Below are 50,963 nucleotides of genomic sequence, written 5' to 3'. Positions count from 1 at the left end.
CCTCTGCCTTCACTCTCTCTCGCCCTTCTCTTTGTCTTGCCTTATTATTTCCTCTAATTTTTCAGTTTAATCGTTTCATTAATTTCTCTCTCGCCTCCCTTTCCATCAATTCCTTTTCAATTTCCTTTAATTTGTCACGCTTTTCATGCTAAAAGTCAAAGAGTTGTTATTCCCTTTGCATGACAATCTGTCCCTCCCCCTTTAGACGAGGATGTCCTTGATTAGACCTTTACAGCACTTACAGTATGTTTATTTTTCATCATTCTTTGTATTTCTAAATTTGAAAGTTGTCTTTGTCAGCCTTCTGAATCACATGCTTTCTTAATCCACTTCCCTTTATAAACTTAGACACAAGACACAACAGCTGACAGTACAGTATGAATGATAAAGTACAACAGCATCACAGTTTAGCCTCAGAGAAACACGACATTTAGCCAGAAACAGAACTTAGAAAATGTCTTTCAACTTAGCAGCAAACCCAAACATCATATTTGACCATAAAAGTGAATATTAAGAGTGTAATTTTCTGTGGCTGTTGTTTTGTAGGTGATCAGTGCTGGATTCTATCCCATTCATCATTGATAAGAGCGAAGTGTAGAAACTGAATAAATGTAAAGACGTCTTTATCCCTTTTAATAATTGAGTTACTCTTTGGAAATGGCATTGCCTTCCTCCTAATATTATTTTTTGCTCTGGTAAAATTGCATTGTGGCTGTTAAAGCGCCCTCAGAGAGAGTACTTTGAGTTATTATAAAAGGTGCAGGAAAAGCTCATTTTCCCAACTGCGTGTGTCAGCGTGCTCAGCAGACCAGGGAATTATGGTCTGCAGAAAGCTCTTTTTGTCCTAAAGGCATTTTAAAAATTACTTTGTAATTTGCTTGAATATGTTATTTTCATATATTGTTCAAGATTAAGTTTGTACGGGCTGAAAAATTCCCTTTAGGCTTAATGTATTTTGTATACATTCTAATCAATGAGTAAATATTAGTACATATATGAATATTGGGTAAAGTACTGTGTAAGTGTAGCTGTCTGACTTTGTTGCTTTTGCTCTCTGTTCATTTTTTTTTCCTGCATCCTCTTCCTGTCTGCAGCACCTCTCTTGTCCTCTCAGGCACTGCCGTGATACTAAATGCTTAATTTCCCCCCTACAGTGTGACTTAATCTTCTCTGGGCTCTGCTAATGGCCAACTGTTGAGGCTGAAGGCTGACTTGTTCCGTGGATATAACTGATTATGAGGACACACTTGTCAGTTCTGTACAAAACAAAACAACTCTTGGAAAATAATGAGTGAAATGGATCATTAGTTCTCAGAAGTTCTAATGAGCTCTGAAGAAGGGATCCAGCAGGGGGCAGTGTTGGCAAATAAGAGCTTTGGTGAAACTTTGCTGTGGTTCTGAACATTTCTTCTCTCTACACTTGTGGGGCAGAGAAAGTGAGCAAACCACAGATGTGTATGAATTTATCTTAAAGTAATATAAAAAGCTGGTGAGTCTCAGCCTGCGTACTGCATCTACCTGTCTAACTCACAACACTGGAACAATGTCGTTTGAATGTCTCAGTGCAGCTTCACCTAAACCCTCTTGATCTTTGCAGTGCTTAGATGAATGATCAGTTTCAGGTTGACACTGGAAGAAGATTTTTTTTTTTTGTCAAGGGAATGAAAATGTTGTGATTTCCCCCTCCCCTCCTCTCACCACACAAACACGCACTTCTCTTTGCCTGGAAATGAAATGCCATGCTTTAGCATTTAAGTTTTGAAGGAGGAGAGAGAATTAATCATCTCACCCACTCAGACGCCCACTTCACCCAAGTGGTGAGCAGATCACAGAAGTGTGTCTCCGCACCTCCACCGCTGGGGTCATGCACCGCATCTTCCAGCTGCATCTTAGACTAACTTGCAGAAACTGTTGAAACCACATTTCCTGTGCCATGAGATATTTTTACTGCAGCAGAACTGATGCATTACAGAAAGCAGGAGAAAAGCCTGCGACATTCTTCAGCATAGAGAGCTGTGACTTTCACCTTTGCAGTGGCATCGGTGACAAAACTATAATCTAAAGTCCAATGTAAAATATCAACATTTTGTTTTGCCTTTTTCCATTAAAGCACTGCCCAGTCGAGCTGAAACACCATCAGCAGATGTTAGCGATCCTTTTCTACGTGAACTTGACTTTGTAGCATAGCTGCAGAGGTGACACATGCCGCAGGCAGGAACACACTGAATTCCATCTTCAGGCCCGAAGTTGATTTAGGCAGAGGAGAAATGTTTCGACATGCCTGCAGTCGGAGCGGAAAGGCCTCATAAAGGCAGGGAGCCGCTCTCTGTGAGAGTGCTGTAAAACGAGCAGAGGTGAATCATTCTGCTCAGGTAAAAGAAATGATAATGCTGTGTAGTATGTGCATCCCCAGACAGCCATGGAAGTGGTTTTTAGATAGATAGACTATATCTTTCCTCTCTTCAAGGAGTAAACAATCATAACCCCTTTGCACATAGCTCCATTTGTGTTAAGAATGGGAAGGTTTTAACCTCTCATCTACTTTTCGTTCCTGTTTTCCTTTAGTAGCTTTAATGTTGCAAAATCTCACCCTGACAGTATCTCATATATCCTGTATCAGCTTGTTCCCTAATTGGAACTGTGTGATATTTACACTGATGGAAATATTCAACTCCCTAAGATTCTGTGTTTTTGATGATTGCGTCTTTCCACCACATGGAAATATTTATGATGTTTTTGTGCATCAATTTATGAGCGAACACTTTCCCCAGAATTCAGTTTGGTTTCTCTGGAAACTTTGAGGTCTCAACTAGAATTTAGAATTAAGTTCTGTGGGTTTGAACAAGGCTGTAAAGGTCCAGACTGCTGCTCGTCCCTTCCTCCCATCTGTCTTTCATGTCAACGGGCTGCTAACTGCTGGCTCCATCAGAGGGCCCGATCTCCTCCCGAGGCACTGGAGGTGCTGCGGAGCGGTGGAGGAGGAGGGGGGGGGGCAGGGCCAAATGGCCTTATAGGATTAGTAGCATTGTCCACCATTGTCAAGGCTACACCCCAACTCCAATCACCTCAGTAATCTCTCCTTGTTCTCAATACACAACCAAACTGCCAGGAAGGGACCTGTTTGTCTGCTCCTCCACCCCCCCACCCCCCAGGCACTTTGAAATTCTGCTCATTGTCCTTCAACCTGAGCTGAAGGAAAATGATTCTTTCATGCATTTCAGGCCCAGTACACATACATACTGGAGGACTGGCATATAGGTGAGCACCACTAGAGGAGGTAGATGAGTCTTTGGGTCGGACCAACAACATCATAGAGGTTTGGGATTGTGTTTGAGTTCTTTATAATCTGTTCAAAGGTCGATAACAATCAGGCAAGAATAGACACACCAAGATAAAATACTTTAAATACTTTACGCTCCCAATTAGTGGATTCATTTTTCAGATCTCTTTAAAGATAGAACCCAAACGTCTGTTGTTTCTCTGTGATTAAAAATATACCAAAATGGTTTGAATGAAACACTTTGCAGGTCTAAAAAGTGTGACATTCACCCCTGAATACCAGTTCAGCAAAAAGGCTCACACGGTACAGCAGCTGAGTTTCACAAGTAGACCTCAGCACCAGGTAATATTCTCACCTGCCCCCTCAGTCTGCTCTGACTACACACCCCCCCCGGGCTGTTTAGACCCCACCCTTTCTGTGACGGCCAATCAAGTTCAAGGCTCCGGCTTTTCAAAGGCTAGAGACCCCTGATGTATTTGACTTCAGCGGTAGAGCACCTGAAAGCAGCACTTTGTCTCAAAGCGTCTCGGTGGTGATGGCATTCAGGGGACACAGCAACATGCAGCACATCTCTGGTGAGTTCTAACGTATTCGCTCTGACACTGATAATGTTACAGGAGGGACACATGACCAGCAGTCAGTGGTTCATTTTAGGCTGTTGGTAAATAATCACAAATACAAGATGCACTTTGGCACGAGGCAGCACCGAAATGTTTAATCTGCCTTAATTCTGATGACTTTCTACCACAAGAAACAGGCTTCCTCCACTAAATGAGAAACTGTGCTATTATCATCTGATATTTACTGATTTGAAGATGATGTTGAGAACAAAATTAGGATGTGCAAAACTATACTGACGTTTAATTTCATCATAAAGCATTTAAAAGTAGAACTGTTCACAGGGAGATGTGGTGTCTCAGGTTCTTTATGCTTTGTGGGAAAACATCTTCCCATTTTTATAACCACGATGCTGCATTAAACCTGCCACATGTTGTATAACATATTTCTGATTCGGCAGAACTGATTTCATTTGTGTTTCTCCGCAGACTCCAAATCAAATCGAAGCATGCCCTGCTCCCCTCCAGCAGCTGAGTCATACCAGCAGGGCTGCATCAGGATGACCCTGGAGAACTCTGATCTCTGGAAGTCCTTTCACAGCATCGGAACAGAGATGATTATAACAAAGCATGGAAGGTAACAATGCTCGCACAGTTAGTTGGATACTGAATCAAGACTCTTTGCTTTCTGAAAACACAAACGGTGCTTTGTACCATTTATCATACAGACCAAAACCTACAAGAAATCATACATGCAAAGGTTGCAGTGAAAAGATTTAAGTATTTAAACCATCCACTGATATCTGACTTTGTGTTTTTCTTTCAGGAGAATGTTTCCACACTGCAGCATCAGTCTATCTGGGCTCCAACCTTTTGCTAATTATGTCATCATGGTGGATATGGTTCCTGTAGACAGCTTCAAATACAAGGTAAGTGTCTGCACAGCACACACTGCTGCTTTTTAGGTTCAGACACAACATGTTCACGGCATACAGCGCTTTTCATGTTCTTAATTTTCATTGTTTTCTGCTGTTTGTTTTGCTTTCTGGGGACTAAAGCCAACAGACTGCAGTATCCAAACCCTGCAGTCTCCAGACAGACTTTAGCCGGCCCACTGTGGGCTCTTCACCACTGCATTTCAAAGCCTTTCATTGCTTCCTGTTTGTGAACTCTCGGCTGGAGGCCCAATCAATTAGCATCCCTCCTTATTCACAATCGGTGAATGTCAGGCACCCAAACATTCAACGGCTCTTGCATCAACTGCAGTGGCCCATTTGGTCACAGATACTGCTTTTAGCACACACTTGAAAACAATGAAGTAGACAATAAAGGGAAAGTACTGTAGGAGAGCACTGAGAGAGAGTTTGGTGGTGGTGAATTTGCAGAAACACGATTTTCTCATTACCCTTACAAAAACATGTATCAGCAAAAAGATAGACACCCTCCATACATTGTCACACCATGTGAACTAAAGCCCTGCTCTCAATCCTGCCAACAAAGAAGAGTTCATGCACCACAGCTCTCTTGCATAACATCAGTCAGTGTGGGGTGAAAAAGGCATTTCATGCTTCACAAATACTTCTAATTAATAAGACTTCCTCAGGTCTCACACTTGCTAACCTTGCATCCCTCCCCATTTCTCTGCAGTGGAAAAAGGAGCAGTGGGAGGTTGCAGGGAAGGCAGAGCCCCAGCCCCCGTGTCGGACATACATGCACCCGGACTCCCCTGCCCCAGGAAGTCACTGGATGAAGCAGTCGTTGTCTTTTCTCAAGATGAAGCTCACCAACAACACTTTGGACCAGCACGGCCACGTAAGACATCACCGTACATTCAGAGTTCAGACGATCATACCGTTACCACACCATGTGAGTGTGCTTTGCTCACTCTGCTCTTTTCACCCATCAGATCATCCTGCACTCGATGCATCGCTACTATCCCAGGTTTCACGTCACACAGACAGACAGTCCTTACACCGTCCGCTGGGGCCCATTTCAGACCTTCTCCTTCCCAGAGACGACCTTCACTGCAGTAACTGCTTACCAAAACCCAAAGGTATCAACATGCACAGCTTTAAAACATGAACCCAACACAGAATGATCATATTCCTTGTTGACTGATACAAAACACTGACAACTATCTTTTCTTCTTCCTTCTTTTTAAGATCACCAAGTTGAAGATCGACCACAACCCATTCGCTAAGGGATTCAGGGAGGGGGGCACCCACTCTCACAGCAAAAGGTAGGAATTCAAGTTTTAACTCATTTGTAATGTGTTGTGCTTTTGACTTCTGTTTTGGGCCGATATAAACACAAACTTTACATTTTTCTATTTTTCCATAGGTGTCGCTCAAATGGAAGCCCTCCTGCAAAAAGAGCCACACTGGACAGGAAAGCTCTTTACAACAGTCCTCCAGGTAAGTTGTCCTCCAGGTAGTTGTTTTCTGAGCTGCACTGATGCAGGTATACAGATAAAAACCTTGGTAGTGTGAAAAGTATTCCTTCAAATCAATGTGCCATTGACATTACACTCATATGAGTTCCTTTGAAACACTGTATTTCCCTCTCAGGCCTGCAGAGGATGCCCTCCACCTCTCAGTCGGTGCAGGCAGAGAAGAACCAGGCGTCCACACAGTCATTGAAGGGGGGTGACCTCTCAGCGTGGGCATTGAAGCAGGATCCATCTGAGAGTCCACACACTGAGCCCCTGGAGCTGCACGAGTACGACTACAGCTGCGAGGAGCAGATGGTGCCTGCGTCGGCAGCATACCAGCCCTACAGGTATGATTTAAGATGTCCATGATGAGACCAAACCCAACGAGACTTGGATAGGACAGAAAAACAAAACGCAAAATGCACTAAAATTAACACAATGTCACCACATTTTCTCCAGATCAGTGGAGTACACCAGATTCCCACTGCCTTCCAGCGACGGAGAAGCTTCACACACCCCCATCCACCCACCACCTCATCCGCTGGCCACAGCTGAGCACAGCGCCCCACAGCACGGCTACTACCACCACCCTCACCACTACAGCCATGCAGCCGACTGGAGCCAGTACCCGCTCTTCTCCTACTCCTGCTGGTGAACTTTGATCCTGTGCAACCGTGACATCGTTGATGGAGGATAAAACCACTAAAGCCTTGAAGGAATGTTGTTGCTATGAGCAGCAGCAGACTGACAGGCCTCTACAGCAGATTGTGTTCAAAGTGTATAATTGTGTATAAAGTTTCCAAGAGCTTGTATTGCATGTGGGGGTCACTTAAATGCCAAAATCACATTGATCCGAAGCTGAGATTCAATGTTTTCCAGGCTTTTTATATCCCTGATCACACACTGACTAGTTCAGTGTGTCTGTGTTAAAGCAGATACAGTATGTGTTTTGAGATGTCCAGTCAGCTGGGAAATAAGTGTGAAATTTAATCTGCAGGTGTGGTGAAACGATACCCATTTGTTCTGCCACAGACCTTTAATAAGGATGTCATATTGAGCTATCAGAAGTTTTGTTGAGAAGCGTTTTCCCCTTATGTTTTGTGCTTTTCTGTGGCTGACAGCTGGAATTGCTTTAAATGCATCCTAGTAAAACAAATGACAGAACGACAGAACTTTAATGCGTGGTAAAATGTAAGTTTATTCATCATCGAACTGTGTGGACAAATGTATAGTTGGAGAGTCATATCTGATCATATTGTCATGCTGTGTCAGTATCTGTATATCAGTGTTTAGATGCTGAGAAGTGTTATCACAAATAAAACAGAATGAATGTGAAGCCCAAAGTGGTAAACAAGCGGCCTGTGTTTGGGCACAGTGTGTTAGCATCAGCATCATTATAATGTTTACTATGTTCACCATCTTAGTCAGCTGGTAGCATGAAATCTTCTGCTAACAAGCGTTAAACACAAAGTACCACTGAGGCATCGGGGAGCGTCGTTAGTTTTTTCTAAAGCCAAAGTATTGAATACATAAAAACATGATCTGATGATTAAAAAGGCAACAGAAGGACTAAAATGTGTCCTGAAAAGAAAATGAGTCTGTGAAGAAACTGAACTACAATCCATCCATCCACCGTGACCTGGGTTCATGCTCTGGAGATCATGAACATATGTACAACATTTCATAGAAAACGGTTAATAGTTGTTGATCCAGTTCCGTCTGGACCAAAGTGATGAACCAGCCATTCAACCTACATTCCTCAGAGCCCTGCTGCCACTGTGGCTGAACACAGATGAGCTCTCTGATGCTCAGCACACTTTAAAATGAATCCAAACAAGGTTATATGACACACTCTGTGTGGGATCATGGCCCAGCTGCTCCGGCAAATCCACGGCTACACTAAAACTGAGAGTTCAGCGATTAAATGTCACAAGAACACCAAGTCTGTTTTCATCAGCTATATTTGAATCCTTCGAGGACGGGCATTACACAACAACAGCCCTCTGAGGGCCGATAATGATGGAGCAACGAGAGGCTGTCCTGGAGCAGCGAGTCTGACCTGATAAAGTGATGACAGACAGCTAGTGTGGAATTACCATCATAGTCTGGCATAGTTTCCCCGGCAGAAGGCTGGAGCGTCTGTGCTGTAAATGTTTTACGAGAGACAGAGAGGGAAGCCATATCTGGGACATTTATAAAGCTTCAGGGAGCACACACTGCAAAGGAATTTTCTAGAGCACATCAACTGACGTGTTTTTGTGAAATGCACTTTTTTTTTTTAATGTTACTGTAAAAAGAAACACACACAGAGAGGCAAAAGCTTGAACAGCGCCAACCGAGCAGACATGTTCCCAGTGACTGTCTCTGAAGAACACCTCGTTAACGTCAGATATTTAGACTGTGGGGAAGCTTCAAAGTGTCACAGTCTGATTGCAGGAGGGTCGTTTTTTAACCTCCACGTCTGTGTGAGGTATCCTGGGCCATCTGGGTCACCCTGTTCGCTCATCCCGGATTCCTCTCACCTCACTATATAATGAATTATAGACCACAGATGGGGTCAATTAGTGTGCTCGAGTTATACTTCCAGCACCCAGGGGCATGAGCGTGTTTAGTGAAGGCTTTTCCAGCAGCCAACTAATGATCCTGAGTTCTGTTCTATGCCTTCATGATATAAAGGAGGAGGTCAAAACTCACTCCTCATCATTGTTTTGTTTAATATCTATATGCACACAAGGGCTTGTTAAAGTAGGGGGCTCGGTGTGCCTGACTGGCAGCTCCTTGTGTAAGGTGAGAGGATGACATGCAAGCTATTCCAAGCCTGACTGTGCCAGTTAGAGTGCTGAGTAACTCCTGGCCTTACATCTTGTGCATCACGGCTGCTTACTAAGAACCGATGGATAAGACACTGGGGGCACTGGAGTGTGTGGACACACCAGTGGTGATGCACACCTAGAGAAGGAATCATGCAGACTATCGGAGGCTGACAGCTAAATATTAGACTTCATATTTGGAAAACACTGTGATCAACCTGATGGTTATTCTGTGTGTGAGAGCTGGTGCAGCTCTAAAAACACAGGGGGCTTAAACAGACAGATGGTGCATTCAGAGTCCAACCAAAAAACAAGAAACCTGTGGGTTTAGTCGCCTCTTAGAAGATTAATTATGTAGATTGATTCATATTTTCATTCATGTGAATCATTTACATTAGTCACCAGTGACACAGTGTTTTTGGTTTTTTGTCTTAATAAATAAATCAGTCGTCTTTTTCATGTTAATCATTTACCTTCATATTTTTAGACAACAAAGCTTCACCTCTGTGGACCAAATGCTCTTCAGTATGGCGGCTGAGGGCGGTGGTGGTAATGGACTGTAGGAGGGCCGTGATCGATCGTGCCACACACACACACACACACACACACACACACACACACACACACACACACACACACACACACACACACACACACACACACACACACACACACACACACACACACACACAGTGCCCTGAGGAGAGGTCAGACTCAGCTAAGTTTGATTCATGATGGTCATTCTTACTGAGCCTATCCTATCACCGTCCAGACATCGACTGGCTTTAATGGCAGTTTAACCGGGCACACACTGTACACACACAGCTAAAAGCCAGAGAGCGACCTAAATACAGTTTCTCTAATCGTACCATAGTTTTAAAAAAGCAATCATTTAAAACCTTAGCCTGAAATTAACATCTAACTGACACACTTGTGCCTCACTACAGGTAGACACACGAGAAAGGTGCAGGAAGAAAACTTAGTTTCTAATTTTCTCCATTTCTAAAACGTACAACTGACATCTTACTCTGATAACACGGTGGTGAGGTTATTCAATATTTGAATATATCTGCTACGTCACGGTGCTATCTGTGTAGAATCCTAGCATTTCCTCAGGCATCATACATTCTGTACATACACGTACGCCCTCGGCTACTGCACACGGGAACAGTTGCATAATGTGGCATATTCACGTATGCTTCAGTAAAGTCCCAGGAGGGGGCTCAGTGTGAATGGCTGCAGTACTCCATCTCCTACTGGGACCACAATCCTTTACCACATTTGTGTTATTTGTACCTGACGATAAAAGTGCCGAACAAACAGTCACACAACATGCCCATCTGAAGCACTGCCCTTGAAAAGTTTTCCATTCCCCCATCTCTAGGTCAGCTGACAGTCTTTTATTAGCACTTCATTAAAATTCATTAATTGCTTCCTTTCTCCTGGGCGCAGCCAGAATCAAAACTGGAGCTGTCAAAAATGAGAGCGACTGTCCTGTGCTCCAGATACACAACCTGAGACGCCGGCCTACTGCAAACGCGTCCACGCCGGACCATCTGTGTTGGCCGGGCGGCGCGCAGACAGACAGAGGACAGGGACGAGACTTAAAGAAGTAGACGTAAATTTTATTTACTTGTTCTGTACATAAAGGGTCAATACCAGCACAGGTGTTAACCATGGGAAATATTAACACATGTAAATGGTATAAGAAAATAAAAGGCACAATTTTCAATTCTTAAGTAAAAGACAGGCTTTCCTAGAAGATGAGAAGAGAGCACAGTAATACTGTTAATGCCATTACAAAACAAATCAGAAGCATGACAAAAGCAAGTTCACCTCAAGAAAAGAAATAATCAGGGTGTATTGCTTAATTAGTAGATTCCATTAAGGTTGATGAGGAAAATCCACGCTGGCTTGTTTGCACAGACCAGGAGGGATTAAAAATAAAAGAAACCTTTACTCAATAAGGAAATAAATGACATTAAGCAGCATTTGGCCAGGTAAAACCATCTCCCCGGCCAAGAGGTCATGCACAGAGGCAACCAGCAGGCATTTTTCCCTTTTGTAAATGTCACTCTAGGTACTTTTGTTTCATAACATCACTCATTTTAACAAAAATGCTTGATTTAATAGCTGAATATATAAAAAAAAAAAAAAAAAAGGGGGGATAAAACTAAAAAGCTGCACAATATTACTGAGTGAACAGCTGAGCAATGATTTGAATGGGAATCAGTGGAAGAGACGGGGGTGAAACATTTCATTTTTACAGCAGAGATGTAGGGGTGGCCGTCTGCACAACCGTTTTATCTTCGACTCCTACTGATCAAATAGAAGCGGCTGCAGCGCATAATGAACAAAGATGCTTGCCCACTTCTCTGATAGATTCTGTTTGCATAAAGAGAGACAGAAATTGTGCACAGACCAAATATTGAAGGAGTAAAGCTGGTTGAAATCCTAAATCCTGACCGGTGTAACATCACATTAAAAACATATGGGTAGAGAGGGGATCGCATGCACTAAAAGTTGCATTTCTCTTGCTCTCTGAATAAAAAAGGCATTGATGGGATCTCATTGGCTTGCTGAAACATTTCCTCCCTCCGACACACACAGTCCTCGCCTCAGTGGAAAGCCTTCAGTCCTCGTGCCCACACTGCGTTCTTAGCTAGCCTCGTAGTAGGTTGCCTGTGGGAAGTGCTGGCCAGGGCTACTGCCGTTGCTATTTGACTGAAAACCTGCTCAAAGCTTTGCGCTCCTATGCAGAGAGTTGAAATATTTTCTAGTGCTCGGTGCTGTTGGCACTAAAATCCTGCGAATCTCTAAGCGGTGTCCTTTTAGTTCAGAATAATGTGAAGGACAGTGAAGAGAAGGTACCCAGTGGACATGCAAACGTATCCCTTTACCATTCACCTCCTCCACGTCACAAATAAAAATAAAACAAAAAAGAACTACTGTTGATCGTGTGGCACAGGAAAGATTAAATCACACATGGTCGCGTCATGTCTTATTAACAAACGATAAATAAGTCTCGTCAGCCAGACTTGTGCCAGGTTGAAGAGAGGATGGGATCGAGCACAAGCCCACCTCTCCTCTCTCCTCCTCCCGCCTCCAGTCACATCACACACACATCAAAAGCCTGTCGACCTGAATAACTCACGGCCAAGAAGTGTGTGCACGTGTGTGCTTGTGTGATGGTTAAGGTACAACAGTGACTTGATTGTTTGGAGAAATAACATTTGACTGGCTGGTTAGCTCCTCATTGCCTCAGTGCTCTCCCAAGTCCATAGGGATGTTGCTTTTCCCTACTTAGTACAAAGATCCTCACATCAACAGAACAAACACACACCAACACGTCCTAAAGTCCCCAAGACCTCAAACAAAACAGAAAATACTCAGATATCAAATAAAAAAACAGACATGTTGTGATGTAATGTGGTAAATATCTATTGTGAACACACACACACACACACACACGCACACATTCACTCACTCACACTGATGCCCAGTGATCTGGAAATGAAAAGGACACTGATGCAAAAACACTGCCCAGCCTGGAACCAAGACACGGGGAAGGGGACCGGGAGAAGCGGGGTCAGGTTTTTAGTTTGGATCCAAAGTCCAAAGCTGTAAACAGTCAGAAAGCCTTGCAACGGTTGGCAACAACAGAGGGGTCGCTATCATTGTACAGCCCCAAGCAGGCAAGCACGTAACCGTGGTGACACTGGCGGGAAAGGTGGAGACAGCCAGCACATTCAGGGACACGTCGGCACTGGCAAGAGGGTCCAGTCGAACTCTTGGGTCAGTCACTCTCATCCGGATTCTGGGGGTCTATGATTTTGACGTGGGTGAATGGGAAGAGACCCCTCCGCCCGTTCACCTCTCCCTCCCACTGACCGCTGATGTTCATCCGTGTAACCTTGACGATGTCACCGACCTGGAGGAGGAAGGACAGGAGGCCTCGTTACAGGAGTGAGTGATAAACTATACACATCAGGATTTAGTACGATTGATGCACAGTGCGGCCTGGAGTTCTTCTGTGAGCATCTTAGAGAAAATAAATTATAATAAATATACTTTAACTCCAGTCATTATTGTTATATTCTGCTTTATCTTAAAACGCAAGTGTGATCAAACCAAAACTGAAACCGTTGTTACAGATGAGTTGTTCACACCACAATAGCACCATGACATTTAAGTTTAACAGAAGTGCCTCACACTGTAGAGTACAGACTAGTGATCTTGATAATCAACTGTTTTCCATACACTACATTTATGTTCATAGTGTAAATATTTATCTATCATCATTACAAAATATATATATTTACTATTGCTTATTTTATTTTATTTTATTTTCTATTATCTTGCCCCTGCCTCTGTGGCTGCTGTAATATGTGAATTTCCCCCTATGGGGATCAATAAAGTAAGTCTTTAGTCTTTAGATGACAATGTGAATCACATGTGAAAGATGTGAATGCAAGTTAAACCAGTCCAGGTAACACAGTTTAAGTTCTGTAACACAACGACTAAACTAAGACCATCCTGACAACCCAGTGACGGCGGATCAGAGTTTCTCTCTTCCTATTTTACCTGCAGGTGCATTATGCAAAAGATAGAGTTCATTTGAATTTTAAGCTGGTGATTATCTGCAGCACCAGACTCCAAAGTAAACGACACACAAAATGAGACGAGAAGCATTAAGAGTCAACAGGAAAAAAAACTAAATGCATTTGCCACACGGCCCCTGTGAGCTACACAACATCCAGGACAAAAGCTTTAAGATACATTTTTAAAATAACAGCCGTTTGTCAGGTTTCCACGTGCAGATCACACTGTGGTTCAAAGAGACGCCGGAGGAGCACAGAGCTGTCGCTCTGATGGGTCTGTGACACCGCATGTGACCCCAATCTGTTAAAGCCATATGTTCTTTATCAGGATTAGAAGAGAAAAGTCTCCATCATTGAAAAGGGAACGTGCGGGCACACCATTTGTAGCTTTAACTTCAGAATGAGGCTTCAAGGACATCTAGTCCTCGACATTATCTGTGAGAATAATCCTTCACGCTGCCCTGGAATGACAAGAATGCTACATAGTCATAAAGAGCTTCCGCTGAACATGTCTGTCAAAGAACGATAAAAAAAAAAAAAAACTTGAATCAACCAGTTTGAATGAGTCATGTTGTAGTGAAATCAGATTGCTGTCGCATACTTTCAATAGAATGACTTAAGTGGAAAAAAATAACAGGTTTCAGCCTGTTTCTAAGAGATGAATTATATCCCCTAATGTATTTCAAAGACTAAATCTTCAATCAGAAGAGGTGGTTGTTATGAATGCAACTGATTAATTAAGTATCTTTTAAATAATCAAATTTCCTGCCAACACAGGAGCTCCGGCTGAAGAATTCTAGCATTATCACAACAGAGAAAATTATTTATTAAGACAGTAGTAATGAAAAACGGCTAAAACTGAAAACCTAATTTCATTTGTTGTGGGCTGCGTGTCTCTGAAGTGAATAAATGACTCATAGCTTCTGCTTCTTAAAACCCAGAGGCCCCAAAATAGCCACAGCACAGAGCTGAAGGGTTTTTGCTGTAAGCCATAATGTATGCTGAGCCAGAGACAGACAGAAGAGACATGATGTGACATGGTTAAGTATGCGTTTTTGGTGCAAAGCAAATTTCAGCCTAGTACATCAGAAATACCACAGGAAGCACGAGGGTGTCGTCTCGTTTCTTTCTAGTGATTCGTTTCTAGGGTTTCTGGTGGCTTCCTTCTCTCAAGTTTGTCAATTACGACACTGACTGGCTGGATTTTGTGATTCACCTTCAAACTGTCCACTCAGGCCTCGTGTATTTAGGCCTGCTTTCTTTTAGCTCTCCTCTCAGCACAGAGGAACAGAGAACGTTATCACGCACACCTCTGAAAAACCTGTGGCCACAAAGTTTTTCTAACACACAACATTTAAAAGACAAAACCACTGACACTGAAAGAGAAGAAATTGTGAAGAAATGAGTGTATTAACGAGTAGAACCGCTGCAGACAGACGATGGATTTAGAATAATCCAGGACAGATGCCACTGAGGCACGAAGGCTGTCCTCTGTACTGCTTTAGGCGGGGTCAGCGTGAAGAGAAATGAGGAACCAAAGCTTCTCAGAACAGCAGCATCTGTACGTACATGTTTCTAAGAGCACAGAAACATGGTGCCAAAACTCAGACCTGCAGCCTCAACCTGGACACCGTGTCCAGAGAAACAGCGTCTGTACCATTAGAACTTGTTATTGGCAACAGGAGATTAGATTGTTATATTTAGTAAGATTATTACAGGACTGAACGTAAAACAAATTGAGAATCAAATCTGACATTTAAAAAACAAACTCATCTAAACCCGATGAGTAACGTTGAAGGAAAGAGGTCATGGTGCAAACTATGAAGTGTGCATCAGTTTTCCTTCAGATGATTCATATCATCTTTTGCTCTGTGCCTGTGGGAGGAGTGATATCAGTGTGACACTGTTGCATCAGCACACATGAGAACAGCCTCTCTGCATCCCCAGGATTAACAAACTGTGGAAGTTCAGACTCCGTTTCCACAACAGCGGCACACTTGAGGTGTGGTAACGAAAAACACCATGGCACTTAAGGCACCGTGAATACGTCACCTGACAGCAGCTCTGGACACGACACCTCCATCACAGGCTCATCTGTAGCCCCCCCAGCCTGCAGCTGTAGCTGAGTACACTCCATCGCTGCACCGTATGATTGCAAAGAATTGCATAAGGTGTCAACTAGTCATGTTTTAGTTTCACTTCCCAGACGCTTGCTTTGCCCATTGGTGTGTGCTCCTGCTCTCTCTCTCTCTCTCTGTGTCTCTCTGATGGACAGTGACGGGCAGCAGAGGGTGCAGCACTCAACTCCAACACGGTGTCAGTCTGAAAGAGCTGTGAGGCGTTTCCTGAGGTGATTGCTGTTATGTGTTGTCACTTGTGTGTTAGAGACACAGCGGAGCGAGCAGAGACTAATGTTGTTAGAGGGAGCTGTCTGACCTTTAACATGGAAACCATTCGCTCTTTGGAGCCTCAGAATACACGAGAGGTGCACATTATGCACTGCATCACATGCTTCAACACGTAACCACGGTCAAAGCAGTTTTGGATTGTGCAACGCAGAGAAATGCAACAGGGATGTGACCTGCGCCGGTGCTGCCGGCAGAGCTGCTGCGTGGTGAGCAGCTAGCTAGCTAGCAAGAAGATTGAGCCTGAGCCAGTGGGAGCTGCAGTCGCCCATTAGTGGAAACTGAGTCACAATATTATGGTCAGTTTAGCCAAAGAGTCCCAGCCTGCCCTCAACTTATAGCTGCCAGGGTGAATTTCGCATTTAATTTATCATTCCAAGAAAGAAAAGCACTGCAGTGTTTAAAGGAGAAACCAAACCGTGTATGTATAACTCCTGCATCATCACCCCACCACGACCTCTCGTCCACTCAGAAGCCAGAGAATCAGCGTCTAACTATCTAACACCAAACAATTAATGTGACTGGCATTCATTCATTTTCACTGAATGCAGCCAACAAATACCATCCCACCATCCCACCGTGCAGCACGATGCCAGTGCCCGGAGCGACGAGTTGAAGACGTCACACCCCACCCCCGCTAACAACTGGCAGCCAGTGACAAGAGCGTCTGCTGTCTGCTTATGACTGCCGTGGTGTGACAGCACAGCAGGAGCAAAGTCTTAAATGATAGACAACTGGAGAGGAGAAGCAACTTATCTTATGGCACTTTCACACACAGACCCACCAAGAATGCTGTGAAGGCTCCATAGGCAGCTCTGGTGTTTTTCTCCTGGCTCATTACCGTCTATTGACGACTGCATCTTCAATGCAGAGTGCAGCTGAACCTTCCAAGAAACGGTGCAGTGCTAGAAATGTTCCACTTTAGGTGTGAAACGAACTATTTCCATCTGCTTTGACTGTACAATTAAAAAGGTGCTCTTCAGTTCCTGTCCTCTAAAGACATTTTCAAAAAAAATGTTCCAGGGCAAAAATAACTGACGTTCGACGGCCCACAGTCTCTCATGATCGATGCAAAAGCATATCGCCTAAGACTGTTGATGCCTGACCTGGGAATCCTCCAGCTCCTCCTCCCAGAGGTCCCAGTCAGGATGTGATGATTTCTAGGTGCTTAAAACTTCAATTTCAGCCTCTGAACTCCTGTCCTCTGCAGCATATTACAGATTTCTACACTGACACTCTACAATGACAGACTGGCTAATCTAGCAGCTCTGTCCTCATTTATCTATACTGAAACTCTTTAATGTGCTCATTTAAAAATGACAGTGTCAACATATCCATACTCAGCTGCGTAGGCGTGACTGAGCAGGACCCAAGTGTCCTTGTTAAACGATGCAGCCGGACACAGTTTGAGCATTGAGGTAGAAATATCGATTCCACTGCTTGAACGGGGCAGTGCCGCTTTACGGCACTGCTTCATTGGTTGGACTCTTTGCCGTGCTGCAGCGATGCACAGGCGGACATCCCTGTTGGGTACAGGTTTAACAGATCACACCTGTGACTATGTTAAACCGGGTCAGAGGTGAGGCTCACAGACAGGGAGGCCAAACTCTGCTTCTGGGCCTCGTGTTAAGAGGCTTCTACACAGAGAGATCAGAGGTACAGCTGAACAAAAATCTGATTATATGACAAACAATAAGCTGTTTTCTGGAAATGTTTAGGATCTTTTACCTCGGTAATGTTGCCCAATTTGAACCCAATGGAAGTTAGTTCAAAGCTCTGAATCAACTTCCCGCAGAATTTACAAATACTTGACCCACTTTATAGAAAGACCAAATGGTCCAATGTGGACTACAATACTTAAACACAAAGCAGCAATCCACCAAAGCAGATTTTCACACAGCAGATGATGTTAACGTGACTCCCGAGAGAGGAAGAGAGGAGAGGGAAAGAAAAAGCATATCATATAAAAAAAAAAAAAAAAAGGGTGAATAAAGTGAAATCCCATTTCACAATACCTCTAGAGCAAGAGCCGTTTTGTCGTAAGCGCATGGCACTCGTTTCTGGATGGCTTTTGCCATGACGGGGCCGTTCTGCATGGACGGTAGAGGGGTGATAATGGCTCCGGGTGTGCCAGGGGGCAGTGGCGAAGGTGTCTGGGGCTGGGCGTAGGCGTGGACGAGGGTGTGGGAGGGCTCGGGGATCCCATAGCTGTTGGAGTTGCGAGATCCATGCGAAGGCTGGCCAGGGTGAGGCGAGGGTCGTACCAGTTTCTCCACATAGGGCACAGGAATCATCCCGACACGCCCCTCTTTGCTCTTGGCGCTCCACCACTGCTCCTCTGGCTTCTCCAGGATGATAAGGATCTCCCCCTTCTTGAAGGGAAGGTCCTCTGCATCGCTGCCAGTAAAGTCGTACAGAGTCCGCACATACTCCTGGTTCTCCTCCGGGCCACCCACGGGCTGGATGGGACAACTCACTGTGCTTGGGTACCTTGAGTGATTAGAATAACAAAGCAGAGGAAGGCGACACAATATGGTTAAGTTGTCAAGCTGATAATGACAATAACACACAGATTTCTGTTACTTAGAAGCTGACGTGAGGTCAGAGGGCCTGTGTTACGTGGGTGAAAATCGGGAAATGCTCGCACGTGAATGTAAATTAAATTTTGAATGATTTAAAAGCAGCACCGTCAGCAGCAGAGTGGTTGCTGTATGTGAGCAAACACTAACAAGAGAGCACACAAACCATCAACCAGCACTGTGGCTGGTGATGGTTTGTTTCTCCAGCTGGTGTGTTGAGGCACCACAGTCAGTCAACTGTACACGTGGGGATAAGAGCTGGTGGGTGCATCGGTTTGGACCATGCATCTGGAGAAGTGGATGCTTGAGGCTGTCTCTGCAGAGCACCGCAGCCCGGCTGAAAGTGGGTTAGTTTTGGTAAAAATAGACAGTTAAACTAGATTAGCCAGCCTGTGACATCCATGACGCCCAGGTGTCACAGTATCTAATCACAGGGTGCGTTTTTCTCCTCCTTACCTGGGGGCTGGCTCGATCAGCGTGGTCGTGTCCAGGTAGTGGATTTTGTAGAACTCCAGGAGGGCGGGGAGGTGCTCGAACTCTTGGTCGCCGATCTTAAACCTCTTGCTGGGCAAAGAGTTGATGATATAGTGGGACACTTTGGAGTTTTCAGACACAGACAGCACGTAGTCGCCCGGGCAGGTGGACGAGTCTCGAACAAGAAACATGCCGTGTCTCTGTCCCTGTAGCCGGTTCTGAGCATCCTGCCGGGACACCGGGCCAAAGTACCAGGCGGACCGATCGGCTGAGTCAAACCGAGCTGTCGACATCTCTGTTCCAAAATAAGTTAATATCTCTCTACAGGCAAGAAGAAAAAGGGGCCAAACGGGCTCGACAATAAGTTAAAAGTGTGTGTGTGTGGCTGGAGGAGGCCGATCACAGCACACTGTTCGGCTGCTCTCTGCACAGAAGCTGCAGCTCCGGAGGGACAAACAGCAGCAGCAGCCCGACGGGTTCACACTCAGCCTGCGACGGGCTTCTCCCAACTTTGGAGCATAATGTGGTTCCTGTGTTCAGCAGGGGTCGGCGGGGCCGGGCTGGGGGTGTCTGAGCGGCCCGAGAGGGAGAAATTAAAGAAAAAATAATAAAAAAAAAAACTTACGACGGAGACCGAAGCAACAAATGATCAATGGAGCTTCCCTTTTTCGTTGCGCCTTCCGAGAAACCAGCAGGCTTCTCTTCTGGTAGTCTGTCTCCTCCAGTGGCTGTCAGAGAACGGAAAAGGTGGCCTGTTAGATCCTCATGGCCGCCAAACGTCGCCTGCAGCCGCGGGTCGGACACCGAACGGTTACCGTGACTCTCGTGGGTCTCTCGGTAAGGCACGCGTCACGGAAATGCGCTTTTGAATCCCCCTGCTCGAGTCGGAGCGGACTTCAGAGGCAGCACGGCAGAAAAATGGCGGCCCGCAACACGTCTTCACACACAGAAAGGTTTCACAGCAGCCGCTCGCCTCCTGCGCGTGCATCTCAGGAGCTGGCGCGTAATGCCGTCGCGCTCGCGTGCGTCCCAGACCGCTCACGAGGGATCCGGGCCCACCGAGTCCGTATTTTAGACTTTCCCTTGTTTCTGCGCGTCCCCCCCCGCACCCGAGCCACCAGAAGTGCGAGTCCGAGACCGAAAAATGGCGACGGGAGGGCAGGTCCCGCTTTCTATCTGCGCGTCACTGACGGCCGGAGGGGGAGGTGGGAGGAGGAAGGGAAGGGAAGGGGGCGGGTGACGAGGCCACGGACACCCCCCACCTACCCTCCCCTCCCCTCCGTCTTCCTCCCCCCCCCCGCCATCAGCTCAGCTCCGTGCAGAGCTCATAAGGTGTGAGGCAGGTTTCCGTGACTCTGCAGGAGGTCAAACACAAGATAAACACCAGTCATCCAACAGTCATCACAGGCCTGGTTAGAGCTGCTGTCTGTCTGTCTGTCTGTCTGTCTGTGTCCTCTGGTGGCCTATTGATCCCCTCTGAGGCAACACACACAAGCTTCCCTCTTTTATTATTCACTTGTATTTTTTTTTTATCATTATGATGAAACATGAAAGATGATCTGTGGATCTCAATTCAATCCAACTGTCACATGCACAGATAAGAACAAGTTGCTTTGCCCCTCGGCCTCCAGCGCCGCTTCAAGATTAAAATAAGAATAGATAAATAGAAAAAGGAAGGAGATAAATAAAGCTATACAAATGATCTTGCATGCGTGATTTAGATTCCTTCAGTAAAAGTAGCAACGCCACAAAGTCCTGTGTTTAAGTAAAAATACTAAAGTATCATCAGAGGAATGAGCAATAATAATACTGCAGTGTTGACAGTAAAAGTAGTAGTATACTCTGCAGACAAGCCGCTCCTGTGAGTGTTCATATGTTCTATTATTGGATTGTTCAGGAATTATGTGCAAGCTGTAGGGTGGATCTCATTTTAACCGCTTTATATTTAGTTTTTATAAATGTAATGATATCAGTATATTTTATAAGCCATGTATATGTCAGTGTGTACAAGTAAGTCTACTGTGGTTTTCACCCTATTAATAGACCTACAGACTTCTTAGAATAAAGGCCTTTGGAGGTGTTCTGGTCATAAAGCCATGACGACTGGCCCTCACAAGTGTTCACTGAGCCGAATGAAAGGTTTCATTTCACTGTTACTGCCGTATAATGATACATGAGTGACTGCGGGTTTAATTCTTCTAACTGATGACAGTCATATGTGACTCATCTCAGGTGGGTTCCCCGAGGACACAGGCAGCCCTGTTAAATGTCTGTAGCATGTTTGAACTGCAAAGTGCAGCATATTTGTTCCGTCAACAGTTATTTCACGCCACGGGTAAAAAAGTTCTACATATTTCCTTATTTTCATTCCTCGTTCTCCAACTTCCCCTTCATTCATGCTCATAATATGTATTATCTGGCACAGAAGTGTGACACATCGATTTGGAGCTCCCCAGCCTACCCAGCCCACAACAATATGCTGAAAGGGAGAGAGTGAATTTAAATGCAAGGGGCAGTGCCACAAAAGAAGCCTAAATAAAGAGCATTACAATCAAAAGAATGCGTTAGAGAACACGGTCTGAGCATGAAAGGCCATCCAGTGTGTGAACAACTTCTGCTCATTGACGAAAGTAAAACATATAAAGATGTAGCTCTGTTCCTCTGCTTATCGAGGTTTCGGTGGCCGTGCCTCACGAGGCTGCAGCTGGCACCGAGCAGCTCTCATCACTGCAGCACTGTCTGAATGTTAATAGATTTGCACCCACTGGGTCTTAATGGCTAACGCCTGCCAATTCCCACATTTCCACAAAGACGCAGTGATGCAACAAATTGGAAATAAAAACCAAAACAGGCCGTCCTCCTCCTCAGAAGTGAAAGTCAGTAAAACATATTGCTAATATTTAGGGACATATATTGTTGTAGAATACTTTTGGTTGAGTCATACTATTATCTTAACCATTGTTTTAGCCAAGCAGTCTGGTTTGTTACCACAAGGTAATGACAGGTATTCATTAAGATGGATTATTTTCAAGTTGGATGTATGAATAATAGCATTTTGTCGCTATTATAAATACAAAAATTACACGTTGTACATGAATTATATTGAATGGTAAATGTGTATTTTCCATTACACTGAGGTAATTTTTGACATATGTGGGCGACCTGCTGTGAAACATCCTTAGGCTGTGATTGAATGGATGTTTCTTCAGAAAACACCACCATCTAGTGGGTGCAAGAGACAACATGTGTCTTTTATTTAAACACAACGTTAGGCTGTTGCAGGCAGATGTGATGTTATATGAAGTGGCGGACAACAACTGCAGCCTTGAGTTCATCTGCCTGAACACAAATGCACACCAGAGAAACTTAATAACTCCTGCTGAGGGACATGTGATGAGATGTTGCTGACAAAGTGTAGATGTCATATCAGAGTAGAGCGGGCATTACTGTGGAGCCTTCACCATAAAACAGTTCACTAACCTTTACCTCACTCATTCTATTTACCTCTGGCTAAAGGACATAAGTATTAAGTCTTATGCTGAGATTAACACCCTGGATTACTGTACCATCATTTCATTCTAGAGGTGGAGTATGACAGACCAGGACTTTGTCTGCCCCACCTGGCTGCATGCAGCTCTTAACCTGCCCTTTGTTGTTACACAACCAGGTGCTAAGTTTTGATTCACGTTATGAAACTCTGTCGGGGTGTTGACTGTCACATGGCCGTCTCACTGATAAATGTCCACACCATCACCAAAGCTGACGAGCACAGCTCCACTGCAGAGGGACTTAAATTCACCAGAGAAATAATAAATACATTGTTTATGTACTGTGACGGTATAATTGTGTGTCAACATCATTGATGAATGCTAATGAGAGAACAGTCTGGATCTTAATCCTGTAGAAGATGAAGTTGTGTGAGATTTGAATAGCCGGCTGCTCCTTGGCGACCCCAACCTATAATAGTAGTGGTATTTATAGCTCTTATCAGAGCAGCTGATGAAAAGTAACCGAGAGACACAAACAAAAACTGACTTCATGTTTTGCTCATATTTCAGTTTGGTTTGTCTTCTGTTTACAATTTGTAAAGTAAAGTCTTCCTCACAGTTTTAGCCAAAGCTCTACACATTCTTAAACTTTGCTAATTCCCTGCAGCATGTGGGACCAGTTTATAATAACTTTAACACAGTTAGAATATTCTAGATTGTATTTTTGTCCCTAATTATTTCCACTCACGTGGCTGCTATAGTGGGACTGACAAGTCAGTGTTACAAAAGCTGGACTTCCTTTTTTTTCCCCCCATTAAAACATTAACATGAAGATTTGTGCAGGTTTAAAAAGGGCAAATGAGCATTAAAATGACACTTGGACTTCTGTGGCACACATGTTAGCCACTGTTCAGTTTTCTGTTTGTGTGTTATGCACATCATGTTGGTGACATAACAAACCAACACAGAATCTAGCGAAGCCTCTTCAACAGACACAATGTAGGAGAGAAAAATGTCTTCAACCAAGTAGGCACAATCCACACTGGTGTCAAAATCATTCAAATAACACCTCAACACCTCTCTGTGCTAATGCACTAAAAACCACATACACTACATGATCTGGCAAGTGTGTAATGTTGACAGTTCATTATTCCAATAAAGCATATAAATGATCTTGCATCATAATGTAGTATAATACACAGCACCACATGCACTAAATCTTAGCTTACACATTCAGTTCTTTCTAAAAGAAACAATGAGGAGGCAACAGATACACGAACAGCATTATTCTATGTTGAGATAATTTAATAGAGTTTTGTATTATTGTGCTAAGCTGCACTGTAGGAACACACTGGTAACACTTGGTGACTGAATGCATGACCCTGTTCCATACAGTGTGAATAATAATAATCCTGGTAGTGTCTTGTGGACCATTAATTGCGTGTGCTTTTAAAGTCTTAACTCAGGTTGCTTGCACAGATAAAAGTTGTGGATAATCAGCTGCTTTAAAAGTGAAGGTAATCAGTTCCATGTAGTTGTAGGATATAAAACAAGTCCGACAGAATTATTACAGCACAGGTGCAGTGAACACGGACTAAAAGAAGCAGCCAGAGTAAAGTTCACTTGTCCTGAAAAGCATCGTTTGATAAAAAATAAATACATTTACCATTCTCAGTGCAAAGCTAGATTTGAGACACTCCTTCCTCTTCTTTTTGTGTGCAAAATGAAAAGCTAATTCTGTACCTTCATTTTTTTTTGCATGTTTCTGTTTATGTGGTAGTTTTTGTCACTGCACCATCCTTTTGAAACGGTCTCTCTGCACAGCACGAGTCCTCCTCTGTCTCTCTGCAACGGTGGAGCTGAGGCTCTGTTTGAGGGCTGGGAGGACCACCCCAGACTGACAGGGGCCAAACCTGACAAAGGAAACATATGCAGACTTAACTGAGGGGGCCAAGGTGGCTTCGCTGACATGAGGAGCATCCTGAAAAGCCTACGAGGGGCAGTAAATGTAGCAGTATGGAGGCTTGAGAATGTTTTCGGCACAGAGACAGATTTACGTACGTTTTTTCCGGAAATGTTTGAAGACCAAGTTTGGGAAATGTTTTTTCCTCTGTGGATTTGCTGAGAAGTAGAAAAGGACAAGCCCTTATAACAACGGTGCTAGTTTTCTAAAGGAATACTGTGTGTGGATGAAGATAAATGATGAAATTCTCTGTCTCTTTACCGGGTACCATCAACAAGGTAGGCCTTGGTCAGAATGTAGTTTTCTGGGGTGATTTTCTTGCTCAACACAATATCTCTCAGCAACGCCTTCACACGGATGATCTAAATGATAAAATAAAACTGTTTATGTCCACAACACCGGAGAACAAATAGATTCTGACTAATGATGTCTGATGACGGGCACTTACTTCCTGAGACTGCAAACTGTTAGCGTTGTAGAGCTGCCGAATGATGACCTCACACTCCTGTAGTGTGGGGGCGCGCGGAGGTTGGGAGGGACTGCTGTGAATTCGTAGAGGCTGCAGTGAGGTGATGAGGCCCCCCCTCACCTCTGGGACATGGTCCTGCCTGGCAGATCTCAGAACTTCGCTGGCCTCCCCAATGCTTCTCTCCAGTAGTGAGAGAGATGATATCAATTGACAGTAACATACAAATGGTTAGAGGCAGTTTTGGTTGTAAATGGCCAGTTGCTGCGGTTAAAGCTACGGACTGAGACTCCAAACAATTCATTGGCCTTGTTTGTACCATACGACCAGATGTACAATATGAGCACATGTAGATAAGTTTGTAATGTTTAATGCTTTTACAGTAAAATCTGTCAGCATTAAAACCAAACGCCCTCTGCTGCCGATACTGACGTCACTTTGTGAACCCGTCTTTTGCTTCCTAAGTCGCTGTCAGTGTGGTACACCACCACATGTGGTGAGCAACAAGTTCTTTATTTCACATCTTCTTCGAGCAAAAAATGTCATTGTTAATGTTTTACACATGCGTCTCACTCACCTTTTGTGCTGCAGTATATTATTCAGTATTCTACAGTCATTTTCACCTAAAATGTGCTTAATTTAGTCTCATGTCAGTATGCCCATCAACATTTCTTGACATGCCTTTTCTCATCAGTGTTTTGTGATTTCTAAATGTAGAGCTGGACAGAAATATGGTGAGATAAGATACTGTCAGATTGTAAAGTCATGATACAGCTTAAATGACTGTAATGAAATTACAGCTGAGTGACCCAAAGTGTCATCACATCCATGATACTAATGATTTTGTCCCTCAACGTTTTTTGTGTGCGAACATGATACAAGACAAAAACCATTCCTAAATATGGATCACACTGCACCAGTGTTGCTGAACAGATGAAGTACAGAATAAGAGCCACATGCAGCTGCTTGGGAATCCACCTCAGTGTTTGGTCCTGTGAGGGCCGCGTGTCCAGCAGTGGTTCCTCCAGGTAGAGTCCCGCACAGGCTTCACTTCCCTGCGTGGGTGGTCTGACGCCTCGTTGGCCGTGTGTCATTCCTTGAAGAAAAAGACGAAGATAGAAGAAACTGTTAACTGCTGTGCCCTAAATGTTATTGGGAAGATTTGAGTTTTACCCAATTGTACACCTAAATGGCCAAAAAAAGGACAGTAGCTATAGCTTGTTTTTTTTAATATATATCTATTTCTTTGCATATATCAATATCACATTATAGAATTACATATATTCTATCTTATCCATATCACCCAGCAGGACTGGGTCCAGCAAAAACAGGAGGTGTGCATAGCAGGGCGAAACAAAAACACCAGTTAATGAGGATTACATCTTACCTTTTCTGCTTGACTTGGGAGTCTCCATTATCAGCTTATACTGCAACTCTGCAACGTCCATATTAAGAGAATTTTAGAGTGTGATATGCTGTGGGGCAGCACATTAGAGGCACGGTCTCGTAACACAGTCCCAGTAAGCAGCCCATGTTTCCACGGGGGCCTGACTGCTGTGATGGCATGAAGACAGATGCCTGGGGAGTCTCGTGACGGGTGGTGAGATGCGGTTATATGGGGGAGCATCGGGCCTGTTCAGTGAAGGGACACCGGATCTCCGTTCACCTCCCACTAAGAGACCATCAAAACCCTGGAGTTGCTATGCGACCACCGTACCTGGATTGGATGTCTCTCTTTTCGCCGCCTCGTCAGGAGACAGGTCTTTGTCGTGAACTTAAATGAATTACATAAGGGGGTGGATGTCACAACAGGCAGCTGAGTTCACCCCCTTGTAAATGGAAAATAATGACATTGATTCTTAGGGCCAATTGTGTGCCCCTCTGGGCCATGTGTCACTTGTCCATAAAGAACATAACACTGCAGCTGGGAACAATAAAGCACTTTACCTCTCTACCTATTATATAGTGTTGGAGATCATTAACCTTTCTTTGCTGTTTTGCTCCTCAGCTTTGAAAACCCCCTACAAAGTCTCATTTAAGAGCACATTAAAACTAAGTTTATTTGATCTTATAACTTGTGTTATCAGTGTGTTTCCTCCCCCCTCCCTTCTGTAAAGCACTATAGTCCTATACAATCAGTTTAGTTACTGTCTCATTGTTTAGTGTCTAACCACAAAGTTATTAGGCTTCATATTCTACTGAACTCATCACCACTACTAGACTACTTTGCACTACTTTGTTCACCTTTATTTTCCCGTTTGAGATACTCTGTCTCTGCATGGAGCTTCTCGAGAGTTTCCTTGTGTTGCTGCTGGAGGAACTGGATATTCTTCTGTAGTGATGCGATGCGGGGGTCCATGTCTCTGTGACAGGACACCCCCTCCGCGGCTGCCCCCGGTCCTCTGTCCACCGGCGGGACCACCGGCGGGACCACCGGCAGCGGATGCAGCTGGTTCGCCGGTAAACGCCGCGGAGAGCCAGGCTTCCCGAGGCGGCCGACTCGGCTCCATTGTGGCAAATGCCGCACTGGCGGAAGGTTTTTACTTGACATGGCTTTAGCTCACTCGGCTAGCAAAACCATGGTAGCCTTATTTGCTAGCACGAAGTCTCCGCACGAAGTTGACAAGAGTTAACGAACAAACTAGCATCATTAGCTAACTCTGTTTTCTTTTACCAATATATTCCGCTGTTATCAAGTCAACCAGTGCTAGATTACTATCTGAAAACAGCAGACTAAGTAATGCTAGTTAGCTACAGTCTTTAGCACTCATTTGACATGCGCTCCGCTCACACACAACGTTGCCATGACAACAAACAGTGTCGTTTTGCCCCCAAGTTAAAGCTCTGAGGTAAGAGGCGTTAAGCCCCGCCCTCTTTGGTTGGGATTGGCGGCCGTATGTGTCAATCATATGTACGCAGCCGTTTGATTGGTGGAGCTTGTTAGGGGCGTCACTCGGTTTGAGGAAGTATGGTTTTGTAGTAATTGGCGAGCATGCAAATCATTTGCTCCATCGCTGTAAAAGATTGTACATGTAGCTACTGGGTATCAAGTAAAATAAAAAGTGTCTAACCCATGCCACAACACTGGTGTCTTCCTATAAGTAGACTTAGTGTAAAGTTGCAGATATTCAGTTTAATTGATCTTAGCTGTGGGTTTTACAGGTATGCAGCCTGACAGTAGCTCTACCTGACTTGGAAACCTCCTTGTAAAATATTCCATAGCTATAGAGACTAATGAGGAAAACAATTACTAGTTGTTCAGGTGTATAGGATTATAACATTTATCACAGTTCTAAAGGAGCTAAGGATTTCTAAAAGAAGTAGGAAAGAAAGAGAGAAAGCTTATTTTCAAGTAAATCTCGAATCTCCTCGACAGAGACAACGTGACCGCAGAGGAAACTCAAATCTTCTGAAGACAAATTATTTTTCCTTCCACTTTATTCATGTTGCAACTCTCAAACAGCAAAGGTTACATCACACAGAGGGACACTGAGAAAGTGTCTGTCATAGATATGACAACATTAAAATGCTTTTGCAACAGTAGGAGACAATATGGAAGATCAGCAGAAGGCCTGTTCTTTGGAAATGTATAGGTGGTATGGTGCTGTTCTCTCCATGCCTGCAGCATCATATACACAGAAACAATAACTTAATTTACAATATTTACAGGCAACACAGAATTAGTAAAGTGAAAACAAAATGAAGACATTCAGGTATGTTCTTCGCAAACATACAAAAAAAGAATCATCCAATCAATGACAGATCCATTATGGGAGTGCACATGGCCGAATCTTCATGAAGGGTTTATATTATTGTGATACTTTGATCAGTAGCCCTGGAGCTGGTCGGGATCAATATCTCACTCAAGAGCACTTCAGCAGAGTACATACGCTCTACCACTATTTCATTATTTCAACTTCTACCCAAGATAATCATCATTAGGATGGCCGATCGCAATGATTGTAAGGAACAATAAAAAGTGACACATGCATCAGTTTTATAAAGATGTCAACACTTTCTGCTACCGCTATCTTTTGAGACATCACCACTGCTTACTACCTAGACAGAACAGCATGTATAGGAGACAGAGAGCCAGTGGATGAGTTGGTATTAGGAATGTACGCCCAAACAAACATAAACACACTACGGAAATTTCTGAAAAAGTTCTCTGACAAGATACAAAAGGCCACAAAGCAAATACATGTGTATATTTAGGGAAATCCTCACTGAGATAACCCTCTCTCCACTCATTTCTGCTGACAGTGCTACTAAATTGGCTTCAAAATCTCAGCGTAAACTATCTTCAGCTCTGACCACACATCAGCACCTTATTCCAAAATATTAGTTACCATCTTCATTAAATTAGTAAGGCAGAGGAGAATAAATTAGCACGGGGTCTGACAGTGTTACAAGTCTTGGATTCAGTGGGAGTTTTAGTTTCACATGTTAAAGTGGGAGTCAACAACATCCACACAAGTGAACTGAAGTCAAAATCAAATCATTCACATCTGGTTACAGCGCAAAGCCATTATGTCTGTACCAAGCGAATCCCACTGTCCATCAACACACCCAGCATCACTTCACGCATGCATGCATGCACACAAACAACCAAAGTGAAAGCTCTCCCTTCCCGCTGTCCCACCAGTTGGGGGTTAGATGTCCTGTTGGGGTTTATGGCCAAAGTCAATATTAACAACACACAAGTATTTCAGGTAAAATACACATTTCCAACTAGCACTCCAAATCAACAGGTAACTTCTCACAACCAAACACAGTCACACACCGACTACTCTGAAAGAGAACACAACACAACTGATGCAAATTACTTTTCAGTGTAAAGCAAATTTCCTTTTCCTTTTTCCTCTAAAAGAAATCTTTCTAAGGTGTCATAGCTTATACCATCTTTGTTAATATTCTCACATCTAGCATTACCTTTCGACAGTAACTATAACACAACTAAAACTGCAGTAAAAGTATAGAAGTAGAAATCTCCAAATAAGCACAATCTGTGTAGGTAGCTACAAAAACCAGACATTGTTAGCATGTTCCACTCAAGATCGTTCTGTACAGTACTTTAACAGTGCAAATCATTCAGACGTTAGCCCCCGGATGAGCCCAAATTTGAGTTAATCTAACATGAGGCTAATATCAACGCTGTTTCTCTCCTGTCAGCCCGACATTCACATTTCATTATACTTGCTAAACTCTGGCACGATTGATTGAAAACACATAAACAGACATGATGTGGAATTAAATGAAGAAATAACCAGCAACGGCAGCATTTAAGCTTCTGAGGAATACATCCCAGGTCACTGCTAAATGTTCAACATGATTGTGATCAGAGATGCTGACAGTTTCAGTTTCCTCTTGAATTAAAAAAAACCCATTTTGAGGCTGCTGCTTTCACTTGTGCCACCATTTGGAAAAACAGAATCAGACGTGGTCTTTTAAATTAAGCAAGTACAGAATCAGTAAAGTGTCAAACACAGGGATGTGTTTTCTTCCAAACCAGCATAGTTACAGTGAATCTGAAATAAAACCTAAACCAAACAATATATTTTTTTTAAGTAGTTTTGGCAACAGTTTTGTAATAGTGCTTCTATGCGCTCTAGCCACCATCTGCAGCGTTGCCATTTATACTTCCCTTCAGCAAGCAAGAAACAACTAGATAAAAACCAGCAAACATAGACCTAGAAAAGCAAACAAGAGGTGTAAGACAAACATACACTTAATGAGAATGATACTTGGCCATTCCCGCTATTCCTCAGCACACGTGTGTGGGTGTACAGCTGGTACTGCACTGGCCCACCACTGACTGTTCTTGATTAAAAGATAACATTTTGTCTGTGGAGTTGTCTGTTGCGGATTCATCAGTCCATCTTAAAACTATGCTTATATAAGTACTGTATGTGGGTATGTGACTACTTGGCAATAATAGCTCCTGCATGTGTTACGCCTGGTGACGGGAGGCTTCTTCTTGGCAAAAAATACCATTTTCAGCGCCGGGAGCAGAGTCCTCTCACGTAGACGAGAGCAAAGACATTCTTTCATAGTACGAGTGCTTCATGTCCAACACTGGTACAAATATTAGTGTTGGGGGGGGAAGTCACTGCCACTGTCCAAAAGTTGAGATGAATGGCAAGCCATTTAGAGAGCACAATCTCTTCTTGGAAACTGCAGCCTTGTGGTTTTCTTGTGAAAACTAAAGCATGTCTAAGTGAAAACCATGAGATGTGGGTGCAGATTTGGTTCCTTGAAAATGTGCAGGGTGCATATGGCTGACATCATATCCAAACAGCGTAGGACTCTCAGACACAGAGTCCCGACTGCAGAGCTGTGAGGCGCCGTTCAATGCACTCCTTACCTGCAGACACAAAGGGGAAGTTAAAAGAAAAGCAGGCAGGTTGGCTTAACACTCAACACGTGTGTGTGCTGTGTTAGCATGCGTTTCCTCCAGGTGTACTCACATTTGCTAACACTGAGGATGTCGTCCTGTTCAGTGAGCAGCAGAGACAGGCCCTCCATCAGCAGGAGAGCCTTGTGGTAGCGCAGGGCTGAGGCTTCCCCTTGGTGGAACATCTCGTCCAACGCAGCAGCCTGAACCTGGGAGGACACCAGGATGCTCGTGTTAGAAGGCAGGGTGTGCAGCTTACTTTGGAAGCTTTTTGTCAGCTATCAAGAAATGAAACAGTTTGATAAAAATAATCTGTCACAGAAGTATAATAAATCAAATAAACTAAGTTCAACTTATCTTTGCACTGTTGTTCTTGTTCTTTGCTGCTGCAAATTTGCAAACAAAGGTTTATCTTATCTTATCTTAAATAATTTTATTCAGGCCGAATGAAATTGGATTGATTGACTGCGTACCTGTAGGCTAGTTTATCCAATGTTACACGACCTGCCTTTAATATACGTTTGATTTTAGCCTTGATTTAAATATCAATATAATGGCGCTGGGACGTGAAGAGCCTCAGTTCTGTGAAAAACAACACGTCTTTGTTTCGCGTGTTACTCTTTCCTGAGCGAATACACAAATACAAACACATACATATGTCGCTCTAATCAGCATTCTGTGACCATAAGACACAATCTTAGAAGAGGGCTTGTTTATGCCCACAGACACAGTATCTGTGTCCTGCTGCTCAATTACACCATAGTCTGCCGGTCGATAACCCTCGGCTCCTTACCATCTGCACGGTGTGACTGAACAGCAGCCGCTCGGCTGTGATGGAGGTGATCTGGTCCATTAGACGGTGCTTCCTGGAAAAAAAGCGCTCCAGACGGGTGCTGAGTGAGCGACAGGATGCCACGCTGGACTTGTACAGCTCATTCAGCCTCCTCACCACTGCGTACGGACAGGACATTTGGAAAAAGGAAATTTAATATGCTACCAAGACAATCTACGCACATCCTGTTACAATCAGCTGCTTTGCATTTCATTTTAATACACACATTAAACAATAGTTCATACCTTGTTTGACCGTCGCGGATGGGTAGAGTTTGCCCTGTTTAACTCGCTCCATGGCTGTGTGTAAGGCAGTGGACAAGAGTTCTGCAGTCTTAAGGTAGAGAACCAGCTGTTCTGCATGACTGAGGAGAGAGGTACACACACACACACACACACACACACACACACACACACAAACACACAAACACACAAACAGTCCGTCACTTACCTAAACCTAACCCTCCCCAAGTGTTCATACACTTATGTCTATAGTTATGAGGACATTGACATAATGCACTACCCAGCCCCTTACCATCACAACTAAATACCTAAAACCATTACAGACAACCACAAGTGAGAAAACTGGAATGCAACCAGCTAGTGGCAACTAGATTGTTGAAGTGAGGGTGACGACTATCTCTGACCAGCCGTCGTGGCTCCTGAGGGCCAGAGTTCAGACCAAAGTCTTTGCACATGAGTTTGATAATATTGTTTTATGGGGTTTGTTTTTCCCAAATTCTGCAGTTATAAAATCTTTCTCTACACTTCACATTGTACACACTTTTTTCATTGTATTCATGTCAGCATGTCTTTGATTGCTCAGGTGCAAAAATGCATTCAAGCTTGTGTTATACCAGGCAGCATCAAATTTGACATATTTCAGTCAACACTTCTGAGTTGGCTCAGGAGTAAAGGTTTTGTATCTGTAAAGATATTTGTCACTAAGCACGGTGCACAGACGATTATATCATTTTAAAGTCACGCAGCCCTACCTCCACTCTCGGCTCAGGGAGCTTATCTGATCTGCTACCAGGCTCTGCTGCTGGTGGAGTGAGGGATGTGAAACGTCCCCCATCACTTCAGCCCCACGGGCTCCAGCCACCTCCATCAGACAGCGGGCGAAATCCAATGTGAAACGTAGGCTCTGCACAGTGTCTGTATGCTCCTGCTGCACTCAGGGGGGGACAGGGGCAGGAAGAAAGAGATGATCCACAGACAGAATTTTAAACAGAGGACACTACAATGTGACTTTGCATCCAGTCTGCATTCATGAAAAGAACACAAACATTAACAAGAGTCAGGTCATTCAGTGCATTTCATTATTCCCCCTTAGGCTGTTTTTGCCACTATGACTTGAGCTAAAGACACTTCCACTAAACTATACGGTCTTTTCCTCACAGTCCACACTGTCGAGAGGGATTCTTCTTTTCAATAACAAAAGAAGTCATTGCTGCATAAGTAGAGAGAAAATAGAGGCTCTAAGGGGTGACTCAGTTTTCACTAGTTTCCAGAGCTATGTGTAGAACCTGCTTCCCACCTCCATCAGTGTCTCCTCAGGCAGCTCAGGAGGCTCAAAGGTTACAGGACCGCCCATGTTGGCTGTGATAGGATCAGTGAAACTGTAGCGAGGACTAGAAGGAGCCTCAAAGCCGTCCAGGTAGGTGCCTGTCTGGGGGTGGCGGTTCGAGAAGGAGCCTGCGGGGCTGATTGAAGTGAACGAGCCTGGAGGAATGAGGAAAAAGAGATGTCAAAGATGGCTGAACAGCTAAGTCTGCGCACACAACACCTGATGAACACATTGAAGTGATAGTGGGTGGACTGCATTTCTCCCACCTATGCTGCTTGTTGTTTTTGGCATTCATGCTTGTAGCCAACCACCGTGGTAAGTGGAGATGCGTTTCAGTTAATGATCAACATCTGCCTGCAGCACCATGCATTTTTCTTTTCATAAACACTCAGAGTGCCAATTACCAATTGGAAATTGTGTGTTTGTCATTTGGCTTATTACTTCCTAAATGTAACTACATCTCTCCACAGTTGGGCTTCATATAAATCTTGGCCAGGAGAAAAATAAAACTGCTGTTTACCTTTATGACAATTAATTACATTTCCCCATCATGGACAATGACAGTAACAGCTTCTGTGTGCTGTATGTGTGCTACCTGAGTATTTCCTCTGTCTGGAGGTATGAGGTGGGGTGCTGCCACTGGGGGGGGAGCCCACAGTGAAGACCACCTGTGCTGGACTGCCGGAGCCGGGTGCAAGGCCTCCCCCACCACCAGGGGTCACTAGAGGGCAGAGAAGATCAATGACAGACAGACAGTCAGGGAGGATGACGGACAGGCCCGACAATACGGCTGTATATGTCATTGATCATTTTCATTTGTATCACATTCTGTTCTCCTGTGATACATTATCAACACACTGATGCCGTTACGTGAAAATGAATCCACTGTTATGGCAGCTTGGAAGGAGGTTTTTAATATGCATATGACTGAAATAAATCTGGCACATGATGGACACAGACACATGAATACAAACGACACGCATGTGTTTGCTGATGTCAGCGGACAAACACTCCTACCTGTTATATCTATGGCTTTTTCACAAGTCAGGTTCTCTGCGCTCCCTCGGTCACCCACAAGTCCTCCCGGTCCAAACGCAGCCATCAGCAGCATGTCAGACAGACGGCCGGCACTCTGAGACCTGCAGCGAAGAGACGGGAAGCAGACACATCACAACATGGTCACGGTGTGAGTAAGGCAAACATCCACGTTTACTAGCCGTCTATTTCCTCCATCCATTTTATTATTCTGTCCACTCCATTAGGTTCATAACCCCCATCTAGACCTTCTTTCTTCAAAGCTGAGAGTAATCAGGTTATCCAAATACTACACATCTCCAGCTTCTGCTTTATGCAAAGTAATTTACTCACTGTAAAAAAAAAAAAGCTTCATAAATAACCAAACAATCAGCTACACTGCATGTGATGAGGGAATCAGTGCAACTAAAAGGCAGATCACATCAGCCCTGCGCTGCCCCCCCCCCCTTTCATTGGCTTGCCATTAAACTTCACACTCACTTTAAAATCTTATTGCTCACTTTTAAGGCTTTAATCGACACTGCAGCTTCATTCATGTCTGATTTATTGCCCTGGTAAGTCCCCTCTCTCAGCCATTTAGAGCTGTGGATGAAGCCCTGCTAGTCACTCCCAGGTCATGGATGGTCACTTAGGGTGATCAGGCATTTGTTATTAGAGCCCCCACATTTTGGAACACACTCATCCACTAGTTTCTTTTAAAAACTCTTTAATTTGTAAAAGCTTTTGGAAGTATTTTATATGGTCTCTCATTTCTTTTTCCTCTGCCTTGTCTGGTGTTCTTTTCTTTTTGTGAAGTACTTTGTGACATTGTTCAGAAAAATGCTATATAAATGAAAAGCATTATATTATTATAAAACCAAAATTGAAGCCCAGCAACGCACGAGAGCCCCCCAGCCCCCAATTCAGCAGCTATTACACAAGCACTGCTGTTTATCATGTACCTGTGGGCAAACAATTCCCTCTGGATAAAGAGCACCATCACGGTCAACATAACAAACAGGAAACAACAGCAAGAACAGTAATCTAACCTTCCAAAACCCTTGGCATCATCATTCAGTCTGGGGATGCAGTGAGCGGGTTGGGTGACCTGTGAAGGTGCTTGTTGTCCCGGGTCTCTGGGCTCTGTTGAGGCAGTCCTGCTGCAAGGGGAGCCGATAACCAAACCCTGCTGCGTCAGGAAGGTCACAAGGTTTGGAGAGCTGGGAGGCTTGGGGAATTCGAACGGAGGGATGGTCTGAGCCCACAGACAAGAGGGAGAGGGGGAGAAGTACCGGAGGTTTGTTTAAGCTGCTTGGTAGTCTTTTCCTGCTCTGTGTATGTCAAGGGAATTAAACACACAGATTTTTTCTTTCTGTCTCAAACACACACACACACACAGATGACTCACCCTGGAGGGGGAGCCCAGGATAGTGGGAAGGGGGCTACGCTGCATCAGCTCACTGAGCCTGGGGGAAGAGTGTAGAGGGCGGACAGTCATCAGGCCCGTCGAGGGGGCCACGACCGGGTCAGAGTGCTGCTTCCTGATCTTTTGCCTGCCGCCACCACTGGCGCACTCCAGCAAACAGGGGGCACTGTGGAGCCGCGTGCCCAGGCCTGTCGTCTGTGGGTGTTGCTGAGGGCTCAGCCGGGGTTCGGCGTGCTGAGGAGCTGTGTGACAGGAGACGGTCAGTACATTTCTGCTTTTACACAGCAGGTGGCATCGCCAAATGAAATGTCATGACAAGATGGCAAGACAACAAGTCTACTAAGAGACAGCAGAGATGGACAAGTCCTGCCTCACTCCCCCGCTGCCCTGCTGGCTCCACGTTCAGACAGCTGAGGGACGGTGCCAGCATGAGGCGACCGGTGGTGAGGAGAGTGTTTGTGCTGTTGGTTGGTTCATTTTCACAACCGATAACTTCCAAAACTTCTGAGCACTTTGACCCAGAAACCTTGTCAAATGCTATCCACAGCCTTATTTTGCTCTTTGTCTGTAGTTGATTTCTTCGTCACGGTGAGATGAGAAAATAAGGATCATATAAAATGTACTTTTTATATGATCTTATATGATCTAAAATGTTTTTTTTTTCTTGTCAAACACAGATTTAGTCTCTGATCATTCTACACGGTCCACATTTTCATTCAAGGTGTAGATACAGTATAGAAAAGCTGTGATCTGCATCTGTGATAGTGGTTTATAACGTGAGGGCTAGCCTGTGAGCTACCTTGAGGGGAGAACTGGAAAGGTCTGGCGCCTCCCAGGGAAAGCCTTCGATTGGTGGCGACTGCGCCCTGCCCGTAGGGTGGCGACGGCCCGGTCCGAGCAAAGCCCAGAAAGCTTCCACTGCTGCAACGGCGCACCGGTGTCGACAGCCTGACGATATAGAGTTAATGAGTCACTGCGGGCAATTTTAAACGTTAATGCAAATGTGCTGCGTGTCTGTGCTTGTGGGTACAGACCGTGGTGAGCCATCCTGTTTGGTAGTATGGAGATTCTGCTCCATGCGCTGGTAGTTCTGGAGCTGAGTGGGGACCGGGATAGGCAATGACTGACCGTGGTTTCCATAGTTACCTCCAGAGAACTCACTGGGTCTGCCAACAACAGTGAGAAGAACACAGAGTGCAGAGGGAAACAGTTAGACCACTGAGGAGAGAGAAATTTAACACTTTCAATAAGAACTACATATATGTTTGGAGGAGAGATATCCTGTGAGCGACAATCCTGCCAAACCTGTACAATGTTTGTAATGTGAAAACAAACATTACAATGTGTGTATGGATAACAGGACATGATCTGAGGTTAAATAAGTCGATATCTATTTCCTCAACTTGCTTGATTTTCACCATTTCTAATACATAATATAATGTTTATGCAGATGAAACGCTGAGATCTACCCTTACTTGAATAATGGGGCTAATCTAATCTACACAACCATTGCTGCTCCCTTTTCTACCATTAATAAATTCCATATCTTACAGAGTCTTGCTACACAGCACCACAACCAAACATTCAGGTTTGAGTGGCTACCTGATGGGACTTGGAGATCCGCTGTAGGAAGGTGAGTGTGGTGGTGATTTGGCTTGACTACACAGACCAGCAGAAGCCAGAAGAGAACTGCTTAAAGAGGAGAGAACTGCGTAACTACATATCCAAATATCCTCCTTAATCAGCTGTATTCTGTGACAGTATCACACAGCCACCCAGTCAAATTGGTGTAAAACAGGTGATGGCAATCTATGATAGCCAGTGCTCGCTCCTTACCCGCTGTTCATCAGGCTGTCTGGCAGCACTTTACTCTCACATGTCAGCTCACCTGCTGGAAAACCAGGAGAATCAAATATATTGTGCATTATATTACAAGGAAAATGTACATTAAGAACAGAGACCTGAAAATAATGACAGAGAATCTATGTCTAGATAGAGCAGAGCTCACATGAAAGCTGGTCTATGACTTCAAGTACTTTAGCAGTAACTCCACAGAGCTGAACTCATGGCTGAGACTGTGCACAGCTGCATTTGACATTTAGGTAACTTCCAGCTTACTGGTGAAGTGAGCAGGCACCATGACAAAGTCATCTGTGTCACAGGAGGAGGAGTTCTTGCTGCTGCCGCCCCCTCCCGACGAGTCCTTGAGGAGAAAACCAGCGGCTTCTTGGGTAGGGGAGGCCAGAGCTTTAGCACGCAAATGCTGACCCTCAGCAAGAGACTGCTGCAGAAACAGCGAGACAGAAAGCAGCAGATGAACGAAGAAAGAAAGCAAAAAAAGAAATAATAAAAGCACAAAGATGGTGAGAAAAAGCCAAATAGGTGTCGACTTGGTTGGCTTTTGTGGCTGCACTTCAAAACACAGCCTCTTCACTCCGGCACAGACGGAGAAACAAAGAGGAAAACGGGGGAGAGAATACAGGAATAATAAACACAAACCGGTGGTGAGGCGAGGTGAGAGGTGGACGAGCTGCTGCACGAGCTGGCTGACGCAGAGCTTGGGAAGCAGGTCATGGACACAGTGGGAGTTGCTGTAACGAAATGCAAGACATTCCTTAGACGCCTCGACAACACACAATGTGGTTTTGGTGAGAAACACTGAACGTAAACAGGAAATCTTTGTTTACAAGAACGGTTCACGGGGCACCTGTCGTGTCACGTCTGTGCTGTTTTGCTGGCTACACATTTAGGCTTTTTTTTTTTTTATTATGTATGCATCACCATGTGGCTGTCTTTGCGTTTATTGACTTACCCTTTTTGATGGATGAGCTAGCCTCCAGGAAAGGATGACTAAAAAACTCATCTAGCAACAACACAAGAAGAAACAATTAGTTAGAAGTAGTGAACCAACATTCAACCTTCACATTCACAGGGATATTTATTACATTTGCTGTCTGGGTAATGTGACTACGTAAGTATTTATGAAATGCTATATGAGTAAGTTATCAGCGTGTGTCTGCATCGACACCATTCACTGTTTCATTCACTGTCCCATGCTTGATGTGTGCTGACCAAAGTCCATGCGGTCCTTGTGGTTGCGCTGCAGCAGACCCAGCAGCAGGTGCCTCAAATGGCTTGAAGTCTCTCTGGGGATGCTAAGAACAGATAACACCACGATAAGTGTGTGCTGCTGTGCAGAAAAAATAACTTGATTACAGTTGAAATTATACAACAAACACACTCTATTGTGAAGATGTAGCACAGCACAGTTTCTCATTTCTGATAATCAAAACCCATAAAAGAAATGCAGAAAAAAAGATGAACTTCAATGAGTTTTTCAGTCTTTTCCTTGAACATCTGTTGATCACATATGATTAAACCCATCGTCATCCCACTGTTACTCCTTACTTGGGGCTGAGAGTCTTGTTTTTTTCATAGAACAGCCGCAGGTCTTGGGGACTGCTAGCCTAAAGGTGACAAAACATCAGAGAAATGGTTGAAAACACAGAAATGTCACAAATGTAAGCATCTGCATGTGCACTCGCAGTCACACCACCTTTTCCTAGTGTACATTTTTATGACACAGTATGCTGCAACTGCACAGATCGAAGTTTTACTCTTTGCTTCATAGACAGGCACCAATAACAACAAGCTGCTGTCAGTGCAGACACAAAACCACACGCTCTAACATGTCATTTCAGAAATGCTGCTGGACCAGTTCAGATATGGTAGTTTGTCTTTATCTTTCACAGCATCGTTCACATCAGCTGAGGCAAAGATGACAACATGTTAAAGGAACATTCTGCAATGTTAATTTACTGCACAGTGTCATCAGTTTAATCACATTCAAATATTTGTTACAATTTGATTATCTTGTGCCAAATGACAAACACGCTTATGTGCACATTGTTCACGAGCTCATTCCTCAGCAAAAGCACACTCATTAAAGAAGAAACAGCGAAAGATACATGAAGCCCATCTGAAACATGAGGACTGTTGTTTTAGAGTGTTGATTCGGCCCGTCCCACATTACAGTGTAGGCAAATATGTGAGAAGCAGGAAATATTGCTCTAAAATGTAGGCGTGAATGAATCAGCATACAACCTGTGAAAGTGGAGTGTTTACCTGAAAAGGAGCTTTCCCAGTCAGGCACTGAAAGACTATGGTTCCTATACTCCACAAGTCAGCCTTGGCATCATAGTTTTGGGACATAATGACCTCAGGAGCCTGGTAACAAACAAATAAAGACACTTTAGAACTCTTTGATGAACTATAAATGAGATGGTGTTACCCATGCTGCTTTGTTTTAGAGACTCTGTTCAGCTAACACGAGATTAAGAAATAACTCTCAGAAATGACAAAGCATCTTATTTTTCAATTAAAGATGAAGAAACCTTTCGGTGACTTTGAGCATTTGATTGGATTTGACAACCAGCTAAATCACTGGTGTATTCTGGCATTTTTCCTCTCACGTCTATAAAACAACAAACCGTGCTCACCATGTACATCGGGGACCCACAGAGTGTTGCCGCCATCATGTTGTTCTGAAGGTACCTGGCGAAGCCAAAGTCCGCTACGGAGAGAGAAAGTGAAGGAGGAAAGGACAAGAGAAACCAAGAAAAGATGAGTTGTCATTTGGCTGGAAGTGAATGCAGCTGTATCACTTAGAGAAAATACACAGAGAACGACAAAAACTGACGAAATAAGAGAAAAATGAAACATAAATCCCATTCTTAAAAGATATAAACCCACAGCAGTCTGATTTATATTCCCTGGAATGCACAAAAGATAACATGATTTTGGAAAGTAAATAAAGATGGAGACTTTTTTTGTTGGGGATTAAACTGGGGACACCGAATGTCCTCCAGGACAAGCCCCTGAACGTTTTTGAGATATCTACTGAAATTCTACACTGCTGATTTTAATGTCTTTTTCAGGGGATGGAATGACATCAGCATTGCTCCTCTCTGACATTTTCTCTGCTGGATGCAGTGACAGTTGACGTGTAGTCAAGGAGGAAGGATGATCCACTTTGCGCATGCCCAGGTGAGACTGTCAGTCTGGTATTGTCATCTCCAGTTTCAAACCATAGTATACAGCGTACATAGTAATCAACCCCATGTCCCAGAGTCACGAGGATGATGATATTCTGCAGTGACTGGGACTGACAAAGGGCTCAGACTCCCACAGGGCAATCAATTCTCTCCAGAGGAACAGGAATTAATAGGCTTAAGGATTAGCAGAGTTTCCAAACAGCTGAACGACACACACACACTCTGTGTGCTTGGTCATGACACATTTCATTGTTGTGATTATTAGTTGTAACATTTGTTGGGCCAGACTTGAAGCCGATGACACACATACATCATGTATCTGTGAACAGATTTTCTCTTGCTTGGTTTTTTATTTTTTCAGCAGATTTTACGACGACCAAACCTGCTGAGAAAAATCCAAAATTCTGTATATGATTTAATTAATGTCCTCTAATGAGTTTAGAATTACAATAAATTACTGTGGGGAAGTCATTATTAGGTCCTGTTGACGTAAAACTGCCTGTATTTTGTGCTGCTTCATGAGATTCAATCAGTTTCCTGTCGAGGGTCCAGAGCCTTTCCTGTTCAAATGTCCCATATTCTGCTCATTTTAAAGGTCTCACTTGTATTTGGAGGTCCTGCTAGAACAGGCTTACATGGTTTTGTACCCAACATGGCTGCTGCAGCTGCTTTCATCCTGTGTGAACGCTCCATTTCAGAAGAAACGAACAGTCTGCTGCTTTGCTTTTGCATTCAACATCTTTGTGTTACCAGGAGCTGGTGTTGGTGAGGAAAAAAACACAATGGCGGACAGCGAGGTGGATTCAGGAGGTTTTCAGTGGGCGGGTTTACTAACAGACGGAGCCGCAGAAAAAGAGAGCGGACGGTCTTTTCTCAGAGTTTGGTGATCTGTTGACACACCAGGGACACATATTTATGTTGAAAAGACATTAAAACTTTGCATAATAGATGGTTCTATGAAATAATATTATTACTGATCACCATCGTGAGTGTCAGACAGCTGCCGATAAAAACGTTCACATGCCAACACGTCATGCTCACATCACACTCACAGAACCTACCAATCTTGATGCAGGTGTTGTTGGAGTGCGACTTGCGTCCTGGTGGGTAGGAGAGCAGGATGTTCTGAGGTTTGAGGTCCCTGTGGATTATGCCTTTGGCCTGTAGGACCCTCATGGCCCCTGCAATCTGCTGCAGGAAAACCCGAATAGTGTCCTCACTCAGCGTGCCCTTGGCTGCAGATGAACAAGAGGCAAATGATTAATGGTTGATTAACTTTAGTGTACTAGGTGTACATAGTGATTCTCATATGCTACAGTACATGTAACATTAACTACTGATGTAGGGTGTGTGTGTGTGTGGGGGGGGGTGTAGTAGACAGATTGGGTGTGAATGACGAGTCACACTGGATTTCCAGTCCTTCCTGGAGTCAGACTATGACTCCACCTCACTTCCAACAGATATTTAAAGCCAAACTCAGACTCGACTTGGGCCAGGAAAACGTTTGATTCACTGACCACAGCCGACAGTGGATCCAAAAACCACTTATGAATCTTTTTTTTAACCACACAGGCAGAGACTATTACTGGAATAGGTCCTCTATTTAGACTCTGGGTACCGGACAGACACAGTTAGCAGCTACAGCTAGAATTTGTCTACAAACGGCCAGTGGCTGATGTCTCATTTCCCACCCTGCCCCCGCTGACAAAGTCCCACCTCAGGCAAGTTGGGTGTAGCATCTATTCAGAGCCCTGCTATTTATGAGATATGGCAAACCTGGACAGAATAATTTTAACGACATGATTTTACTAGTTTGCTTGCCGTGTGTGTTGAGTCAAAAGCATGTTTGCTAAAGGCAGTGTACCGTCTGTATGAGATGAACGACATGTCCCACATACAGTATGTGTGAAGGACGGAGGAGCCCAGCACAGGCGTTTCTCTGTGGTTTTATCACACTGCGTGTCAAAGTCTATTTTCAGTTCCAGGTCCTCCAAAGTTCTTCAGGCGGTTACTGAAGTGCCAAATTTGCCCCAGATAATAGGCTGCTCCAGCCTTGGGCGTACATTTTACTGTTAAGTTGGGCCCTTTTATTTGCACTCACTGAGACTTTAGAGCTCCACTCTGATCAGTTCACATCAGGAACAACAGAACAACAACTAACACTGCCGCCCTGTGAAATCTGGGTGTAGCTTTGTTGGATTGCTTGTATAGAATAATATTTCAAATGTCTGGTTTTCACCTCCTTTGCTTGGACACATTTATGACCGAGGCTTTCACTGACTGTTTTTCATGCACTTTTAGCAGATGAATTGTTGCACTTACAGTGTAGATAGTCAGCAAGGTCACCCCCATTGCAGTACTGGGATTAGAAAGAGAGACAGGAAGAGAGAGAGAGAGAGATGAGAAGAGAAGAGAAAAGAAGGAATAACATTAGCAAACACACATAATATGGGGGGCTGGCATGTAGCGATAGTGAATAAGTGTCTCACACCACCCGGTCTCTGAAGGGACCAGAAAACAAAAGAGATCAGAGCAGTAATTCACAGAGGAGTGATGCGTCTACAGATTTATACCCTCGCTCTCACTCCCAGCATAAATAAGAATGAAGCCTGCAAAGGACGAGGAGTGTTATGACAGGTGAGGCTGTGAAAAGCTGCCCCACAAGTCATTTCCTTTTCTCTGAAATGGATATAAACATAAAACAATGAAGGTAATAATAAACTATTGCTGGAGAAATCTGCTGCCCCTTTCAAGCTCTTTAACACCTGTGCTTCTGTTTTTAACTAGAAATGACCATTTTAATGTTCTACTGAAGCAGCATATTATATGAATTTCTTGACTCTCTGGAAAAATATTAAACAGCTTGAAAATTATGTCGTCATTATAGTGGAAATTAAATAAACTGTGAATGTTTGGACTGTCTGGATCCCGGGAAGACTCCCGGCGACTTGAAGCCTAAGGGGCTTCATGCAAATAAGGAATAGTTAATAAATGTTGTCTAGCTAGAAACATCAGCTGGACATGAGAACTTCTATGTTGAAGTTGTGTCTGAGCTGTTCACACTTTATTCCACTGCAGAAAAAAACCAGACTATCAATAAAAGTGTCATTGTGCATGCATTCAAATATGGAAATGAGCAACTATGTTGTCGGAGCAAGAAGAGCTGGCATGACGGCGAATTCTCACCATGCCTTGCAGGTATGATCAATATGTATGAAACACACAACAGGTTGGAGGAAGGAACCTATTGTTAAAACCACAACCGCTCATGTTGGACATTACTTAGCTCTGTGTTGTTTCCTAGAACCTGAGCGGAGTGAAGTATACCATTATTTTACCTGTGGCTATTTATCCAGTAAATAGTATAAAGCCACAGCAAAAACCTAGCAGCGTTTGGATGTTGACTGGCAACCCTTCCCCCCCTCCGCCCCCATTGTGCCTGAGGACATGGCTAATTATAACCCAGACCCTGTCAGAGCAGCCTGCTAAAGCTGAGACAATACAGCGCCGAGCAAACAAAAGGCAAACATCACAGCGGGCTTACCTCCATTACCAGGTACACTGAGCTGGCAGTTTCCTAAAGAGAGAAGAGATAAGAGCGGGGTAAACAAACACATGTCAGCTACAGACTCAGGAAGGAACAGGTGGCACTTGTGGTTGCTGATCGTGTTCAAGGAAACTAAGCTGGTTATTCGGATTGAAGAAATAAACAACAGCCTAAATGGTTGGAGACAAATTAAGAATTACCTGCTACAACAAAAAACAGATTCAGTGAGAGAACGAGAGCTGGGAAATTCAACGGCAGATGCCAAAAAATATCAAAGCTTATAAATAAAACTATTAGTTTGGTAACACTGGATCTGCTCCACACTGTGAACCACTGGCCTTGTAAAAGACCTGGGGCCTATGTGGTCTGCACCTCTCTATGGATCTTGTGTACGTTTGAGTAAAAGCACATTAAAAAGTAAAAGCATGTTTGGTGTCAGTAACAATCTCTAAACTAAATCTCCTGTGCTACGTTTACACCGAACCGGAAACAATCAGGAAATGAGATGCTTCACTCAAAATAATGTAAATCACGAACAAGCCAGTGAGAGACAGTCGGAAGTCAACTGTTCCCACAAACACCATCAATAAGAAATAAGTAGCTGCCTTATTAGGAATGTGACTGCATGAGTTTTCAAATTGCTCATTTGGGGAATTCAGCACTGCAGCGACTCTCCTAACATCTGTTATCCACTTTCCTCCACTATCCTCCCTCAGACAGCACGTCTGGGCCACGCGACCTGCAAAAGAAAACAGTGCGGCCTGCTTGAAAAAGCTCTCTTATCACATGGCAACAGATGACTGTAGTCTCTCACTCTGACCTCATCTCAGTATCTTGTTGAATCCGCCAGTCAGAGACCAGACTGTTTTCTATAGTTCAGCTGAGTCAGGCCTTTTGAAATTGGTTGTCTTTGGGTTTATTGAAGATGGACAGCAACCAGCCAGCCAGCCAGCCAGCCAGCCAGCTTCGGTCAGAGCCAACCATCTGGTTCCCACAGGCTGTCTCTCTGTTGCAACAGTATTGCAGCACCACACTTGTATTAGTTAAAAAGCACTGAATCTATCTAGTTATCATAATCAGACGAGCCATGACAAGCTAGAAAACACTAAGAATGTCAGGTCACTTTTGTGGTAGCAGCTATTTCCTGGTTCACAAGGTGGAGTTTCCTCCATGAAGGCAGCAAAAGAGCCGTCTGACATTTTACAGACCAAACAACTAGAGGAAGGAACAGATGTGTTCAATTTACACTAATATAAAGCAGAGAATGTGGCAAACTCTTTCTTTTAGAGTCTGGAACAAGAGAATGTTTGGTATTTTTGCTTGAAAATGACTTCAAATGGTAAATTGATTATCATCTCTGATCACTCCGTCTATCTGCTATCTGCTCAAAGCTACTTATAAAGGTACTTATTGCATTGCCTTGACTGTCACACTACACTTTACAATCTACAACAATATGATTAGTCAACTGTCAAACTTGTTTTAAGTCACTTTGGATAAGACAATCTGATAGAATGTGAGAATCAAAGTAATTTCCCTGGCGTCCAGTTTGGTTTGGTTTTAGTTTCCTCCTGACCTAATTAGATAGCTGGATGTTAGGATCCCTTGCTGAGAACATCGCTGTACGCCGTGCAACAACAAACCTGTAATCTTAGAGCCCAGCTCGGACTATCTTCAGGGCCCAGAGAGAGGTGCCACTCTGAGTCCGTATGAAGATAAGAGGGTGGAGTGTTTTTGAGTTCTGCATGGGCAGAGGCATTACAACGGGCTGGTTTTGATGAACTCTTGGCCAAAGTGCAGAAATCCCCTTTTTGCCATCAGTACAACAAGGTGGCTGTGTTTTAACAGCTAGCAGCGCTCAGCATATGACTGTGCACAGCATTGGCCATGACTTTTTGTAACTTTGTTTGCATGATGACTCAAGATTCGAGATTCAAAGCGTTTATTATCATGTGTACAGTGCAGAAACGGGTTTCCCTGTACGATGAAAATCTTACTTTGCCATCCACACTGATGCCAAATAGTAAAAAAGAAGAGGATAAAATATAAATATAAACTACTATTGCTATATAAACTTAACATGAGGTAAAGTGAATGTGCAGATTAGAGGTAGTTGTTGACTCATGTAGTCATGGCTCTGACAAAAAAACGTAAGGGTAAAGGAAGAAAGGTCAACTTAAATCAATAAAACTCATCTGCGGCTCTTAATAATGATGCCTGCAGTATCAGCTCTTATTCGGACTTTTTATATATTCAGTTTCATAAGGGATGTAAACCAGGATGTATGTCACCATTCCTGCATCAGAAAAACTCCTTTCACTCTGCAATATAATGTCAGAGGTTACAATCAGCATAATCTGTCTGTGTTTTTAACCAGATGGCTGTGTGCTAATCATGGGCCAGGAAGACAAAAGAAACACCTTGTGAGTTAGGTTAGGTATTTGTGTCTGCGCGGGGGGGGGTCATGTTGTCTAAACTACCTGGCAGGTGTTACCGCAGTGAGATTGTGACTGGTTACTAGGCTACAGGCAAGAAAATCGCTGTGACAGTGGATTCTTATTCATCACCGTACAATGCAACACCTGTCAAGTGTGACACTGAGCTTAGAGGTTAATACCGCTATTTATATCTGCACATGAACCCATGCACAGATTGTGCGAGGGCATAACACCTAGTCTGCATCCTTGGCATGAGGTTTGTGCCCACATAAGGTGGCAACGTGTCTCTTATAATGAACAGAAAAACTTGAGGCGAGTAAGAAAAAAAGTTACGAAACTGCACTTCCCAGAAAGCAACCAATCAAGGAGACGAGCCAGAAATACTCATGTGACTGCAGACAGAGTGTAAACATGGGAGATGACGACACAAAGGCAGAAGTATCCACTGAAACTTTACAAAGATTTGCCAAACATGGAGGAGCAGAGGACAACATGCCTAAACAAGATGCAACAGAAAACAAACAGATGTAGCAAAGCCTCATTTAACAAATAGGGGGGAATAAATGTTCAAACTGCATGAGACAGAAGTGGGTCATCTGGAACAGACACATCCATCTGCTCTACTTTGCAAGCACAGACTGATGGGAAAACTGGGACAATAAGAGGTGTGATAAATATGCACGTCAACAGCAGCCTTGACGCTGTGCAGTCGACATGTTCCCGACATGATGCAGGCGACACCTGTGCGTTACATACCTGGAAGTCCAGTAATGCAACAATGTTCTCATGTTTCAGCTCCTGCAGAAATGACAGAGAAAGTCAATGTTTGGACGGCAGATCCTGAACGTGTTACGTGCTTCACTTGAGAGGGACGTCCAACTTGATTTGTACGACCCACTGTGGGCCCCTTGTAGTCTGCAAGGAACTTAATAACATTTACTTTCGTTATGACATCCCCACGCTCAACAACATGATCGCTGCACATGTTCTACCCATATGGCACACATGGCACCTCTCCAGTTCTAGATACTGATGTATTCAGTTCAACAAAATGCTGCCGCACCACTAGCCAAATTACCCTACAACACTTTGTAACATGAAGGTTGTTTGTACACAGTGTTACATAACGTTTGAAGAACATATTATAACTCCTGTATAGAGTACTTTCTGAGGTCTGCAGATTTACCTTGAGTATTTTGATCTCTTTCCCCAGCAGGGTCTGGGATTTGGCCAGGTTCTTCTTGTTTATGCACTTTACTGCCACCTCCCAGTCGTGTTTCTAGAAGGAAATGCGTGAAAAATCTTTTTTTTTGGTTGGATAAAACAAAAGCAACGCAGTATGTGCAGTCATGTGCAGTAATGTGCTGCAGCATGTGAAGTCCCACTGCAGTGAAACTAAGCACTAAGTGTCGGTATGTGCCGCTACGTTTTCAACATGTCTCTGCTTTGTCATAAATCAAGGGTTCTGGATATTTATGGTGCCGTGCTGGTTGTGGACTGGTGGTCTACATGCTCCCCTTCTTCATACAGTTGGTAAAAAGGGGTTAACTAATGAAATGTAGTACTGATTACTTGTCCTCTGCTCAGACTGTGATCAGCCTAAATGTCTGGCTGATGTAGTAGTTTGGTAGAGCAGTGACCCATTACTCATATACTACATATTCTACAACTCAATGCAGTGTCCTTGTCAGTGCATGTTAGAGTACTGCTTTTGCGTGCATTGCATTATGGGTGGATGAAATGTGTCTGTGTGCTGAGGGGGGGAAATGGAGCAACAAGGATGCTGCAGGCCGGAGGGGCTGATGCTGTCATTTATAACACCGGTGTGTAGTCCAGTGATTATAAATCCATTATTATAATGTCTACGCTTCCATCCCAGGCACAGGACATGTTTTGACATGCTCATTAATGGCCTCAGCGAGGAGCTTTCTCATGGAAACTATTATGTCTGCTGCTCTACATTTGAATTTAAGACGATTACAGCCGTGCATCTGCAGCAGAAACCAGCCGAAAAACAAAGCCCCGCACAAAGTGACCGTCTGAGCACTCAGGAGAGGCTGTCTTGAGTATTTAGCAGGTATTTCGGTGTTTCATGCTGTACCTGCCTGTTATTTTAAGGAACATCCTGTTTGAGCTCCGGGCCTCTTAAGGCCGTACAATGAAAACAAATACACCAGATGGGCAATAAACTGCCGCTCCCGCCTCAGACTGCATCCAGACCACTTGTTTCTCTGATATTTGCATTAATGCACGTGTGTTTGAGGTGAAGTGGATAACAGAGGAGGACACCCACCTCTCGGTGTCTGCCTTTGAACACCACAGCAAATGCGCCATGTCCTATCAGGTCCTTCCGACTGAACTCAAACTTCCCCACCGTCTCCATGTTGTGCCACAGTCTGCTTTTACTCTACTCGGACAGACGAGCAGGAGGCCTCAGGTCTCCCTTCTCGGTAGTAAGTGCTCCTTCCTCCTGTGTGGAGCAGGGGCAGCAGGGGCAGCAGGGGCAGCAGGGATGTCCCCCCCCTCTCTCTCTTCCTGACAACAACCTGTCCTCTTCTCTCATGTTCGCACACCTTGGTTTTTGGAGATCAACTCCTAACAAAGCTGCACGGCGGTGTCCATCCCACCCCCCCTACCCACCCACCTCCAACACGGAGTCTGCTAACTTTACAAACGGGAATCAGACGAGTCTGGCAGGCTGCTGTCTCCGTCGGGCCACCTTAAGAAGCAGCTCGCTGCGTTTTGTTTATATCCAGAGGAGCTGACTTGTGTCGTCTGAAGCGTCCTCACGGAGAAACACGCGCTGGCTGCTCACTCAAAACCAGTCAGCGACGTCTAACAAGCAGGAGAGGCTGTCAGAGTCCCCCCCTGGTCCATCGTAACTAGCAGCGGACTCGCCGAAAGTCGCAGCATCGATGGTCCCAACAAAGCAGACAGCGTCTGGCCTCTGCAGCACGGCGCATGCGCACAGCTATAACAGCTGTAGGTGTGACGTCAGACGGCAGGAGCAGGACCTCGGTCATAAAATGATAAAAAAACAAAAACAAAAAACAACCAAAATACATCATAATTAAAATCTGCATGCAAAATGTTACATAAACAGTTATTGGTGTTTTTTAGCCCATAAGAAACTGGACCCTTTTCTCCTTTAAGTAAAATTATGGGGGATGTAAAACAGACAAAAGGGGCCAAGCTGATTGTTGAGATACTACCTCCCACTGTGCAAGGTCTGAGGTGTTAAATATGTGTCACAGCATCTTTTTTTCAGAGCTGTTTCATATCAAATTTTAATGAAATATGGTCGGGACAGGTTAATTGTAATCTAGGACAGTATTAGATGTGTTAAACTTACCTTTTAATGACAAAAACAAGCTATTTAAAATCAGCTAGTTGTGTCACAGGGTTTAATCAGGCAGACCAACATTTTGGAAATGCTCAGTGGGTCACGTGACTGCTCCAGGATGTTTAGTAGCTGTCACTGAGGGACTTCTTGAGTTGAATTCACGGATAAAGCTGCGTAGGGAATATTCAAAAGGTCTGTGACACGTGTCACTGTGGGTTCTTAAGGCTTAATTGCCACTGCTTTCTAGGAATCCTTGTAAATGTATCCCATAGTATGAATAAAATGAATCACT

At 44.1% G+C, this 50,963-nt stretch overlaps 4 protein-coding genes across 9 annotated transcripts; 1 reads left to right on the top strand and 3 right to left on the bottom strand.

The window, feature by feature from the left end:
- The first annotated feature begins 3,839 nt into the window (after nucleotides 1-3,839).
- Nucleotides 3,840-6,923, top strand: LOC139219292 (T-box-containing protein TBX6L-like). The gene is made up of 9 exons (XM_070851103.1): nucleotides 3,840-3,855; nucleotides 4,327-4,474; nucleotides 4,664-4,766; nucleotides 5,485-5,649; nucleotides 5,744-5,890; nucleotides 6,000-6,076; nucleotides 6,178-6,251; nucleotides 6,405-6,615; nucleotides 6,728-6,923. Exons 1-9 carry the CDS (start codon nucleotides 3,840-3,842, stop codon nucleotides 6,921-6,923), a joined length of 1,137 nt encoding a protein of 378 aa, XP_070707204.1.
- Nucleotides 6,924-10,682: 3,759 nt separating this feature from the next.
- Nucleotides 10,683-20,277, bottom strand: crkl (v-crk avian sarcoma virus CT10 oncogene homolog-like). Its single transcript, XM_070850809.1, has 3 exons — nucleotides 19,120-20,277; nucleotides 18,100-18,574; nucleotides 10,683-13,009 (listed from the first exon to the last, which is right to left on the bottom strand). Exons 1-3 carry the CDS (start codon nucleotides 19,428-19,430, stop codon nucleotides 12,875-12,877), a joined length of 921 nt encoding a protein of 306 aa, XP_070706910.1. The 5' UTR covers nucleotides 19,431-20,277; the 3' UTR covers nucleotides 10,683-12,874.
- Nucleotides 20,278-24,259: 3,982 nt separating this feature from the next.
- On the bottom strand, nucleotides 24,260-27,605 carry ccdc74b (coiled-coil domain containing 74B). The gene is made up of 7 exons (XM_070851080.1): nucleotides 27,299-27,605; nucleotides 26,442-26,489; nucleotides 26,033-26,150; nucleotides 25,037-25,232; nucleotides 24,850-24,950; nucleotides 24,687-24,746; nucleotides 24,260-24,538 (listed from the first exon to the last, which is right to left on the bottom strand). Exons 1-7 carry the CDS (start codon nucleotides 27,603-27,605, stop codon nucleotides 24,412-24,414), a joined length of 957 nt encoding a protein of 318 aa, XP_070707181.1. The 3' UTR covers nucleotides 24,260-24,411.
- Nucleotides 27,606-28,474: 869 nt separating this feature from the next.
- Nucleotides 28,475-49,986, bottom strand: ulk1b (unc-51 like autophagy activating kinase 1). 6 transcript variants are annotated; one of them, XM_070850182.1, is made up of 27 exons: nucleotides 49,622-49,986; nucleotides 48,515-48,607; nucleotides 48,085-48,126; nucleotides 44,888-44,920; nucleotides 43,666-43,702; nucleotides 42,405-42,578; nucleotides 40,789-40,862; nucleotides 40,415-40,516; nucleotides 39,698-39,756; nucleotides 39,362-39,444; nucleotides 39,102-39,152; nucleotides 38,789-38,880; nucleotides 38,408-38,573; nucleotides 38,126-38,180; nucleotides 37,892-37,981; nucleotides 37,324-37,455; nucleotides 37,089-37,237; nucleotides 36,272-36,531; nucleotides 35,913-36,118; nucleotides 34,867-34,988; nucleotides 34,445-34,570; nucleotides 33,820-34,004; nucleotides 33,275-33,450; nucleotides 32,526-32,644; nucleotides 32,242-32,399; nucleotides 31,522-31,657; nucleotides 28,475-31,418 (listed from the first exon to the last, which is right to left on the bottom strand). In XM_070850182.1, the coding sequence occupies exons 1-27, from the start codon at nucleotides 49,709-49,711 to the stop codon at nucleotides 31,363-31,365; spliced, it is 3,066 nt and encodes a 1,021-aa protein (XP_070706283.1). In that variant the 5' UTR covers nucleotides 49,712-49,986; the 3' UTR covers nucleotides 28,475-31,362. The 6 variants fall into 6 exon arrangements, with proteins under 6 accessions (XP_070706283.1, XP_070706284.1, XP_070706285.1 ...); XM_070850183.1 differs by having other exon boundaries at nucleotides 37,892-37,978; XM_070850184.1 differs by having other exon boundaries at nucleotides 38,126-38,177.
- Nucleotides 49,987-50,963: the final 977 nt, after the last annotated feature.

This window comes from Pempheris klunzingeri, chromosome 19, assembly GCF_042242105.1.
Source record: "Pempheris klunzingeri isolate RE-2024b chromosome 19, fPemKlu1.hap1, whole genome shotgun sequence".
NCBI lineage: Eukaryota > Metazoa > Chordata > Actinopteri > Acropomatiformes > Pempheridae > Pempheris > Pempheris klunzingeri.
Note: the sequence above shows the minus strand (reverse complement) of the source record. Positions and strands in the feature narration are given on the sequence as shown.

Bases quoted from the DNA above. Each gene is read 5' to 3' on its own strand.
- LOC139219292 (XM_070851103.1), top strand. The intron at 5,891-5,999 runs GTATCAACATGC...CTTCTTTTTAAG, and splicing joins CTGCTTACCAAAACCCAAAG to ATCACCAAGTTGAAGATCGA. The intron at 6,077-6,177 runs GTAGGAATTCAA...ATTTTTCCATAG, and splicing joins ACCCACTCTCACAGCAAAAG to GTGTCGCTCAAATGGAAGCC.
- crkl (XM_070850809.1), bottom strand. From the start codon at position 19,430: ATGTCGACAGCTCGGTTTGACTCAGCCGATCGGTCCGCCTGGTACTTT. The intron at 18,575-19,119 runs GTAAGGAGGAGA...TAATCACTCAAG, and splicing joins CTGATCGAGCCAGCCCCCAG to GTACCCAAGCACAGTGAGTT. The intron at 13,010-18,099 runs GTATTGTGAAAT...TTCCTCCTCCAG, and splicing joins AAACGGCTCTTGCTCTAGAG to GTCGGTGACATCGTCAAGGT.
- ccdc74b (XM_070851080.1), bottom strand. From the start codon at position 27,605: ATGTCAAGTAAAAACCTTCCGCCAGTGCGGCATTTGCCACAATGGAGC. The intron at 26,490-27,298 runs GTGAACAAAGTA...TGGACGTTGCAG, and splicing joins TCTCAAACGGGAAAATAAAG to AGTTGCAGTATAAGCTGATA. The intron at 26,151-26,441 runs GTAAGATGTAAT...TTTTTCTTCAAG, and splicing joins TCCCAAGTCAAGCAGAAAAG to GAATGACACACGGCCAACGA.
- ulk1b (XM_070850182.1), bottom strand. From the start codon at position 49,711: ATGGAGACGGTGGGGAAGTTTGAGTTCAGTCGGAAGGACCTGATAGGA. The intron at 36,119-36,271 runs GTGAGTCATCTG...CTGTGGGCTCAG, and splicing joins TCCTGGGCTCCCCCTCCAGG to ACCATCCCTCCGTTCGAATT. The intron at 33,451-33,819 runs GTGGGAAGCAGG...CCCTGAGTGCAG, and splicing joins CTGAGGAGACACTGATGGAG to CAGGAGCATACAGACACTGT.